Below are 63,464 nucleotides of genomic sequence, written 5' to 3'. Positions count from 1 at the left end.
CAGTAGAAAAAATCCACAAACTTCAGACAACTATCTTCCTTTCCAACGTAGCTTGAACAAAACTCAGGATTGCAAAAAATAAAAAAAAAGGCTCAACGCAGCAAGACATCTTCAATCTTCAATCTTCAACCCCACCTTCCCAGGTAACCAAGGAAAAAGTTCCCTTCGGTGTGATAATCTGTTGAGATTTATTTTCTCTCTTCTGCGATTTCTTTCCTTCTCCCCTAATTGTTCTATCTATCTATATCCTTTTTGGTTGGTTGGTCAGTGTTTCGAGTGGGTTGATGTTGTATTCGTGAGATTGGTGGTATTTGTGAAAGAAGACACACATGATGAAAGGGACTCTTTATTGGGTAGGTGGTTGCGATAACAGTGGCTGTAATGGGGAAAATCATTTGGCGGAGGATGAAGGAGATGACTTTTAGTTCTCTCTACCCTTGGGTTGATTTTTATTGTCAACACTATTTGATATGGAAAATAATAGCTAAGACTTTATTTCAGTTTTTTTATTTTAGTATTCACCCAAGACTCTTTTTTTTTTGTAGCCAAGATGCAATACCGCATTTTTTATTCACCCAATACTTTTTTATTTCAGTTCTTTCGCATGTGCCTTCTATGTGTTTGTAAAAATGCTTTATAATTTCAAACATGTGAGAGACTTCTTCTAGAGCAGACTTTGATATACCATGTTCTTCTATTTATTTATAGATATACCTTGTTAGATATACCATGTTCTTCTATTTATTGATAGACTTTTCATCAAGTCTTGCTACGGGTCAATAAAGTAAGAATTTAGTTTCCTTAACTGATAAGCATTGTTCTCACTTCCTTTTATTTTTACTGAAACTTATAAGCATTGTTCCCACTTCATCAAGTCTTGTTATAAGTCGGCTGGCAGCATTTTTCAGCATTTCCATTTTATAATACATTTTGTTAAGTTGTAAATTTTATCAATTCTCACATCTCTTGTTAGGAATGGATTAATCCACTCACTATGATGCCTACTTCACAAATCTTTTAAAGAACAATGACTTTTTGATGAGTGCCAGAATTGAGATTAATGGATCTCAACTCTCTCCACCCCGAGTTGAGATTATTGAGGTTGAACCGAGTGGACGAAAACCACAACGAGGTAATAATTTTACTAACGAGGAAGATTTGATGCTTGTGGAGGGATGGCTTGAGATTTCATTAGATGCGGTGTAAGGAAAAGATCAAAAGCATACAATGTTATGGAAAAGAATTCATAAATATTTTGAGGAAAACAATAAATTTGACTATTTACGTAACTACTCATCTCTAATGAATCAGTGGTTGACGATTCAACAAGCGATAAATAAGTTTTGTGGTTACTTGGCACAAGTCAAGGGAATGCATCCAAGTGGTACTAATGAGCAAGACAATGTATGTTCTTCACCTTTTATTTCGACTTTTTAACATGCTAGTAATTTATTAAAATACTTGATCTATTGAAGTAACCATAGTGCTTTATGTATGTAGATTGGCAAGGCAAAGGTCATGTTTCTAGAGTTAGAGAAGAAAATTTTTAACTTTGATCATTGTTGGCGGGTGTTGAGATTCCATCCAAAGTGGGTGGAACATATGGAAATAGTGAAGCCGAAGAAAAAATCAAATTCAAATCGTTCGACACCAAATTCAATAAATTTAGACAAATATGAGGATTTTCATGCAGTATCTTCAAATTTGGATCGACCAATTGGCCGTAAAGCAGAGAAAGAGAAACGAAAGAGAAAAGAAATGACGGAATCTGATTATCTCGTGGTACTAAATGAGATGAAAGAAATTAGAAAGAGTAAAATCGTACTTATGCAAGAAGCACGTGATCATGACAATAAAATGTTGTGTCTTAGGCAAGAGGAAGTGAGTCTTCGACAATCAGAAGTGAGTCTTAGACAATCAGAAGTGAGTCTTAGGGAAGAAGAAGTACGTATTCAGAAAGAGAATGTGCTACTTGAGCAGGAGAAATTACGGAATGAAGAAAAGAAAGAAGATTAAATAATTATGGTATTAAATACAAGTATCATGCCTTCAATGCTACAACAATACTATCTTCAAAGACAAATGAAAATACTTGCAAGTCATACTATGAAAAACTAACTATTATGTATTTTATAGAGTAATATTTTATTTGTGATTTGAACTTATGAGTGTTTTATGTTTGTTGCCTTTTTTTACTCTAATGTTGGTTATGTATTTTATGGAGTAATGTTTTATTTGTGGCTTGTTGATTATGTTTTATGGAGGAAGGTGCTACTTGATGTGTTATATTCACATTTATGTTTGTTAGATTTTCTAATACAACCATAGAACAAGAACTATAAACTCTAATACAACTATAGACTCTAATACAATCATAGAATAAAAACCATAAACTCCAATACAACCATAAACTTTAATACAACTATAGATAATACAACCATAGACATACAACCATAGAATTTAACTCATTATGAGGCATTATATTGTTGCCATAAATGCTCGACGAGATTTGTTTGGAGTTGACAATGGATTTTCCCATCCCTAAGAACATGATCACGTTGAATGAACTTGCTAAATTCAGGAGTAGGGCCAATTGATACTGGATCATGTGTGCTTTCTGCCAACTGTTGATATTCGAACTATTCTTCTTCGTTGTCAGTCCGTTTATCTTCAATGATCATATTATGTAAAATTACACATGTCATCATAATATCATTGAGCGTTTCAATGTGAAAAAACCGGGCAGGTCCACGAATTATAGCAAATCGTGCTTGAAGCACATCAAAAGCACGCTCCACATCCTTCCTTGCGGACTCTTGGGCTGCAGCAAAATATTTTTTCTTGTTTCCTTGGGGAGCTGAGATGGTCTTAACAAATGTTGCCCATTGCGGATAAATGTCATTAGCAAGATATTATCCCATTACATAGTTATAACCATTAATAGTGTAATTAACAGTCGGAGTAAGCCCTTGAACAAGGTCAAAAAATATAAATGATCTATCAAACACATTTATATCATTATGAGATCCCGATAATCCAAAAAAAAAAAACATGTCAAATCCATAGATCGTAAAAAGCTACTGCTTCTAAAATAATTGTTGGTTTGTGGATATGATCAGAGTACATACCATGCCAAGCAGTTGGGAAGTTCTTCCATTTCTAGTGCATACAATCAATGCTCCCTAACATACATGGAAATCCACGTTTTTCACCAACTACGAACAGTCTAGTAGTGTCATCATTGTTGGGTTTCCTTAAGTATTCTTCAGAAAAAAATTGAAACAACTGTTTTGACAAACATTTTTAGGCTTCTTAATGTCGTAGTCTCTCAAATCTTCAAATATTCATTCATAAAATCAATCACGACACCATATGCAAGCATCCTCAGAGCAGTTGTTATTTTTTGAAGGGAAGAAAAACCAAGTATTCCAAAATTATCTCGTCTTTGGACAAAATAAGGTTCATGGACTTCTACCGCAGCTTGGATACGAAGAAATAGAGAACGACTCATTCAAAACCTTATTCGAAAATATTTGTAAGGATAGATTGGATGATCAGTAAAATAGTCATGAAAAAGATTTTGGTGGGCTTGCAATCGATCGCGCCTTATAAATTTACATGATTTTTTAGAAGAACCACGTGAGCTTGATCCTTCTTCTTCCACAAGTTGTCTCGCTATCTCAAAGTTTTCGTCAAAATCTGAATCGATAAGTGACATTTTGTGAAAAAGTGAACTATCCATTGAGAGGAAATGAAAAGAAAATGTTTCACAAGGACACTTGAGTTGAAATGAATGAAATTGTTGATGAAATGTTATGTTTTATAGTGGAAGAATATAGCCATTGGAGAATTATATCCGTTAGAAAATATAACCGTTGGAGAAATATAGCCGTTAGAAAATATGGCCATTGGAGATATATAGCCGTTGGAAAAATATAACCGTTGGAGAAATTCAAATTATAATTAAAATAAATGAAAAGTTCAAAATCAATAATTTAATAGAATAATAAAATATTTGTTGAGCCTATTATTTGATGTTGTTGAAAAGTGGCTAGCTAAATTTGTAAAAATGAATTTTTTAGTCAAATTTTGGTTAAAGTTTGTTGAACCCACTACTAGTGCTCTAAGAAGTGGAATGTAATTCAAATATTAAGTTGAATGTTACTCTTTATTCTAAATGTTATCATTTTTAATCACATTGTTTTATCTCATTTGTTTTCATAACACTTCTTAACTCATCTCATCTCATCATTACAACTTTTTCAAATTTGCACACAAAATAAAATAAATAATTCAACTTTTTCAAATTCTAAAATAAAAATAATATTAAAAAATATATTCTAATAATATTTTATTCAATTTTTAATTTTTATCTCAACTCAACTCATCTCATCTCATTTGTAAAAATAAATGAAGCTTAATCATTTTATAGGTTAATCACTTATATAAAAATTTATTTACAATATCATACATCAACCAATATGATTAGAGATGATAAAGTTTAGAAACAAAGACCAATAAATCAGTTAGACAAATATGATAATCAAGTATTCCAAGGTTATAATTGTGTTCACATTTCACTTGGCAACCACATTCCACTCCCTTAATAAATTTGACTTTTATTGTTTTGATTAATAGCGACCACTCCTTTTTTATACACGTAGAAGGGAGATTCGGTCCTTGTTTTTTTATTTCTTTTAGCTAGAAATCAAAATATTGCCAATTAGTCCAAAGAACTTTGACAATAGTAATCATATTAAAACAACAAATAATAATAATAAATAAAATAAGGGCAATACAATATATAATTCTCACACTTTTGGAAGGGACAAGTCTGATTTTGCAACTAGAATGGAGACACTAGGCCAGTTTGGATACTTAAAATATCTTAATATACTTTAGAATAATAGTGAAATAGTTTGAGTTAAGATATTTTATTAGATTTTGAGAAATGAGAGAAAAAAAAGTTGAATATAAATATTATAAAGTTAAAAGATAGTTGTTTAAATATAAGTTTTTCAAATTATTTTAGTTTTGAATTTTTTTTAAAAAAGTAGTATTACTTTTTGTGTTTTATTTGATAGTTTTGAAAAATTGTAATTATTAGATAAAAAATTTGAAGATTTGAAATTGAAAGTGTTTTATACTTGAATAATGTTTGAAAATGAATATTTTGGACATGTTTCGTACGTACTGGAGAACTCCTCAAACAACTGGGAGGTGGACCAAGGGACCTGCAAACATACAAGTAAAGAAGGGAGCTCGAGGGTAGTCAAGGGACCCTTCGATGCTTGAGTCAGTTTTCATTTTTAGGAAGTGTTTAATTTTCCTTAAAATTTCGTATTTTTATCATACATTGATTAGATTTTTATACTAGGTAGTTTGGAGTTTTATTACTTTCATTCCAAGAAGCTATCACATCGTATCTTAGGCCTCATGCACGTGAATTAGTTTAGGGGGAGTGATGCCCTAAGGAAAATAATTAATATGGCGTGAGCTTTGACTCACGTTTCGGTGCCCCTTCAGTCAGGTCCGACGAGTCTCTCTCTCTCTCTTTGAGGGAGAGCCATGGTTGTTCTTTCGGCACACATTCCCACGTTTACTACTTCACGACCATCATTTTTGTTGCCTCTCAACCTTCTGTAGCAGCATCCACATTTATTTCCTCGGTGTAGTAGTCATGGTTACCTCTCTCGCACGCTTCCTAGCAGCTATTATCTAAGTACTTGTGGAGTTTGTGCTTCCTCGACCTGTTTTGGCAGTGCCCACCTTCCTTTTATCAGGTGAATGGTAATTATAGCTTCTCCTGTACGCTTTTCGGTAGTCATGTCCTGATGATGATTCAAGGCGGCTGATAGGTCAGTATATGTTACCCCTGCCAACCTTTATCGGCGTCTCATTAGTCTTGGACCAGGCCGAACAGGCCTCTCACTTGGTGGGACAAGCCTACCAAAGGCCGTCATCTTCACTTTGCCATACCGATAGGCCTCTCTTTGGATTGTGAGATCTAGGACTCTTAGACTAGACCATTTTACCCTCTCTAATAAAATATATGAGAATATCTAAAAATATTTAAGATCGAACAACTGTCTTGTCAAACCAATACTAACATAAAATCATAGAAGATCCTAGAAATGGTGCAGTCCAACGTCATGGACGTGATTGATTTTGAGCTATTTGTATTCCTTACATGATTAATGGTATTCTAAATCACTCTTTTTATTTTGATCGTACAATAATAAATATGGGATCGAGGATTCTCACGATCGAGTAATGTTTGGTGCAATTGGGTAATCAATTTATTTTTATTTTTAAAAAAAAGGGGTAATCAAATATATAGCCGTGATTTCCTAACTTATAGCCAGTCTTTAAAAGTTTATCGTAATTTACTTCTACTTGAAATTTGACTTGTATGCACAATGCATTAAATATTGCTAACACGGCATGCAGATATTGATTTTATTCAAGTACTTTAGGTTCGTAAATTTAAATATTTTTAATCCAATATATCAACAAATATGGATATATAGTATATCCGTGACAGTACCAATATTTATCAAATCATTTTTTTTTTTGTAATATTTTGCAAATTAGTTACTTTTTTTTCATAATTTTAATTATGAGAAAATATATTTGCAATCGTGAATTGTGCAACCGCCGTGTAATCGTTTTGAAAAAAATGAATAAAACATGGGACCTACATGAAAAAAATTAATTTTTAAATAGTGTACCTCATTCTTTTTCAAAACGATTACGCGAAGTTTACGTATTTCACGATTGTATGTAAAATTACTCTTTAATTATTACATGTAGCCCACTCTTGGTGTGGTAGCTCGACCAAAATCCCCAACTTACTCAAAACAATTAATAATAAAAGAGAAACCATTGCATTAGGTTGATAGAACGAATAAGCAAAGGGAATAATTAATGCTAAATATATAAGAATGTGTACGTGCAAGCATCAGGTATGGAGATGATCAGAAGAAATAATAAATTAGGAACAAGATCGTGTGATAGATAGTTTATAGTAATGGCCAACACGATCATGTAATTATAGGGACATCATACATTAATTAATCTCGATCGACCTCCTTAATTTATACGCATAAATTCAGATATCAGCAAGCATGAATGATATTTCGCAGCCCAAAGACAGCATCAATAGAGTAATAATCCGACTTTCTTTAATATTCTCCATTTTTAAGTGATAATCGTGTCACCCATAAAAGATGTGCATATATGGTTGTCTTTTAACACGAGATCAATAGGACATAGTACTCCCACTAACCGAAAACATCCAAAGTCATGTCACAAAAACCGGACATGCAGGACATACGCAACCCACCAAATCCCCCCGACAATCTTGCCAAAACTGGGACATGCAACTCCCCTCAGCTTCCTTTTTTTCTGTTCACATTACCTTTAACACAAAGTTGCCCACCTTTTCCCATGATTTATCATTTCCTCTCGACCCACGATTCACTGCCACCTCCCCAAAAGGCAAATTATATAGATATCTCCTCATGTATCCAAATTACACATAAAATAAATTTCATAATTGTTAACGCCAAAAAAGGTTGAAGTCCGGAAGGAAAGAAATATCAATTCCTCAATGCATGAAGGTGTGCTGGGCCTCGATCGGTGAGGTGTGGAGCCCTTGACGGTGATCCGGTGCGGCTATACAATGTCCATGCATACATCTATGACAGTGAACAATATTTAAATACAGAAAAAATAAGAAGAAATTGACATATAGATTTATGTAGTTCAGCATTAAATCTACGTCCATGGATTTTAGGGAGGAGAGATGATATACTATAATGTGCTTGTTAGAGTCTCTCATTTCTCACTGTACAATGGGAGCTGTAAATCTATTTACTGGATAAAATGTTCTCCCTAGAACTCTTTGTCCAGAGGTTGAAGAAAAAGTCGAAGAAGAACCCAAAAAAAAGTCCCTCAAGTCGTATGTGTTCGTCCCTTTTATCTGACCCTCTTCAAGCGTGTGCCTTGATAGTGGTGAGTGATGTCTGCTTTGCGTATTTGACCGTCTCTTATTTTCCTACTTTCTCCTGACACTTCCTTGCCTCTTGACACCCTCATCCCTTGTCCCTCTTGGTCTCATTTCCCTCTCTCTTCATTTATGTTCTAGCGATTGGCCACTTGATAGGCTGGATCTTGAAAACCATTTTAGGCATGTTGTATTTTATACCGTCACAATAATATTTATCTAGATATAAATATACTTTATATGTTTTTCTTTTTTCAAATTTAGTTATAGAGTTTGATAAAAAAAAATTAAGCAATTCAAATATATTCTCTAAAGTAAGAATAACATTTTTTTTATCATAATATAATTGGATGACATTGTCCACTAATTTTTGAAATTTTTTTGAAAAAATAATAAATGATTTAAAGAGATAAAAAATATAATATTTACGTAATAAAGTGAAATTGAGATAAAAATAAATAGTAAGCATTCGTTTTTTTATTATTAATAATGATAAAAATATTATTTTGTGGGTTTGCAACTTTGTACGATGATGATTGTATAAAATTATGTTCGTCGTTTCCCTTATTTCTTTTCCCAGAACAAATGTCGGAACTCGATCTCAACAGCCGAATTCTTTCCTTATAAAAAGCGCTCTTTCTTGGCCTTCTAGGAAGGAATATCGAGAGAGATGGGTGGGTGTGCGACTAAGCCGAAGGTCTTGAAGGAGGCGCAGGCTCCGGGGCCTGAGAAGGAGGAGAAAGCCGGTGCCGCCGACGTGCTTGCTAAGACCGAGAAGGATCAGCCGCCTCATGTTGTTGTTTTTAGCGTTACCAAGGCCGAGAATACTGATAAGAAGAAGGAATTAGATGGTCGTGATAAAATCAGGGAGATTGTCGATGATGACAGGGTCGACGAGCAAGAGAGAAAGCGCCGTTCCCTCAGCCACTTGTTCAAGGAGGTAATCATTGTTTTGCTTTTTCCTTTACTTATTTTCCTTTCACTCAAAGTTCAATAAATAAAGAAAGTTCTGATTCTGTTTACGTTTTTGGTAATGTTTTTGTTGCTTCTGCAAGTATTAAGAAACCCACTTTCGTTTTTGATGATTTTGTGATCTCGTCTGGTTTCTGTTTCTCTGGCTTTTGTTCTGGAAAACACGATTCGTTGTTGCCTTCGGACTTGCTACTTTATTTACCTACCTCTCGTCGATTATTCATCGAGTTTCATCTGTCTGGTTCCCTTTGGCTGCTGCTGCTTGCTAAGAAAATGAAGGAAAACATGCATGAGAATACTAGCGAGATGAAATCGTTGCGAATATATATATCTTCTCCTTGCTATATCTTTTATACTAGCTACTAGCTAGAGTCCCGGAAATGGAAAATCTCATTCATGAGAAATATAAAACAAAGTGTTCGTAGTTTTTTTCTTTCTAAAACATTTAGCTAAGTTTTTGGCAGTTGATCAAGTTTGTCGTCTCTGATTCTTTGTTTCGATGCGATAAGCGCGATGGGTACTCTAGTTTTGGTTGCTTTAGTTAGAGTCATTAGCGGTAGAGAATCGGTATAGGGTATAATATCATTCAACTTTGCATCACATATTTCACTTCACGACAAACAAGCTAGCGTGTCGTCCTAGCTAGTGCTCAAGGTCCACCAGCAGCAGCCTTTGGACGATCCCCTTTGGGCCTGTTTCTGCCGCGTCTTTACGAGGTTCGTGCATACGGTCTACATTAACCTACGTGAAAGGCAAACCAATATGAGACCTGTCTGCCTTTTTCAAAGCCTTGCATGTTGTCATGTCTTCATGTCCCCTTGAGAGAAAGCGAGGGATCTTTGATCTGTAATCCTTATCTTTACTCGCACCATCATTGTGAGTACCATTAAAATCTAAGCGTGAATAGTTGAACGGGATGATGTCCTACTCGTTTACTACTAAAATTACAAAAATCAATAAAATCTGGCCTGTTGTACGTACTTTGGTTAATTTGGGATAAGAAAAAGGTTGGCCGTTTTGGTTGTAGATCCATGCACTTGAAGAATTTTTAATGCCTAATTATTATATCACAACTGATTATTGATGACATTTTCTTTAATTATGGGCCTCTCATGGAATAATTCATGGTTTTTTTTTTTCAATGCTAATATATGTATTGAAAAATCTGGAATTCGGGATGAACAGACCCCTGTCCCAGATTTTGCTGCTCAAAAGCCTGAAACTCCACTTGAATTGACCGCTGCCAGCTCGGACGTTGTTGATGCTCCTGAGAATGCCAAAACAAAGGAATTAACGACTGAAACCGCACCAGCTGCAGATACCAAAACTGATGGAAAGCAAACAGAAGACGCGGATGTTGATGATGCTCTAAGGAAGGTTGAAACAGAGGAATTAGTAGTTGAACCTATAGTACCAGCTGTAGAGACCAAAACCTTGGATGTTCCCAGTGCTCATGAGAAGGCCGAAACACAGAGACCGATTGAAACTGCAGTAGGTACAGAAGCCCACAAGGATGATACATCTGAAGAAAAGAAAGCCAACGTATGATGGAAGATATATATAAGGCATAAAGCGATTAAGAATAAATATATATAAGGAGTACTACTACAGGGAAGGCTGCCTATAAGAAGCGGCTGCAGCAACCCTAGTAAAGATGGTTCATGCATGGCAACAACTTGATTAGAGGCGTTGTTTGGAGATGTTTCTTTCCAGAACCTGAATTGGATCACTTTCCTAAAATCTGCTTGTGCCATCACTTGCAATATATCTAAAATAGAAAATGATTTTTGAAAGTTTAGTGTGCGTAAATCTCGTGCATGCAAATCCTTCGAGAAACGTAGGATTTATTTGAAACTCGTACACTCTAGACTTTTATTTAAGATATATATTATTCACTAGGTATAATTTAATTTATAAAATTTAAATTTTAAAATAAATTATATCACACAAATAATATGTTTTTTAAATTCAAATAGAATTATTTTAGTCGCAAAATTTTCTTTGCACTCATGTGCTCGTAATAAACACCTTACACAATAAGTCGCGTTAATTTATAAATTTATTTTTATAAAAGAATTTATAACTAAAATATTTATCTTTGTTAAAAGGGTGCTTCCAACCCAACGTAACGGGGATCTCCAAAGCACACGGCACCACGTACGTCTCTAACCATCCTAAATGTGAATCGTAAGAGTCCATCGTGACAAGTAAAAACGGATTTAGATTTCTACGATTTTATTATCTTCTAAAATGTTTCTATAATTTAAAGAAAGATAAGCATATATAATATATAGATTTTATTACATATTTAACACAATAAAATATCTATTTTGTATTTATTTCTCTTCGAATTGTAGAGGTCCGTTTGGATACAGAAACAGTTTCATCTTTTTTTATCTCATTATTATAAGATTTTTAAATTTTTAAATAAAATATAATAAACAATTCAACTTTTTTAAATCTCAAAATAATAATAATATTAAAAAATAATATTTTATTCAATTTTTATCTAAAATCATCTCATCTCATCTCATTATTCAACAAATTGTGAGAAATCTTAATCCGTAAAGAGCACTTCCTCGTCAAGTAAAGAGTAATTATAGTTCACATTCTTTTCAATGGCAAGAGAATTTTGGTTAAGAATGAATAAACTGATATATGAAAATAATTATCATGAACCAAGGCATGTGATTGAGTATGCTTTGTATGTGAAGAAATTCCAAAAGGAAGTGACATCCTTTATGCAGTTGGTGCTTTATTCTCGTAACGGGGTGAAGTTATTATAGCAATTAGCAAAATGGAAAATGAAGTGGCAAATCTTGAAACTATTGAAACTCTAGCTATGTTTCAGGAATTACAAATTTGTGTTTACTCGAGTATCTCTAAATTAATCTTAGAAAGTGTTTGCTTGATGCTAATTAATGAGCTTCAATTCTCTGAAGATTCTTTCTGAGCTCTTAAAAATTTGTTAAGAGAAATACAGAGATTTATGAAAAATTTTAATAAATGTAAAGTGTTATATGTTCACAAAATGAATAATGGGGCAGCACATAGATTGGCAAGACATGCTTAGAATGTGGATAATATTGACTCATTGAGATGTGATGGGAAGATGTCCCAATGTTTGTATCTCAGACTATTTGGCTTGATAAGAAGAATTTATAATCTATTTGATTCAATGAAATTATGTTTTCTTATTAAAAAAAATAATTATAATTATAAAGAAGTAAAAAAATAAAAACTTTATTCTTAAATTGATGTGTAAAACACATATGATAAAATATTTACATGATATAATTTAATTTTAAATATTAATTTTAAATTTTAAATTTTACAAATTAAATTTTATTATTTAAATAATATATATGATATACTCTACACATTAATCTGAGGATATAACAACTGTTTTAACAAATTTGAACATCGAAATAGTATTTCTGAAATTCTCGAAGTTTACAGTTATTACGATCATAGGTAGGATTGGATTTAAATTTTTAATTTCAAAATAATGATTTTGCTAATCTACGCTTTTCATTCTCTGCAGGAGAAAATTGAAGGAGCGCGATCACTAACAGTGCGCACCTCGCACCATGGTGCACGTTAGAAGCATTCAATTTTCTCACATTGTTTTTCTTTTTTTAATATAAAAAAATTCAAATACAAAAATTAATAATTACCTTTGCTCTCTTCTCTCTCTCCAACAACGACGACGTCGACGATCACCACCGCCACCACAAGGGACGGCAGAACGACGTCTTTTGCAACAACAAAGATCAACTTCTGCATTCGTTTCGTCTCCTTCTATACTTCGGATTCCGATTCCGATTCCGATTCCGCTCTATCTGCGTAAGCACAATTCGATCCCGTTCTCGTGTCCAAGCTTTCTGGCATATACCCGGTAAAAAATCCCCGATCATTTTCGGAACATAAATCGTCATTTCCTCTTTACTTACCCTAGAAACGACTATAATATTCATATCTCTGTTATTTCTGCTTCGGATTTTGGGTTTCTGGTCAGGAACTGTGAACATCAAGGGCTTTACAGGGGACGGTTCGGTTGCATCACTGAAGAGTTGTGGATTATTTTTTGTGGGGAATTAGGGTTTTCCATGAAGGTTTAAGGAACTCCTAGGGTTTATATTGGAGCAGTGAAATGCTAGAGTCCATGATTTGGCTGTGATTAGTGATTGTTTAGAATTGTAAGGTAATTAGGATTTGTGATTGAGGTTGTTTGGGCATATGATGGCAGATTAAGAAATGGTGCGGCTTCTTGGACTAACTCGCGGATGGTCGGATGAGTTGCCTCGCGAGATCACCTCGCGGATCAGTCGAGCGAGTGATACCGGTGAAAATGGGTGGCTCATTCGATTTTTTGACTCTGCGTTCTTCTGTGAGTGGATTGCTGTCAGCTATTTGTACAAGCATGACCACTCTGGAGTCCGGGATTACCTCTGTAATCGAATGTACACTCTACCCTTACCAGGGATTGAGAGCTATTTGTTCCAAATTTGTTACATGATGGTGCACAAGCCGAGTCCGTCTTTGGATAAGTTTGTCATTGATATTTGCTCAAAATCGTTGAAGATAGCTTTGAAGGTGCATTGGTTTCTAATGGCAGAGATTGAGGATTCGGATGATAATGATGGGATTGGCAAGATTCAAGAGAAGTGCCAGATTGCCGCGACTTTGATGGGTGAATGGCCTCCCTTGAAACAGCCTCAAAATGTGCCATCGAGCCCTGGAAGCAAGAACATGGTTTTGAATAAGCTACTATCATCAAAACAGCGGTTGTTCTCTCTAACATCTTCACCGCCCATCCAAAAGTCTTTGTCATTCTTGCCTTCGTCAGGAAACAATCCACAACAGGATGGCAATCAATTATCTTCTGAGGAGAACAATATCTTAAAGAGATTTTTTCCAAGTCCAAAGGTTCGAGATGCTTTGCTATTCAGGAAGTCGACAGAGAAAGATGATGACGACTCAGAAAAGGATGGGTTCTTTAAGAGGCTTTTGAGGGACAGTAGAGGCGAGGATGAGATGGGTTCAAAGGTTCGAGATATGTTGCTTTTCAGGAAGTCGACGGAGAAAGATGATGATGATTCCGAAAAGGATGGATTCTTTAAGCGGCTTTTGAGGGACAGCAGAGGTGATGATGAGGAGTTGACGTCAAGTTCTGAGAGTTTTTTAAAGAGGTTGTTTCGTGATAGCAAGAGTGACTCCGAGGATAAACCGGTTTCCAAGTTGGTGGAAGATGATGAAAAAGAAGGCTTCTTTCGTAAGTTTTTCAAAGACAAGTTTGATAACAAGAAGGAGGGAAATGACAGGAAGGGAGATGAAGATATTGTCAAATATGGTGAAAAATGTTCCAAATCTGTTGAAGATGATGAAAAAGAGGGGATCTTTCGGAAATTTTTTAAAGATAAATTTGAGGACAAGAAAGATGCAAATGATAAAATTGATGAGGGTAGTGCCAATTGTGAGGAAGAAGAGGCTTCTGACTTTTCCTTATTCCGAAGATTGTTTCGTGTGCACCCTGAAGATTCCAAAATTACTGCAGATAATGAAATCAGCAATGGTGGTAGCTTGCTTGAAAATAGTCCAGGAACTGAGAGTTTTTTCCGCAAATTGTTTAAGGATCGCGACCGTACGGTGGAAGACTCGGAGCTGTTTGGTTCAAAGAAGCACAAAGAGGTTTGTTCAGAATTTATTTATATATATGTTTTTCTGTTAATGTGGATGTATGGCCTTCACTTTTCAGCATTCTATCTTGCCAAAATTATATTGACATCCACAGATAATGTATATTTCTCAATCCAGTTTTTTTAGATTCTTTAGTTGAAGAATGTTATCAATAAGAAATTTCCTTAGATTCACTTATCAAAAAGCTTGTTGCACCCTGAAACCATATATATATTTTTTATAAGTAAATGGTTAAATTATATTAATACGAATAGGCATAGCCCAAATACACATGGGGTATACAAGAGATAACATCTATTTAAGAGGAAGAAATAGAAACAAGAAAATCGTGAAAATCAAGGCCATTGAAATCTACAGCTTTGGCCCAAAGAAAAAGAGTTCTAACAAAAAATAATTTAATCTCCTCCAATGAACGCTCTCTATCTTCGAATGTTCAATCATTTTGTTTCTTCCAAATGCACCATAGAATACATATAGGAATCATCTTCCACAACTGAAATTTGTGGAATGTTGTCGAGGTTCGACCAACATGCCAAAAGCTCGACCACTGTAGTAGGCATAACCTAGGCTAGTTCTACCCTTCTGAATACATCGACCCATAATGCTCTAGCAATCTAGCAATGTAGTAGAAAATGGTCCACAATCTCCCCACTTTGTTTACACATACAACACCATTCCCCAGGGACGCTGTCCATGCAAAAAATGCCGCCCTAGGAGGGGCCTTGTTTCTCCAAATTCTTCTTTATGGAAAGTGATTATTTTGCAGTTGTGTGAGGGCCTTATAGAAAGAGCGAACTGAAAATGTACCTTTCCTGGTAGGTATCGACCGCAAAGTATCATTTCCTTGAGTGCTCAATCTTATGGAGTATAAGAGCTGGAAGAAATCTTTAAAGTTGCTGACTTCCCAATCTTGGGCCGCCCTCGTGAAACTCACATTCCATTGGAGTAAATCACCACCCCTCTTCATGAGCTCTGCCACTGAATCTTATTTTTCATGTGCAAGTATGAACATTGTAGAGAACTCGTCCCTGAGAGCTCTATCTCCACACTATATGTCATACCAAAATTTAGTTCTTGAGCCATCTCCCATTACAATTCTAGCATGACGAGCAAAAACTCCCCACCCTCTGTGATATCCTATATGATAAGGATAATGGTAGGTGGTATATGAGATCCCACATTACTTAGGAATGAGAAGTTCTTGCTCTTTATAAGGTTCCAATGGGGCTCCAATTGTATTATTGATTAATCCTTTTGGAGTATAGAACATATGGTTTGGGGCTTCTATTGAGTTATTACAAATGGTATCAGAGTCTATCTTAATTAGAAATGTGGGATTTAAGCCGTGCCACCTACAATGCATTGGCCCGACCAGGACGTTGGGAATTTAAGGGGATGAGATTGTGACACCCATATGATAAAGATAAGGATAGGTGGTGTATGAGATCCCACATTGCTTGAGAATGAGAAGTTCTTGCTCTTTATAAGTTTTAAATGGAGCTTCAATTGTATCATTGACTAGTTTGGAGTATAGGCCGTGTGGTTTGGGCCTTCCATTTGGGCGTTACAACCTCATCTAATGTGCTTCCATATACTCACGCCAGACACCCCGCTTACCTTCTTAGAGCACCATTCCCCATAAGCCTCCATATCTATAATAGATCACCAACTTCCATAAAGCTCGGGTTCCCTATTATAGCGCCAAAACCATTTTCCAAGTAAAGCCCGGTTGAACACCCTCAAGTTTCTAACTCCCTAACCGCCAGAAGAGATTGGGGAGCATATTTTGTCCCACTTGAACAAATGAAATTTAAATTCATCCCTAAGTCCGCTCCAAAGGAAGTCACGATTCAGTTTCTCAATACGTGCCGCTACACTTGCGGGAATTGTGAACAAGGATAAAAAATAGGTAGGTAGATTGGAAAGAGTGCTTTTAATTAGAGTAATCCTATCACCTTTCAACAAATACAACCTCTTCCAACCTGCCAATTTTCGTTCAATCTTCTCAACTACTGCATCCCAAATAGTTTTAGCCCTGGAGTTGGCCCCCAGAGGAAGCCCAAGGCAGTTTATAGGGAAAGAAGAGATCTTACAACCAAGGGTGTTAGCCAACAACCGGATATTACGAACGTTGTCAACTGGAACCAGCTCTGACTTGGATAAATTCACTTTAAACCCCGAAACTGCCTCAAAGCAAAGTAGAAGTGCCCTTAGTGCCTGAATTTGGTTTAGATCTGCCTCGTAAAAAATGAGGGTATCATCCGCAAACAACAAATGGGAAATGTGGATAGTACATCGATGTGTGTCACCAACCGAAAAACCAGCCAAAAATCCACTGTTAACCATTGCTGAAATCATTATGCTATATACCTCCATGACTATGACAAAGAGAAGTGGGGAGAGGGGATCCCCTTGCCTTAAACCTCAAGAGCTGTTAAAAAAGCCAACTAGGCAATCATGCACCAAGACTAAGAACCGCGCCGTCGATATGCACCATTAATCCATGTACATCACCTCTCCCCAAAACCACATCTCCCCAGCAAATACAACAAAAAAATCTCAGTTGACATGATCGTAAGTCTTCTCCATATTTTTCCATTTTGCTCTTCTAGGAGTTTCATGTCTTCTGCATGACTCGTTGTAGCTGAATTTTATCGAGTAAGTTGTAGGTTTTAGCCGTCTAGTTTCCATCCTCCATAAAAGCCTGCTTGTGCAGATAATTGGTGTTTTGTGGCATAGGCACATTGGCTCTCAAGTGTCATGTTTTGGATTTGCAATTTGAAATACAGGAACGTGAGTAGCTGAGTTGACAGAGGTAATGGGGGGAGTGTTTTTGTAATTTGTCTCAACATTGAGTTTGATTACTATGGGAATATAATAGAGATAGTGGCAAGTGAAAAAAATGAAAATCAGATTCAGGTATTTCTAGAAAAGGAGATTGTACAATCCAAGATGTGGTCAATATTTTGTAGTTCACATTTGACCCAACTACGTGTAACACCCCAATTGAAGGCCCAAATCATATGGCCTATACTCCAAAAGGACTAGTCAATGATACAATTAGAGCCCCATTGGAACCTTATAAAGAGCAAAAACTTCTCATTCCCAAGTAATGTGGGATCTCATACACCATTTACCCTTATCCTTATCATTTAAGATATTACAATCTACCACCCTTAAATTCCTGACGTCCTTATCATTTTAGCTCCTATTTCCTTCGTACGACATCTTTTGGAAGTGCAGTTGGTCTACTCTAATGCCGATCCTTAATCCCCACGATACTGGAGAGTAGTACTTTATGTTGGAATTTAGCTCCCTCTATTTTTTCCTATGTCATTTCGGTTTTAGTTCTGTTCTCCTGCTTGGATTTTTCAACTTTTTAATAAGCTTCTTGATCTTTCCTGTAGTGCTTTTTTCCTCCTACCTTTGGTTATATCTTTGCATTTAAGCCTGTCTTGTTATTTTATTAATTTCAATCCTCCAAGCTGCTTAAGTACCTCCTTTCATGTCTCTTACGTTATTCTTTAAATAGAGCCTAGCCAAGTCTAGTAGTTTCTGATATGGTTTAGGTTTCAATATTGATGTTAGACCATTACTTGGCCCTCATTTACTAGCATACACACCCCATCGTTTAATGCTTTAGACTTAGGTCAAAGTCTTGAGGTAGCATTGATTATGCCTAGGAGGGTGGTCGATGTTCGTGCTACTTGGAGAAACATTTATTGAATCTGCAAATTGCAGCAATATGGAAGATGGTCCTCATATGCCTTTTGTGGTGTATCTAAAGGGAAAGAAATGACCAGAACTTCAAAGAAAAGGAATGTTTGCTGGAGGAAATCAGTAGTTCTTTTTTCAACACATTATATCTCTGGGCAAAACCCTTAAATTTTAATGGGCTCACTTTTCATGATTTTCTTGTATCTATTTTTTTCATGGCTAGGTGTTTCTCTTGTATACATCCTGGTACTTAGACTATGCCTGTTAACATCAAAAAAATATTTATTCATCAAAAGAAGAAAAAAGGTCAAAGTCCTGTTCCTAAATCTCTCTCTCTGTCTCCCTATCTCTCCCTCGTTGTGTGCTTGTGTGCATGACCAGAATAATGTGGCAGGAGTATGTTTTGTTTCTTTGAAAAGCTGGATTGCCTTAGTGAAATGCCACCAGCTATACTTAGAAGTTAATTTATCCCTTAAATTTTATTGATATGTCAACAACATGATTAACAACATGGACGAGAGATTTTTGACTTGGTTACATCTTCCACGATTCAGTATGAAGAAAGAGCTATAGGTTGATCCCAAGGATGTGTATGCGATTGTAGATGCACCTTGCTTTAAACGTGGAAAAAAAAAACAAAAAAGAAAAAGAAGAAAAAGAAAAAGTATATTGGAGAGATGTTTACTTGCAAATATCTTCTAGTTTGCTAAGTTGATTCATCATTCTCTTCATTTGGCAGAAACATCCTGGTTCACCAAATCAACGGAGTGAGAAGTCAAATGTCAAGCCCCCACTTCCAAATAATAATGCATCACAGTTCCGAAAAGGGACATATCATGAGTCATTGGACTTTGTGCATTCATTATGTGAGACGTCATATGGCTTGGTTGATGTATTTCCAATTGAAGATCGCAAAAGTGCTCTTCGTGAGGTTAATTATCTTTTTTTAGTGCTTTATCCAGCTTGGTTTCTGTTAATATGCGCTCTTTGCTTGTATGGTTTTCTGATGCATCTATTGTATTTTTCATCTATATGTTTACAGTCTCTCGTAGAGACCAATTTACATGTGGCTGAGGCTCAAAATAGTGGAGGTACTTCTTTAATCATTGTAGATATAAGTAGACGAATGCCCATCTAGAGGCACAGTGCTTTCGAGTATTTTGTTCTGTATAATGCTTCATAATTCACTAGGTGTTTCAGGATCACCATGTTATGTTTCTGTAAATGTGGCTTTATGATATGAAAGAATGTTTCTATTTATAAGTATGTGCTAAAAGATCTGGCTAATTATGTGGTGTGTTTTTTTACGAGCACGTTCAGGGTCGCTGTGGTTTATCGATGTGAAAGAATTTGTTTCTGGCTGTTTTTTTTCCTTCATTATATTTGGAAACAAGTCTAAGGCCTTTCTGAAAGGGATATATTTTGGAGTTTTCTTTACTTTTATAGAAGGATGTGCTAAAATAGGAGGATATGCTAAAATAGGAGGGTATGCACAAGTGCATGTTTTGTTGGTTTGTGTAATGAAAGAATACTGCCTTCTTCAGATGACAAATAATGTCACTACAAGGAATATAGTTTACTGAGGTTGAATTCTGATCGGTGGGTTTTTCTACTAAAGTCCTTAATACCAATTAAAAAGAAGAAAGAAGGAAATTGATGGTGGGATTTTGCTTTCACATAAGATGTTAAGAAAGCATCTTTAAGTACGTAAGCCCATTGTTTTGTATTTGTGGTATCTTAATGCTTGCACACATATAATATGCTATTCATAGTTATTTAGTCCCTGATTGTTCTGGATATCCGTTTCCGCTTCTCTTAATTGTCTTTTTACCCTGTATCATACAGCAATGTTGACATATATATTGTGTTAGCTGGGTTATACATTATATTATGTATTTATATTGTCTTTGAATAATGCTGATTATCTTTTTTTAGTAGTGTGCTTCCAAACGGGAAAGGGTATATCTCTATGCTCTTATTTGAATAATATTGATTCAAATTTTTAGGAGTTTGCTTCCCAATGGGAAGGGGGATGTATCGCGTGGTTCATATACCTGAAGATGAAGCTGTTCTTTTGAATTCAAGGGAAAAGGCACCTTATCTGATATGTGTTGAAATTTTGAAAAGTGAGATGCCAAGGTGATTATCAGGTTACATTGTCTAAATGAGTGACAGTAGTTCCTAGTCGATACAGTTATTGAAACGAGTACATTTAATGAAAAGATTCTAAACTTTTTCCTCTACAAGTGCAAGGATTCTAACTGATTTGTGCTTTTGTGCCTTTTTATCAAAACTTGTTTTAGCAATACAAAGGACACGTCTGGTGCACAAAAGCTTTCTAGAGGAGGAATACCACTGGCAAATGGGGATGCATTATTGCCAAAGCCCCCTCCTTGGGCTTATCCAGTGTGGACTGCCCAGGAGGCTTATCGTAATAGTAATGATAGAATGTCAAGCTCAACTGCTCAAGCGATTGACCAAGCAATGACACACACCTCAGAGGCAAAGATGAAAATTGTCAATGTGAGTCTTTCTGTAGAGAAGCAATTTTCCAGCCAGATGGAGGGCATTGAACACAGTAGCATACATTGTGGTAGTCTACAGTCTACTTCAGCTTCTGCAAGTGGTGTGTCAGGGAGTTATCAAGGTGGTGAACGTGTGAATCACTCATCAAGAGTAGCACAAATTAATGATTTGGAGTGGGTAAGGGTAGTGCTGACAGCAGATCCAGGGATTAGAATGGAAGACATTGAGGATCAAGGACCACCACGGCGGAAGGAACACCGCCGTGTTCCAAGTACAATTGCTATAGAGGCAGTAAAGGTGCGCCTTAAGGAGATTTAAGTTTTGATGCTGCAGTTGCCATTATTTCTTTTTTTTTTTATACAAGGCCGAATTATTAATACTCACTGCTTATATTTTTATGGGAGCAATCTCCTTCACTAGGGGAGGTTATTGGGGATGAGGGTGACAGGTCCTTCACTCTGTTAATGCTACTTATGCATGACAGCTAGCTTTCATGCGTACCCTGCATTAGCTATCTTGTGTCATTTTGATCTATCAGGATGCCTGTTAGATAACGTGTACTTTGGTTGCACCCCTTGCTTCTTCTTCTTCTTTAGTAAATGAGTTTTTAATTGCAAAAGAAAGCCTCTGAGTTGATTTCTGTTTATTCCATTTTGGGCTTCCTTGAGTGTTTTTTTTTTTAATATTAGTTCACTCCCACTGTTTAGTATAGCATATGCTTGAGATTTTCTTCCCAGGCTAAGTTTAATGATTATCAATTCCTTTCATTTGTCCTAACTGTTAAACAAGAGGTGGGATTTAGGTTTTTTAGGACTTCTGTGGCTGTTAGGGTAAGGGTCTCAGGCTCTTTAGTTGAAGTATTTGGACCTGGGAAACAATCTCCTGGCTATATTTTATGGGCAAATAAAGAACACAGAATCATGGCTGAATTTCATAGATATGAAAGCAGTATGAAGGTTTTTTAATGGATTATGCTCTGGGTGCTCTTCAGCTAGGTGTATTTCTTCCCCTACATTCAGCTAGGTGTATTCGGTATCTGATGATACATTGATGATGTGTGGGGTTCCAGTTTTGAGTTCTATTGACTCAAGACTATCTCTGCTTGCTTCTTGTATATGTCAAAGTTTCATGTTTGTGACTTAAGAAGTTCCAAATTTGGATCAATTACAATCTGCTTTGTAGAATAGATGGATTGTTTTCTTTTTTGTGGTCACTAAAGGGACGAAGAGTTTTGTGGAAGTCAATATTGTAGGCAATCATTGAGTGCACCATGTGATCATGTGGCAGAATGATAGACGTAGTCCATATTTTCCTTTGTGTATCTATTTTGTACACAAGTGTTTTTCTCCCCTTGTTATATTTTGTTTCAGATAGTGTTAATGGAAACATTCTGCAGGCTGCTGCTGCGAAAGGAGAAGCACCTCCTGGGCTCCCTCTGAAAGGTGCTGGTCAAGACTCAACTGATTCACAGCCTCTGGTGAATATTCAATGAAAATTGATTTTTATGTACTTTTTATTTAGTGTGGTAGTGGAGAGATTATATCTGTGAGAATCCTAATTTCTCAACAGGTTAATGGCGGCTCTCCCATGGCTGGTGATGCCTTATCTGGCGAACTTTGGGAGGTAAAGAGAGAAAGGATACGCAGAGCTTCAGTGTATGGAAATATACCTGGTTGGGATTTGCGCTCCGTAAGTAATGCATATCATTTTTTTTTTTGTTTTGTTTTGATGATTCTATGGACTTTGAGCAATGTGAACTTGATAATAGATATACACTTATTATTTAGTTGTGAATGGGATTTTAATATATGCATTTGTGCACAGAAACAACTAGAAAAGATGTCCATCTACAATTCCTTGCTCATTGTATAGATCAAGCTCAGTCTCATCAAACTAGAGATTCTCCAAATATCATTTTTATTACCTAATGGAGATATATGAAATTGCAATCTATTAACAATGGTATCCTCTTTGCTGTTGAATGTTGATTACTTGAAAAGTTACAACACTACTACCTGTTGTTAAACTACCATTTTCAAACGACCATCCCTTTGTGCGTGTGTTTGATACTTGCTTCGGTATTTTTAGCATTAACAGGGGAATTGGGTACTGTTGAATGTGTGGAGAGGTAACTCTGCGAGTGTATTTTGGCTGTTTGTCATTTGTGATTCTTGACAATTTACGCTGTTTGATTTTCTTTCTTTATTACTGTAGAGACTGGCATGTAGATGTATATGTTGTTTATTCAGGTGGTGGGTCTTAGAACGCATTCCACATTAATGACATTTCTCATTGTCTTACTTTGCATTTAGGTTATTGTGAAGAGTGGTGATGATTGTAGGCAAGAACATCTTGCTGTGCAACTTATTTCTCACTTTTATGGTAGGTGCCCTTTTTGTTATAGTTATATTTTGCTTCATCTTATGTAGCTCCTTGTCTTGTTCCATGGTTCCATCTTGTCGAGCTAGTCACTGACAGAATGATGCCGTAAGTTACATTTGTGTTTTTTAGTGATGAATGTGATGAACTGTTAAGACATGAAATTGCATGTTAGAGAATTTCTCCAAGTCTACTTAAATTGACTGTTGTAATAAAGGAAGAACTGGATTGTTTTTCCTCACTGTTGCTTTCATTAGTGGCTGGAAAATTGTATTGCTCTGTATCCTGTTTAATTTGCAACATGTGTTGGGCTTAGATGCAATGCCCGAGGCCAATAGTGTAGGAATTTGGACCAAATGACATCTCCCTTATCTAAATGGATGGAGGGCAAGTCACGAACTCAATCCCATATGTGGTGTGTGAGTTGTGTTTGCTTATCAAAATAGATACAAGGCCCTTGAGTGAATGTAATTAGTTGTCATGGTAAATTTTTCGCAATGAAAATCTATCAAGCGATGGCACCAAACAACCTATGCACTGGTCTGAGCCAAGCACAGTACAGGAAACTGAAAATATGTTAAGGCTCAAAATGTTTTTTTTTTTTTTATCAGTAAAAGATAAATATTATATATATGAATGAAATAGGCCTAGGCCTTGTACACAGGAAGTATACAAAAGTACTCCTAATTACATTCTAAGAACGATTAAATAAAGACAAGAATTCCTGGATATTATCCCCATCTAATACAATAGTAGAAAACCAACACATTAAAGTATGGAGAAAAAAATTCTTTAACTCGGTCATTGAGCGTTCTTTATCTTCAAAACAACGTGCGTTCCTTTCTAACCAAATACACCACATAATACACAACGGAATCATCTTCCATACTGCTACCACTTGATGACTACCTTGCATATTTGGCCAACACCCCAACAAATCCACCACCCTCATAGGCATAACCCAAGCAACATCAACCCTTACAAAGATTTCATCCCACAACACCCTTGCAAACTCACAGTGTAATAATAGATGATCCACAGATTCTCCATTCTTTTTGCACATGTAACACCAATCCAACACTACACAACCTCTCTTTCTCAGATTTTCAGTGGTCAATATCTTCCCAAGAGCAGCACTCCAAACAAAAAAAGAAACTTTCGAAGGCACACGAGATCTCCAAATACTCTTCCAGGGAAACTGAATACTACCTCGTTGTGTTGTTAAGATATTGTAATACGCCTTCACTGTACATATCTTGTGGTTGTTAGTCCGCCACTTCAAACTATCTCGCTGCGCTGTAGGAATCTCCAATGAGTATAATAGTCTGAAAAATTCTAAGACTATAGGTAATTCCCAATCATGGAAATCCCTAATAAAAAGAACATTCCATTGCTGCACACCATGAGAGTATACACGCACATCTGCCACTGAAGCTTCCCCATTAACTGCAATGCGATGTAAGGCCGGAAAAACCCTTTCCAAAGTATAATCTCCACACCACACGTCTCGCCAAAATCTAATACAAACGCCCTCACCAGCCACAAAGCGTATTTGATTTACAAACCCTGGCCATCCCTTCCTTATGTACTTCCATAAACCCACACCATACCTCCCTCCCACTTCCTTAGAGCACCAACCACCCCAATCGGCCCCATATCTAGCGTCAATAGTTTCCTTCCACAATGATCCCCTCTCCATGTGATATCTCCATAACCATTTTCCCAATAATGCTTTATTAAAAATTCTCAAATTACATACTCCCAACCCCCCATTCACAACTGAGGCACATACGGTTTTCCATTTAACAAGATGGAACTTCTTTTCCTCCCCCATACCTCCCCATAAAAAAACCCTGAAAAGTTTCTCCAATCTATTCACCACCCCTACCGGCATAGGAAACAAAGATAGAGCATATGTTAAGGCTCAAAATGTACAACTCACAAGTCACAACAAAGCAAATATTTTATGGGAGAAAGTCCTAACTTATACCCTCTAACTCAAAACATACAAGGAAGGCCAAGGTCCTCACAATAGACGTGCAGGATTCTTAGCAAAATTTGCATCTCAAAGGCCTAGAACAATAAATAGATGGACAGTTCGTGTTTCCGTTAACTCTCACTATTTTGCTTTCCAAGCCGTGGCTCCTCTTCTGAAAACATCGATTTCTAATCTTCATCCCAACAATTCTTTTTTTATTTTTTTGACAAGATTATAATTCTATACCGGCAACAAGAGAGTGTAGGAGCTGGCCACGCATGCAGTCAACTGGTGGTTGCTTGTTGCGAGGCTTTGAATACACCTTCAAACCCACATCCGCGTGTAATCTCTATGCATAATTAAATTGCCACTTCCAGCCCATGCAGAGAGCTGCCCCTTCATGATGACTCATTCTGGCACCAAGTCACCAATAATCCAATGTCAATACACGGGCAATCATTCCCTCTGTTGGCTAGCAGGGTAGTTCCACCGGCTTGCACAACGTAGCAGACACTCATTATTGGCCTTCTCTTTGCTTTCCTCTTTACTTGAGCACCACTCATAAAGCTGATTGTTTCCACAAGCCAACAGCACACAGTGCCTTCTTGGACTGGTGTGGGTGGTTTGTCAGGGTGACTCAGTTGCCTTCTTGGTGACATGGGCTGCAACTTACTCATACCAATCACAAAACCATGTGCCAGGGCATGCCATGGGCCAAAGAACTGTGTGCATCTGTCATAGTTGTTAGAAGAGTTTGGGTTTGGTTTTTTGAAGTGGCATGCTAGTTGTGAGTAGAATTCATACCTCTAGCCATTTGGCCTTTCTAGTGGCCTAAGAGATGGGATTTCAATACTCTCTCCTTCCAAGACAAGGTGTTCTCAAGTCAAGCAAGAGTGGCTAGTTTTCTCAAATGTTCCACTAGAATAAGATTTATTTGAAAGTTCAGTGTCTTCGATGGGGCCAGTTTTCATAATTTTCTTTTATCCATTTCTTGCTGCTAACGTGTAACTAGGTGTTCTCTTTCATATACTTCATTTGTACTTGGGCTATGCCCTATTTACTTATTTTAATAAAATTTATTTACTTATCAAAATGAAAAGATTTGAAAGTTTGATAAGTAAAGATTTGAAAGTTGTCTCTGTTTAGTTGGTAAAGCGTCTTGGCATTGTAGGATAAAATTTAATTTCCTTCTCTAGGAAAGGGTGAGGAGTCGGTGGGATTTGAGAGGACTACTACATTCCAGGTGACAAAGATTCAAGTAGCCTCCCTCTGCTCCACTTCCCATGGGCCCCCCAAAAAAGGGAGGAAAAAAAAAGTAATAAGAATAAAAGAATAAAGAATAAATGTTTATCCATGTAAATGTGCATGTTATGTGCTGTATATGTAATGAATCTGTTCTAAATTACTCATCAAAAAGATTTCTTCTAAACTGAAAGAACAGAAATTCTGCTTTCTTCCTTGTTCACATTTTTTTATAGCTAGGTGTCTGTTAACACTTGTTTTCACTGTATGAGGAAGTGTTTCCAGTTTATGATTGTTCTGAAAAGTTTTTATTAAAATAATTTTAAGTAATTGCTAGTCTATGCTGCAAATCTCTTCCCTGCAGTAATGTGTGAATGATTTTAGTATTACTTGATGGCATATCTGATCCTGTTTATCTCGTTTATTGCAAGCAACCATTCATCTCCCTTTAATTCTGACCAAAAGCACCCACAACTACCCTTCCATTTTTCCTGTTCACAATTGGTACCACAAGAAGACAATATTGTTGTCTTATACGGCTAATTCCATATTATTTCACAAAAATGGTTCTCTCATCCGTCTTCCTGTGAGTTCAAGCTTGTAATCATTGGATTTTTATGCCAGATATATTCCAAGAGGCTGGCCTCCCTCTTTGGTTGCGGCCTTATGAAGTTCTAGTTACTTCTTCATACACAGCTCTGATTGAAACAATTCCAGATACGGTAATTATGTGATTAATGTTTTTTAAGTCAATTTGCATTTTAAGCTCACGTGTATCTCCGAATTAATGGTTTTTGCATGTTTTAGGCGTCACTTCATTCTATAAAGAGTAGGTATCCAAACATTTCAAGTTTACGTGAGTTCTTCATTTCCAAGTATGAAGAAAACTCTCCAAGTTTTAAGCTCGCCCAGGTAATTTACACAATAAGCATGGGTATACTTCAAATGCTGCCATCCTTTGCAAGTTTTCTGATTACCATGTATTTCTGGTTTTTATCCATGAGGGGATACATCACTACTCTCTTTTATTACTCCCATTCACTTGGTTGCACTCTTTATTTTATGGTGATTGCAGTAACTCTTTTTTACACGTCTAAAAAGAAAGAAGGGAGGAGGTATCTAGAAACACCTATCTTTGGATGATTTTTTCTGTGATACACATGATTAATTTAATCTGATCCATATATATGACAAAGAAAGAGTACAGTTGAATTATTTTTGAGGTTGCTATTTCATCATTCCATTTTTTATTCTTTCTACAGAGAAATTTTGTGGAAAGTATGGCTGGATATTCCCTTGTATGCTACCTTCTGCAGGTATGGTTCTCTCTCTCTCTCTACCTTCATTATAATGCACCTACTATAATCTCAGCGAAGTATGCTCCTCCCTCAACATGTGGTTTCTATGTCTGCTTTTATTTTTATTTATTTATTGATAAGTTAACGATTTTACTAAATAGTGATAGACATAGCCCAAGTACACAAGAAGATATACAAAGGTACATAGATAGAATCTATAGAGACAAGGAAGTCATGCAAATTGAGGCCATTTAAGTCTATAGCTATGGCCCATGTACATAAAGTTCTAAGAAAAAAAGCTCTTAATTCCTCTATTGCGCTCCTGCCATAGACACCATAAAATACAAATAGGAACCATTTTCCACACAATTTTGATTTGTTGAATGCCTCTCAAATTTGTCCAGCTGGCCAAAAGTGCATCCATCGTAGCGGCATGACCCAAGCTAAGTCTAACCTGCTGAACACTTCATTCCATAATTCTTCGCAGTGTAGTAAGAAATGATCCACTGCCTCACCGGATTTCTTACACATGCAGCACCAATCCACTATGATCACCCTGCGTTTCCTCAAGTTATCTGTTGTCAGGATCTTACCCAAGTAACTGTCCATGTGAAAAATGCCGCTTTGAGAGGCGCCTTTTGTCTCCAAATCCTTCTCCACAACATATCAGCTCACGGGTTGCTCGGTTTTGTGGAATATAATAGACTAAAAAAGACCTCAAAGCTGCCCACTTCCCAATCTTGGGCCGCCCTATTGAAATTGATGTTCTATTGAACTTGCTCCCTCGATATCACCATGAGATCAGCAACTGAGGCTTCTTTTTCACAAGCAACCCTGAAAACATAAGGGAATAAGTCCTTTAGAGCACAATTTCCACACCATCGCTCCAAAATTTAATCCTAGAGCCCTCACCCAGAACAAATCTTGTGTTTCGAGTAAAGATCCCCCATCCTCGTCTAATTGCTTCCCCCCACTCACCTCTCTAGTACACCAACCCCCCCTAACCTCAATTTGCACTCAATTGCCGCCTTCCATAGGGTGTCCAGTTCCAGAGTATATCTCCACAATCATTTTCCAAGTAATGCCCGGCTAAAAATTCTTAGATTTCTAATATCCAACCCACCAGAGGAAATTGGAGAGCATACCTTCTCACTCTGCTTTTACTTTACACTACATTGGGCTTCTCAGAGAAGAGTGGTAAGGAAACACAAGGGCTTCTGTATGTAGGTCTATTTATCTATCTACATCTGTATGCATGTATATGTTTGGTAAGAATGTTTGGTTCGAGAAGTGGGGGAAGCATTTTGGTTGCAACACTGGTTTTTCACTCATGTCTTCTTTGAGGTTTTTGCTGGAGTCATCCTTTAAGGCTTGAGGCTTGTGGAATGTCATTATTGAGATGTTGAGAAGAGATAAGCAAGCTGGAAAAAACTCGATTTCTGTGCATTCTATGTAGTATCCCCACATATATTCCCTCTCTCTTGCTATTCAATAATCGATCAATGGAAAAAAAGTCGGAAAAATAAAAGGGATTTTCTATGGCCAGGGTCTGGGAGTGAATTCAAATATGATATTGTGGATGGGAATGTGGTGTGCTCCCATTTTAAGATGGGTGGTTTGGGTGTCCATAAAATGAGATCTTATAATCAAGCATTGTTCTAGAAATGGCTGTGTTTGAGAGGAACCTGATCATTTATGGGGGCGAGTTATTGTTGTGAGATATGTTGAAGTTGGAATGAGTGGGCTACCCAAGAGGTGGGAGGATCCCATGGATCAAGTTTGTGGAGGAGCAAATAAAAAGGGTTTGTGGAGAAGCATTACAAGCTGGTTGGCGCCACCGGCCTTTGAATTTATCTGCTCTACTATAAGGGATGATGGTGGGCTCCCTATCCACGCCTATTTTTAATAGGTGTCGATAAGGGCCATTACCAATCAGGATCGTTGGGAGAAGCATGTCCTTGGGATATCTGATTCATGCAACCTATGCAATATTGGGAGTAAGTGTTAGTTGATACACTTTTGATTTTATTGTAGTCTAATTATTAGGTAAATCGATACCTGCACCGATAAAAAAAAATCTTTTATTAGGTAAAGGTAAAGATAGAATGTATTGGCGGATCTCTAAGAAAGGAAGGCTTGGTGTTTAATCTTTCTATGAGGCAGTTAAGGGATCCATGGTGGTGGGATTTCCATTGTAGAAGAGGATTTGGTTTGCAAAGATACCATGAAAAGTTGCTATTGCCTAATGGACTAATTATGCTTTTGGTTTGTCTTTTCTGTTTATTGTTCAAAAAAGTCGTCTAACATTTTTTATTACCTATTTTACTCATTTCTTCTTATAGCTAGACTAGCAAGTTATGGTTATTTTAATTAAATTACCTTGTACATTGCTTCTACATACAACTTATCTGACCGCAACTAACTGCTCAATTAGTGATAAATTCTTCTGGACTGACAATATGCATACCTAACTGAAAATATGTCAAGCCAAAATCATACTTCATTCCCTTGGAAGTCTATTTGGAAAAGTAAGGCGACGCCTGTTGGGAAAATTCTGACGTTGGATAATTTGAGAAAGAGGGGTCTCATTGTAATGGATTGGTGTTATATGTGTAAGAAGAGTGGGGAGTCGGTGGATCATCTTTTTTACTTCCCTGTGAGGTGGCAAGAATGTTATGGGTAGAAATCCTTGATAGAATTTGCATTGCTTGGGTAATGCCCAAGAGGTGGTCAATTTGTTTGCATGTTGGCAAAGATGTAGGGCCAATTCACATATTGATGATATATGGAGGATGATTCCTCTATGTATCAAGTGGTGTTTATGGATTGAAAGGAATGGTCGAAGCTTTGAAGATAAGGAGCGTTCTCTAGATGAGCTAAGAAGTTTCTTCTTCCATACTTTATTTCTTTGGGCATCCTCTTGTGTACTTAATGTAGTTTGCTTCAATGACTTTCTTGTATCACTTTCTAGCTCCTTATTATGTAACTAGGTGTATGCTGTTTGTATACCTCATGTGTACTTGGGCTATGGCTATTTACTACTATCAATAAAATGTTATTTTAATTATTAAAAAAAAAAAGTGGATCCAGATTTTCATGGCAAAATATCTGTATTTGCACTTTTATGTACTTATGCATCCATCCTCCTGGCTGATTTTTTTGTTCGTTTGGCACAATAAAATGACTTCTTTAGCATATTTCCAATTGTGGTTTGTTTTGTACCTGCTTCTCATCAGGCTCATGTTGTCCAGGTGAAGGATCGGCACAATGGGAACCTCTTATTGGATGAAGAAGGTCATATCATACATATTGATTTTGGCTTCATGCTTTCCAATTCACCTGGAGGTGTCAATTTCGAGAGTGCACCTTTCAAATTAACCCGCGAACTTCTTGAGGTAAGGCAGCGTTGTTGTGAGGCTCACATTCTTTCTTCTTTCACTTTCTCTCCTTTTTTTTTAATGTTATTCATACAATTATTTCTCAGGCAAATTATTTAGCATCTTGATTTTTTACAAATCTAGGTTTTAAACCTAAAGTAATTTAAATGTTATGATTTTTCTAGGTCATGGATTCTGATGCTGAGGGAGTTCCAAGCGAGTTCTTCGATTATTTCAAGGTTTTGGGAAAAAAAAAAAAACTCTTTTGCTTTTGTTTTGAGTTTTTTTTATTAATAAACTCGGACTCTTTAGATAACCTTGTCGTATTCTACGTAAGCTTAACTTATGGTTGCCCTCAATTTCAGGTGTTATGCATTCAAGGCTTTCTTACATGTCGAAAGCATGCTGAGCACATTATCCTTCTTGTGGAGATGTTGCAGGTAAAACCGGCTTTTGCTTTCTGCACCCCAATATTGTCTACAATATACATTTGTTTGAACCTTTCCTTTGTGAAATTTATGGGCCCAAGGGTTTTGTTAATGAAATCTAGTTCTCTAGTGGGTCTGGTAATTTTATGGACAGTAAGTTCAAGAACTCTTCTTGACCTGGCTCCTATTTTTACCTTGCCATTATCCATGTATGATCTAAGGGTCTCCAGGAAAACAAAGATGGTTGAGACCAATTACATATGCAGCGAGTCATTAACTATTCCTGACAAGCTCCATTTTCTGGAAAATGGTAATGTTCTTCAGCATCTTTATGCATACATACTGAATGAGGTGCTTTCCTTATCAGTTTATAACTGTCGGAGTGAAGGGTTTTGGGTTGGAATCTATGTCCATGCAAGCAGAAGTTTATACTAATACCTTCTACAATGAATTTGAAGCCAAGGGGCCGGGGGTGGGGGGGGCAGGCGGCCCCCCAAGGCTCAAAAGAAAAATTTTCACTTGGAAGTTGGGTGCTTTAGTTGCATGTCTTCCTTCTCAAATTTTGACAATTTTGTTCACTTGCGGTTTGGAGGAGCTTTCGGTAGGGGGTGGTTTTCAGGATAACAAAGTGGGGAATCCAATCCCATTGAACTATTATTTTCCAGATCAAGTCTCAGATTGGGTTATACACAAAGTAAAGGAAATTCAAAATGTGGTAGGGATTGTTTGTGATGGGTATGAGGAGCAGTTCATAGCTTTGTTAACTGCTATGGAAGCTGGACATCGCCAAAATAAGAAGGGGGATTCGAAGAAAAGCCGGGAATTGAAAAGATTGATGTGGTTGATGAATTCGGAAGGTAGTTCTAGTAGGAATAGGGCAAAAGGGAAGGGGCTGACTGTTTCCCAATGAAGCCCAAGATTGTTTCTTGGAATGTTCGGGGTCTCAACGTGGTAGAGAAATGTCTTCGGATTAGGCATTTAATTCGTGAGTGGAAAGCGGACATTGTGTGCCTACAGGAGACAAAACTGAAAATGATCAGTAGGAAGATTGTGCGGAGTTTATGGAGCAACATGTATGTAGACTGGGTATACTTGGCCTCTTCAGGGGCATCGGGAGGAATTGTGGTGATGTGGGATAAGAGAGTGGTGGAGAAAGTGGATGAATATATAGGGAGATATTTGATAGCATGCTCATTTAAATGTGTTTCAGATGGTTTTTCGTGGGCATTTGCAGGCGTGGATGAGCCTAATCAAGATATAGACAGAAGTATGTTGTGGGATGAGCTTGTAGGGGTGTATAGTTGGTGGGAGCTCCCTTGGTGCATTGGAGGGGATTTCAATGTGGTTCGTTTCCAAAGTGAATGTTCTGGAAGTAAAAGATTGAGACCAACAAGTTTGGAATTCTTTAAGTATATTTTTGACTTGAATTTGATCGACCTTCTACTTGTTGGGGGTGTAGCAACATGGTCAAATAATCAGACTTGGTCCTGTTTGGATCGTTTCTTAATTTCACCTGAGCTGGAAGGTCATTTTCCTGATATCTGGCAAACACGTTTGGTACGCCTAGCTTCAGATCATTGGCCAATTTTGCTTGATTGTGGAGGTATTCGCAGTGGTAAAAGGTATTTTAAGTTTGAGAATATGTGGTTGAAGTCTGAAGGTTTTGTGGATAGGGTCAAACAATGGTGGAGTTCGTATCATTTTGAAGGTACACCCAGCTACATTTTTGCAAATAAATTGAAAGCGTTAAAAAGAGACCTAAAGGTGTAGAACCAACAAACTTTCGGCAATGTAGAAGATAATAAAAATACCAAGTGGGAGGAAATACAGGAGTTAGAAAGACTACAAGAAGGGAGACCACTTATTGAGGAGGAACAATCACATAAAACTATGCTGGTTGCAGATCTTGAGAGAATAATTCTACAAGAAGAGATGTCGTGGCGCCAGAAATCAAGAGCTCTTTGGCTAAAGGAAGGGGATCGGAGCACGAAGTTTTTTCATAAAATTGCAAATTCTCATAGAAGAAATAATACCATAGAGATGTTGAAAATTGAGGGGGTCGAGTGTAGAGAATAAGAGGTAATAAAAGATCACGTGGTAAATTTCTTTGGAGAGCTTCTCACTGAACAGGTGGGGTGGATGCCTACTTTGAATGGATTGGTTTTTGACACTATAGAGTTGGAGGAAATCGCAAGGATGGAAAGGGCTTTCGAAGAGGAAGAGATCTATGATGTAGTAAAGAAAATGGCAAAAGATAAGGCTCCCGGCCCTGATGGTTTCTCCATGGGTTTTTACCAAGAATGTTGGGAGGTGATAAAGGTGGATCTTATGAAGGTGTTTCAGGAGCTTTTCTCGGTAGGTAAATTTGAGAAAAGTCTCAATACCACTTTCCTTGCTTTAATCCCTAAAAAGGTAGGGGCTTTTGAGATTTTCGATTTTCGGCCTAATGGTCTAGTGAATGGTACGTACAAGATCATTGCTAAGCCCCAAAATGCCTTTGTGAAAGGTAGACAAATACTTGATGCGGCTCTAATTGCTAACGAGTGTCTGGATAGTAGATTGAAGGCTGGCAGCTCAGGGCCTTATGTGTAAGCTAGATATGGAGAAGACATATAATCATGTTAATTGGGATTTTCTTCTATATCTACTGGGTAGGTGTGGATTTGGAGAAAGATGGAGGTCGTGGATCAGATGGTGTATTTCCACGGCAAGATTCTCTGTGTTAATCAACGGCAGTCCAGAGGGTTTCTTCCCGAGCTCTCGTGGCTTGAGACAAGGGGATCCATTATCTCCATTACTTTTTGTTATTGTTATGGAGACACTAAGCATGATGAACTCAGCCTTAGTGACTAATGGTTATATTAGTGGTTTTCAGATTGGATCGCCGAGTAGGGGTATCACTACCATTTCACATTTACTGTTTGCAGATGATACGCTTATTATGTGCGAAGCCGAGTCAGATCAGTTGAGGGCTGTGAAGGCATTGTTGCTTTGTTTTGAAGCAGTGTCTAGTTTAAAAGTGAACTATGATAAATCTGAGTTGGTGCCTATTGGAGAAGTTCAAAATTTGAGGGTGTTGGCTGGTACACTGGGTTGTAAGATAGGGTCTCTCCCTATGAGCTATTTGGGATTACCATTGGGTATAGTCTCGAGGGCACTTTCTATTTGGGATACTATGATTGAAAAAGTAGAGAGAAAATTGGCAGGTTGGAAGAAAATGTATTTGTCAAAAGGGGGCCGGATTACGCTTATTAAAAGTACACTTTCTAATCTACCCACTTACTTCTTATCCTTATTCCCTATATCGGCAAGTGTGGCGGGTCGTCTTGAGAAACTACAGAGAGACTTTCTGTGGGGGGGTCTAGGTGAAGAGTTTAAATTCCATTTAGTCAAGTGGGAAATTGTGTGTAGTCCTATCTCCAATGGTGGTTTGGGTATTAGAAATTTGAGGATGTTCAATCGGGCACTACTTGGCAAATAGTTGTGGCGTTATATCAAGGAACCGGCTGCCTTATGGAAGATTGTGATTGAGAACAAATACGGTGGTTTTGAGGGGGGTTGGTGTACTAGAGAAGTTCGAGGGGCCGCTGGAAGGGGGCTATGAAAACACATTAGAAGAAGATGGGTGGTTTTCCATCAACATACAAGATTGCAATTGGGTACAAGTTCAAAGACCAGATTTTGGAATGATGTTTGGTGTACCAATGGTACTCTACAAGACTTGTTTCCTGCACTTTTCGTGATTACAAATGCTAAAGATACCATGGTGGCGGAGGTAATGGAAGTCGTAGGTAGAAACATCTACTGGAATATTAACTTCAATCGGGCAGCACAAGACTGGGAGATGGGGAGTTTTGTAGATTTTTATAGTCTTTTGTGCTCTTGTCGCCCAAATATCCAGCATGCCAGATGATTTGTGGTGGAGTCCAACAAGAAAATGGGTCTTCACTGTTAGCTCCTTTTACAAGGTACTCACACAAGTTCCTGACATACAATTTCCCTGGAGAAAGCTTTGGCGTAATAAGGCTCCTCCTAAAGCTTATTTCTTTGTGTGGACAGCGTCTTTGGGGAAGATTCTTACTACGGATAATCTGAGAAAAAGAAGCATAATCATAGCAGACTGGTGTTGTATGTGTAAAAGAGGGGGTGAATCGGTGAATAATTTACTTTTACATTGCGAGGTAGCCAGGACTATTTGGGATGCGGTGTTTAACAGAATGGATTTAGCGTGGGTTATGCCAAAAACCGTATTGGATGCTTTGGCCTGTTGGACCTCAATTCGAGGAGTGCGACAGATTAAAGCGGTTTGGAAGATGATTCCTATCTATATTATGTGGTGTTTGTGGCAGGAGCGTAATGAGAGGATTTTTGAAGACAGAGAGATCAATGGCGGAGCTAAAAATGTTATTTTTTAGGACCCTTTGTACTTGGGCTATTGCCGTGGACTTTAATGGCATGGAATTTCATGAGTTTTTAGTTTCTAATGCTCCCACCTAATTAGGATGAGAGCATTAGAACTTCTTTTGTAATTGACAGTTGTTTGGATGAATATATACTTATTTTACTTATAAAAAAAAAATATGGCCACTCTCTCGTAAAAAAACTAACTCGTTTCCAATTCATATATAACTGTTTCCACAGTTTAGCCTCTTTATTTTAATTGCAACACGTGAAAAGCTTACACAATTTTTGGAAGAATGAAATTTTGAAATTTACTTTTGTCTTATATTTTTACTCTATTTATTTATTGTATCATTTTGTTGATGTATTCCTAAAAAAATTCAATTGAATTATTTGTTCTAGTCTGAAAATATTTGGCCCCTCCAAACTTATAATCCTAGCTTCATCCCTGCTTATAATGGAAAGAATACATCATCTTTACATGACAACCAATGTCTTAAGAATGTTATACTGCAGATGAAAACTAGTGAAAAAAGTGTTGAGGGGCTTATCGAAACTATGAAGGTCCTAACAATTTCTTCATGTGAATGCATTTTATTTGAAAGAATAATTTTGTAGACATGGACGCATCTTAGAAACTCATCACCTTGTCTTACCATTTCATTTGCATTAAAATGATTTAATAATTTGATCAATTCTGTGAAATTTTTTTACAAGCATCTTTTGTTGAATAGATATGGACAATGGATATTTGCCTCACCACACCTCGCTTGCAAGAGTTCTTCTGAGGGTTGATGTTGAGGCAATCCTAAAATGCCTTGAGACTAGGGTACCAGTTGTGCATGCATTATATGGTCTTGTACAAGTCGTGCTGTGTTCCTACTTCCGCGTGCCTCAACTTGTGACATTGGTTTCAGAGTAATCGCATCCTCATATTATGCTACTTGACGATTTAAATATTAATATTTAAGGCAACCTCAAAATGGAAAGCTTCGTACTGATATTTTTAACACTTGAGATTACAGTTCATGTACCAATTTGTGCGTGTATGTGGATGCGTGGGGTGATTGTGGTGTGGTCATTCATGTGACCAGATAGTGGGAGTAGATGAATAATTCTTAGTGCCTGCTTCTATGATTCCTGGTTGACGAGGGGTGCTATTCTTTTATGTTTGGATCAGGACTCTGGCTTCCCTTGCTTTAAAGGTGGTCCACGAACAATACAGAACCTAAGGAAACGATTCCATCTAAGTTTAACGGAAGAGGTTTGATTTCAATCACATAACTTCTCTACCGTAGAGCATTTTGTTGCTATGGTTTTAATAGGGGTGTGTTGTTTTCTTGCAGCAATGTGTGTCAGTGGTGCTTTCCCTGATAAGCAGCAGCTTAGATGCATGGCGGACACGGCAGTATGATTATTATCAGAGGGTTTTGAATGGAATATTATGAAATTGAATGTCAGCAACTGCATGGTTGCCCCATTTGAAAAGACCAGCCCAGTTTAGGAGCTCTGATTAAAATTGCACCGTGTGATGTAAGGCCATTTTGGTTATTGTGGGATGGCTGTAGGGTTTTCTTGGAGGTAACAGAGTTTAATGGCAGTTCATATCCTCCTTTTTGTTTTGTTTTTTTTTTTTTTTTTGCTGGCTGTGAGGAATTTGTAACTGTATGGGCAGAATATTTCTCAGAAGTCTCGCAGGTGCATTTCTCTTCAGCAGGGCTTGCTTTTTTTATTTTTTTATTTTAGCGGTCTTTTAACCCTCATGGGGGGAAGAACACACACTGTACAGAGCAACTCCAGTGGAAAGGACAGGTCAGAGATGAAATCTCTACAGAAATTAAAAAGAAGGCACCGGAAACTACCAAGCTAGATTACAGTTGCCGCAGACGGATTTCCCGGCGATTGCAATTGCTACATGTTTTGCACTGGTTAGTGATCCGAAGCATTCATTCTGGCATGGTTCTTTTGCATCTTTCGCTTCCATCTGCTGTGGATATATTCTTTTCGATTAAAAGCATGGACAAGATTCAACATTTGAATGGTGGCCTGCTGTTCCCGGAGTTTGTGATTATGGTTTCAAAGTTCTGTTTGAATATTCTTGGAAAAAAGAGTGTTATGATTGTATCATGTACAACCGATCCATTTTTCTTCTATAGTGATTCTTTTTTTTGTTTTTTTTCCTTTTTTGTTGCAACTTATTACGTATAAAGCTAATTGGTGGCATTGATCTTTGATCAACTTTTACATCAATTCAGTTAATGGTAGCAAGAAAACCCCGTGAACTTTTGTGTATCCTGTTTTCTGCTGGTCGATTGGCTCTGCATTTGGCTCAGATGAAAACATCAACATGTTTCTAAACCCTATCACCTCCTTTACTACTACTTTTCTATCCAAATTTTGTTTTTTTCCCCTTTTACCATTTGAATATAGATTAAAAATCTCACGATATGACCTCTTGCATAATTTAGAAGAAAATAAATCTAATCAACGTAATCATGTAAATTAATTCAAAATAAATTTCAAAAGTAAAAGAATGTTAATTTTTCTAAAATTGAGTTTATTTAAATTAATTTACATGATTATGTTCGTTGATTGAATTTATTTTCTTTTAAATTATGTATGAATGTCATATTTTGAAAATTTTTAATTCAATTCAAATAGAAAAAAGAAAAAAAATAGTTGAATAGTAAAATTGTAATAAATGAGTTGTAAGAATATCACGTAAGAAATCCATAATACAAGGTAAGGGTAGATATTAAACGTGTTAGTTAATTTCACTCGGCTTTCTTGGAATAAAACCATATGTTCTTATGAGTCCTAAAAGTGGAATTCATTTTTGTATAAAATATCTCAATTTTAAGAACACAACCACCACTTCATTTGTATTGTAACATTGTTTTTTTTTTTTTTTTTTTCCATAATTTCGTGAATTTGAATTATTCACCTTAAATTTGTCTCCTAAGATTTTTCGAATGACATAATCCTATGATCTTCTTCTGACACATAGTGGCATAATATTATTTTCTATTTTTTAAAATAATATTATCATAATTTATTTCAAGAATAAGTTCAATGGACTCGAATTCATACCCATTTGATCAATCAACCAAAAGGAAATTTTCAGTGACAATGAGAAGAAAAACACAGGAAAAAAAAAAAAGCTCTTGCGGGTTAACATGTCTTGAATATAACTAATTATTAGAATAATAAAGGGAACAGTCATTTTTGAAAACGCATTGACTGATTTAGATATAAAAATAATTTTATCTTATTTTATTATTATAATTTTTTAAAATTACATAAAATATAATAAATAATTTAATTTTTTAAAATTTAAAATTATAATAATATTAAAAAATAATATTTTATTCAATTTTTAATTTTTATCTATAATAATTTTATCTCACTGTTCAAACCGACTAATGTAATCCTGATCTGAGAAAGATTTAACAGTGGCATTCGCATTCGCATTCGTCATCCTTCGAATTATATATGACGTCATAAATACAAAAACGCGCATTCATTGAACTATGCAGACCAATCAAAACTCTGGATTAGTAATTCAAAGCAAAAAAATTTAAAAAAAAAAAAAATCAGTAGATTGGCAGCGAAGTTTGCCCAACCGATAAAAACATTCGAGCACCGTCTCTCTCAACTGTGATATCAACTTCCATTCCCCCATCCCCCAAAAAAACTAACGTTTGTCAGCTACACTGTTGTTTGATCTCTCTCTCTCTAGGTTTCCTTTTATTACAGGTACGGTCTCTGGGTTTTTACTCGTCTCTACAACTCTCCGAATGTTTATGATGTGATGTATGTTTGATTCCGCTTGAGTTTTAGGGGTTTTGTTTTGATGTTTATTGCTGTCTCTAGGTATCTTGGGTTTCCCTGTATGACTTGTTTCGTTTTTCTAGCGATTCTTGGGCTTTTCTTCTATTTTGTGTTTCGCGGCTTGTTCATTTTCATCTTCGTATACTATAGCTTTCTTGAGTATTTCTTTTCCTTTTTTTTTTTTTTTTTTTTTCATTTTTAGGAGTGTTCGGTTTATGTCTTCTGAGACGAAAAGTGACGTAATTTTGATTACTTTTATCTGGGTTTGCTTTTCTTTCTGTTCGTTGGTTTGGAGATGTTATTGTAGGTGATATGGTTTATTATTTGATTTATTTTTTTGATAGGCCGATTTATTATTTGATTTATATGCCTCTCGAGTGTTAATATTGTTTGGGTTTGCTTCGATTTAGTGAAAACGTGTTCTGTCATATTTTTACTCAATTTTTGATTATTACTATGGGGTTTTTTGGTCTTTGTTTCGGACTTCTGTGGTAATTTACTATAGTTTCATCTACCTTTGATGTTATTTTCGTCAGGAATGTCATCTGCTTGGAAATAAAGGTTTCAAAATTTGATTCGTTGGTTTATTTATCTTCTAATTTAGTCTGTGGTATCTGTTTTGGGCATTTTTCGGATTGCGTGCTTAATAATGTTGATAGCAGGGTAATCACTGCGCGCCAAATGTCTTTTGATCTCAACGAAAAACATTTGTCAATTTTTTGGTTTTGTTCCAAGAATTCGGGGAGGCTATTGGGTTCGCAGAGGATCTTGTTTTGGGATTGGACGTGACAATTTTCAGTTTTCTTTTTGTGGATAGCTCCATTCTCATTGCATTCTAAGAAAGTTAAGAAATTGTTTCTGTGAAAGACGGCACTTTGGGACTTTGTCTTGAATTGATTGATGGGGAGAACGCTGCGCCGGCAGCCGGGGTATCGATTTCATCCTACTCATGTTGAGCTGGTTGCTTTTTATCTAAAGAGGAAAGTTAGGAGTAGAAGGTTCCGTCCTCGAGAAATTGCAGAGGTTAACATCTACAAGTATGCCCCATGGGATCTTAAAGGTACACGGGAACAATCTTATGTACATGTGTTTGTTGTCATGGTTGATTAGTGTATTATGCTTTCTCTCTTTGTTTCTTACTGAAGTGTGCATTTCCCTTCATCAGAAAAATCCATTTCGAGCAGTGGTGATCAGAAATGGTACTTCTTTTGCCCAGTTGAGAAAAAATATAGAAATGGGCGTAAAGTGAATCGCTCAACTGAATTTGGGCACTGGAAAAGCACCGGAAAGTGTAAACTTGTGCATCACAATGAAGAGTTGGTGGGCTCAAGAAGAACAATGATTTTTCACAGAAAAAGTGAAGAACAAAGGGAACGAACAGATTGGGTTATGCATGAGTACAGTCTTGACTATAAGAATCTGGCTAAGGAGAAAGATGTTCAGGTAAAGCTTGGATATTTATCATTCTTGGTTTGATAACTCTTGCTTGTATGATCAAAAGTGATGTTGTTGTTGCTTGGATTAGGAAAAAAGGCTTTGTTATCTGGCATGTTTTTTGTATGAGCTAATTTTCAACTAGTTCATTCCTATTTGGAATGCCACATCTATTTCCAGGCTTTGGTTATTTTCTGTCAAAAATGGTTCGAAGGAGAACTCAATTTCTTTTTTTTTTTGACAAGTTAAAAATTTTTATTAAACATAATGTAATAGGCGAAGCCCAAGTACACATGAAGTACACAAAAGAAACACCTAGTTACATTCTAATACTAGAAAAGCGAAGACAAGAACTCGTTTACAGCCCCTCCCTTGAGTACAATAGCAGAGTGCTTATAAAAAACTTCCAAAATTCATCTATATTGTGTTCCCTATCATTAAAGCACCTCTCGTTTATTTCCAACCAAATACACCACATAATACACAAAGGCATCATTTTCTATGCGGCTGCCACTTGGAAACAAGTATGCATTTGAAAGTTGGTCCAGCTTGCTAGAAAATCAACCACTGCTTTTGGCATAACCCAGCTCAGCCCAACCCTTCCAAACACTCCATCCCACAGCACTTTAGCAATTTCACAATGAAGGAGTAGATGGTTCATTGATTCCACTCCTTTCTTGCTCATAAAGCACCAATCCAAAACAATCATTCCGTGCTTCCTCAAGTTATTTATAGTCTGAATATTCCCTATTGCTGCTGTCCATACAAAAAAAGCCACCCTTGTCGGAACATGAGCCTTCCAAATCTTCTTCCAAGGAAAGCAAATATGGTGCTGATTTAGTATCACCTTATAGTATGACCGAACTGTAAACTTTTTTAGAGGCTGTTTGTCTCCAGCATAGTTGGTCTCTGCCCTGTCTTCTTATCTCCACTGAATACAACAATCTAAAAAAATACTCAATTTTAATTTTGAAAAAAGAAAAAGAAATTTTAAGGTGTGTGTATTTGTTGGCTTCTATATTTATGAAGTTTCCATCCTCTTTAGTAGTTTAATATATGCGTGTTTCCATAATCTCCATGTAAAAGGGTTCTTGTTTATTGAGTTTTATGCCATGTTGAAACAAGGATAGTTTTGTAAATGCATTTACTCCCTCTGGGCTGTATTATTTGTCAGTCTTTCCATTTTGTAGATGCTTCATTTTTTTTTCCTGTTCCTAAACACATGTATATCTTTACGTGAGTTTCCGAAATTGCTCCTACAAATATGCATTCTTCAAAATCTGGACATCTTTGTAAGGGTAATTCTGAAATGTATTGTCCTCAAGAGACAATTAGTAATTTCTTACTTATGCCTTCCCTTCTGAAGGAGAGCGAGAAAAAATGGCAGAGAAATAATTTTATCCCTTTCAAAAAATGGATCATAGAGGAGTGATATGTATAAGTTATTCTATATTTCCATTTTTGTTCCTGCATATGTAAAACCAATCGATGGTGCTATGGTGGCCGTTTTTGAATTGATTCTTGTGACATTTGTCTCGCAGAACACATATGTGCTTTGTAAGATTTTCCAGAAGGAGGGCCAAGGGCCAAGAATTGGTGCCCAGTATGGAGCACCATTTAAAGAAGAAGATTGGAGTGATTGGAGTGATGTTGAGGAGGCTGACTTTGCAGAAGATGTTGACTTGGCTGGCAGGTCTACCCCAAATTTTATGCTGCCTAATAACAATATCAGTTCAGCTGGTATTGGCACCACATCATTGGTTGGCGCGATGTCTGAGTCATGTCGATCTGAGACTGTGCCATCACAGTGTGAGGGGATTTCAGTGATTTCGTGTGGAGATGAAAAAAATAAGGTGGGTGACAGCAATATCTCTTTAATCTAGTTGTGGCCGGAATTTTAAGCATGACATATTTTCTAATGTTCACGGTTCATTACACACTTACCGAGAGCTTTGGACATTGTTCACTTGTCTGATCTAATACATTCATGTTTTTTAATGTGATAATTGCCTAGTATCATTCATTTCTATCATATTAACTCACCGCTGAACCACAATACAGATAGCCGGATCCAAATTGTGCAACATATAGTATTTCTAATATTGGCAATCCATATTTCATTCTTTTCCATTCCTTTCTCAGCCCATTTTCTAAGGCAATTTTGAAAATAATGATAAAGTTGTGCAAACCTGTAAACAAGCTGTTAATCAATGATCTTACCATAGATTCGTTGTAATTTTAAAATTATATGATATTGGAAACAGCAACCTTAGTTGCCTTCTAAGTTTTACTAAGTTTGGTGAACTTTTAAGACTACTTATCAAAATATAGAATATATATCATATGATTTGAGACCAGTTTATAACTCACTTGATTTTCATAACACTGTTATTAATAGTGGGAAGAGAGTGTGGACAAATACTTATTCTAGATATGCATACCACATTCCTGTATGCAAATTTTCATGAAGCATACAAATTTAAATTGAAATAGAATTTGTTGGTTTTGGAAAATGAATAATATACTTGCTGAAAGTGAAAGTATATTATATCGTTGTTGATGTTTTTGATTGGATGGCATGATCTTAATTGTTTGTGAATCTCTACTTTTTCCATGCTAATGGTATAGACAAAAACTCCTAATGTTTTTTTCATGTACTGTTGTCTTCTGCTTGCATGTTGTCCTTGAAGTTCTATCCTACTCATGTACAATTTGCTTATGGATTTGACAGAATCTCAGTCATGATGAAATTGATCATGAACATGATCGTTTTTTCCATGACTTGATAAACATCATCAATTGGGACTGGGACGAGACTGCTGGACCGAGTTTAGATGGATGCAATGTTCAGGAAGCCAGTTTTCATCAGGAGGATGGTTTTTCCATGAATGATCTAGACACACCGCTGGATAGCTGAGGGGTAGAAAAAAAGGATCAGCCACTTAATACCTTTTTTCTTCTATACTTCACCCATGAAATTATATCACAAAATTACTTGTAAGATAGTGTGTGATTATTATTTGTGATTGATCCACTTACTCTTATACGGTGGAATCATTTCTGTTGAAACTCCCGAATTTTGGTGGCATTGATATCAGATCGATTTTATCATTCCATTAATGCCCTGCGAGCTTGTATGTAGTTGGTGATTCTATTGCTAATAGAATTTTCTTCAGTGTTTCTAATAACTGCTCTAAGTCCATGAGGGCAATGTTAGAAAAAATTTTGTGAGAACATCTTTGTTGCCATCCTCAGCCCGGGTGCTCTGTTTCATAGGTGGCTATTTGATTGGCTTTTGTACAAGGATGTCTATTTAGTAAGTGACACGGTGCTGTTTGAATAGTGAGATGAGATGAAATGAGATGGTTTTAAATGAAAGTTGAAAATTGAATAAAATATTATTAGAATATTATTTTTTAATATTATTATTATTATAGGATTTGAAAAAATTGAATTGTTTATTATATTTTGTGTGAGAATTTGAGAAAATTGTAATGATGATATGAGATGAAACATTTTCACTATCCAAGTTAGAAAAACCCAAGAAAAATGCTTCTCCTCAGTCCTCTGTATGCAGTGTGTTTTCTGTATCTTCCTACTCCTTTTGTTCTTTGGTCATTTGGTCAGGGGAATTCATATTATTTGAGCCAAATTAGATTTTGGTTAGCCCAGCAGCTAAAGAATACCATTAATTTCCCACATTTGGACGGTCAAAGACTGGAAACAAAAAAAATCTAAGCTTTGGTACGTACTAGCTAGGCTGATTAACTAAACATTGACTAGCCGGATGTGAATGATCTGATAATTATCTAGAGCAACTCTTCATCGTAGATCTTTGAATCTCCAGTCATAATATATTTTAATGACTTTATATGATAAAAAATCACTTCAAATATTAAAATATGATACGTGTAATTGAAAATTTTTTAAAGAATATGGCTTTGGACATGCATTGTCATATCAAAAAATTAATATATATATATATTTAATTATTGAGAGGTTCACTAATCAATTCTTAAACACACAATAATATTAATATTTTATTAATAGCAACATGCATTATATATAAGAAAATTCTATACACTACACGACATCTCACTTTTATCTCACTATGTAAGATATAACACATTTATTGCTATTGGATGATCTTTTATTAGAAAGAATCATCTAATAGTGATAAATATGTCACATCTTTTACAGTGGAATAGTAATATATATGGTGTATAATATTAATTACTTGTGTTATTTGAACAATATGCGTACATCACAATTAATAATCATGGAGTTTTTTTCCAAGTACTTGAAAAAATCTTGAAAATATGATCATCATGAGAAACAATCAAATAGAATGATCATGGAAAGGCAAAATTCAATCCTGTACACGAACCGAGCATCATGTTCATTACATGACAAAAGAAAAGAAGAAGAAGAAGAAGAACCAATTGGCATAGTATGTGACAAAAAAAAAAAAAAACTAGAAAGGTGCAGATGCAATATCCCTGGGTCCAGCTGGTAGATGATGATCTCCGGCTGCATGCTCCAGCTCTTCACCTGTATCTATCAATATTGCTTTATTTTTATTACACGTACTCCTTCCAGCACTAACAACTGGTTCTAATCCCTGCAAACCATTTGGAATTTGGTAAATTAGATCAATCAGTTGCAGAAACAAACACACGTTCACACATATATATCTATATATGGTAATAATTATCGAAGAAAAACATACAAAGATCTAAGACAGGCCAGAGATTCTGGACAAAGTACTATAGTAAAAAATTACAAGCAATTTCTTTGGATTGCAACACGACAATTGTTTCACCGACCAAAAATCTCTATTTAATGACAAAAGAAAAGAAAAGTAGGATGTCTGTTTTGTACGTACGTAAATAATCCAAGTTCTAGCAAGAAAATTATATTACATCCACATACGTCAAGCAGATTCTTAATTAATTGTTTCTTGCATATAACTGGCCTATGCATATATATACATATATATATATATATATGCATCAAACTACCAAAGGATCATCATTCATGCATGAGAGTTATCCACCTGATCATCTAACTTTAAGCCGCATGCATGGTAAAGGATTTGGGCCTCTAGCTTGCTGCATATGGCAGATATCATTGAAATCAATAAACCGAAAATATATAATTAGTGATCATCATGATCATCATGATTCATATAAAACTCTGTAAAATTTATGAAATTTTGATCTCTCTCAAGAGTTCTGATCTCTTTCCAATGCTAGCTAGGATTTGCTTTACCTGCGTGAAAATAATCATTGCATCTTCGATGGACATAGTTTTCATCACATACAGCGCTGCCTCCTACAAACAAAAAACAAAAACTATCACAAACCTATGCCATAATTAATCTCTCTCTCTCTCTAAAAACACTGCAAAATCATATATATATAAATAAGAAAAAGAGAAGCAATATATATATATATATATATATATATATATATATGTTGTTACCCTGGCATAGTGGATTTGATCGATGCTCAAAGTTCTGGGCTCGGAATCTATGGAAGATTTCCTATCAATCCTCACCGAAGATGCTCCTCCTACCCCTTCCATTTTTGTTTAATTCCTTTTATCTTTAATATATCACAGAACGAAGAGATCATCATGTAAAAGGTTGAGAGCCAACCCTTTATATAGGAATAGATTTGCATGGTTATAGAGCTGCTATGACCTACTCCACCACGACATGTCACGTGGCGACCTCGAACCTTTCAGGATTTTTATACGTGGCTTGCAGGGGCGGCGCGATCTGACACGTGGTGGGTGAGGATTAGGAACTCTTCGCGGTCAGAAATTGTGTGTGCACGTTTTTGGTGGGGATGAAACCAGGCATCTCAGCCAATGAAAGGTTGCCACGAGGAGCGGATGTTGGTGCATGTGGGGTTATACGTGTGTGTGCGTGTAGGATTGCTGGTTGTCGGTGTCGGTTTCGGGTTCGATGGAGTTTGATTGATTGACGATCGATCGCTGGATTAAAGTCAAAGACGTAAGGAAGGAGTTGTCCCCGAAATTCTTGCCGGTTACCCCCACGTGATCATCCTATGCCTATGGAGTATAACTGTTTTATAGAAATGTTTGGGAGCAGTCGCAGCATACTGTCAAGAATTTTTTTTTTTTTTTTTCACTCCATCACGTTGAGTGTGCTGGAGACTCTACAAACAGTAGACTGTGATTTAGATTTTTTTTATCTTTTTATACTCATTTTCACAATATTTTATTTTTTTTATTTAAATATATATATATATATATTAATATGTTTGTTTAAATAAATAAAATAAATATAAAATGAAGGATGCTCACGTGACCCCTCCTATGTTGTAACGAATTGTAATATATTATCTTAATAACCATGTGTTACATGCTTCAAATTAAAAGTGTCAATGACCACTTTATTATGAGGATTAAAGGCATGAGTGGTCCACGATAAGAGCTATTTATAGCAGTGTTTTAAATTTCGTATCGTACCGGCTGGTAAGGTCGAAATTTTTCGTTTCGGCCGTCCGGCCGGTACAGGTATGATATATGTTCCGTACCGGTTAAAATACCGGCCGTACCGGTCGGTACCGGTCATTTCGGACTAAATTTCGGCCTGTACCGGCCTATATTTCGACTGATACCGGCCGATATTTCGGCCTGTATGTTTTTTTTTTTTTCATTTTTTCAAACTACAAATTTATTTTTTAACCCCTAATTTAGACTAGACTATTTATAATTTTTATATATATGTATTTATATATAATTTATTTATATATCGACTATCCCGAAACGTTATCCCGAAACGCTATTCCGAAACGGTACCGGTATCGAAATATTTCGTTCCAGTGCCTTGACCGGTACGACGTCCGGTACGGTATTCAAAACATTGATTTATAGTCCTCCTTAACTAGATTATTTGGTGTGTGGCGTAGAAAATGATAAATAAAATTTTTTATCTTTTTAATTCAGTTCACGTGATATTAGAAAAAAATATTTCGATGCATTTTTACGTATCCTTTTGAGATTAACTAATAATATATATAAGAATATATAAATTGATAACTAATCGAATATATATATATATATATATACTAGCAGTGGATCTACGTGCGATGCACGTTTGCCATGTGTTAGATTATTCTAAAATATAAACATCTAGTGTAGAAGAAGATAAATTAATGATAAGATCTATGAATATAACATAATTAATTGTTTAAGCAAATTATAATTGTTTAAAGTCTCTGATAATAGATTTAGACAGACTATATGTTTAAGCAAGTCAGGAAAGTGAATATTACATAATTGTTTTTTTGGTACTAAAAGTAAAGTCTGAAACAACTAAATATTACATAAAGTAAAGTCTGAAACGACTAAATATTACATAATTGTTTCTTTTGGTACTAAAAGTAAAGTCTGAAACAACTGAATATTACATAATGGATTCAAAGTGGTGTGTTCTCCTCATTCACAGCATTGTTCTCCTCATTCGCAGCATTTATGGAGAGAACGTTGAAGTTTTTGTGACGTTGTTTTTGGAGTTGATCTAAATCTGCACCCAATTGTATGATCCATTTTTTTGTTGAACATAATTTTGCAATATTTTGGATATACGGTAAATGTTCCTGTATGGTGAATAAATTTAATGTAAAATATATTTTTAATAACTTCCTATTTGAATATCTAAAATTAAATGTTTTTAAAATATAAATTGGAATTTGAATAAGTTGGTTACCTCTCCTGTATGTTCCATTAGTTCGATTGCTGTGCAACCTAGAGCTTCTTCTGCGATTTTACCGAACATGACAGCTCCTAGTCGTCCATTACCATCGTCAACTTCGATGTAAGCTCGACAGCTATATAAACAAACTATATTTTTTAGTCTGAATGATTAAGCAATAATTTAAATATAATATAAAATTGATTAAAGGAACATTTACGACGTAAAATATGAATATAAGATGTATACCGTGGTTGTGCATTACTCATGTATTTGCAATGATAACATTGAAATTTTTCATTTTGTTCATATCCAGTCCCCTTTTTACATCCAATGCAGGACATGTAGAAGAATATTTGATGGAGATCAACCACACAAATAGTTGCTTTAATCCAAAATTTTGCTTTCTGCATTAATTTTGCAACAGATATATATTTTTAATGGTTGTAAATAATATGTAGTCTTAAGATAAGGTTAGAAATGTACCGTCATCGGCTGTAATGATTTAAGAAAACCAGCAAAATCATCAAGCTTAATTATGTCTTTCATGTCAACATTTGATGTCGATGCTGATGCTGATGCCGTTGTGTGATGTAGATTTTTTTCGACGATTTCTTCAAGCAGTGCATGGTTTAGCATTGTCCTAAATATTTTTAGAATAATTTAAAATGAATGAGAGAAATCATGGAGGAAAAGATATAGTAGGTACAAATTGTATATGTATATAATAAAGTAAGAAAGAATTACCATTGACATAATGGAGTTGCAGCAGGGATGACAGGATTTAAGGTAAATACACTTGTTGGTTGAGACGAAAGAGAGAGACCTATATTATAAAGAAAAGATATTTGTTAGTAGATAATAACATTCTATTTTTAATAAATGTTGATATTATAAGTTGTGTGATATACCATTGTATGAATCAACTTTTATACGTGTTGCGAGTAGAGTTGGCTTAGCTTCAATAATATCAGAGATTGTTCGGCATTCACCATCCACAAATCGACTCCACATAGTCAACCATATGGGCATTAGGCTGTAAATTTTAGGAGAAAATATTTAAAAGTGTAGCATGATGAAATAGTATTGAAAATAAGTTAATTAAAGAATTTATTAATATCACATATATAGTTGAGAAATCTTTTTTACCTCTGGTCGATAACATATATTTCTTGAATTTTTGTTGGCCCATGTTTTGAGGTAATTTCTCTAGGAGGTTTCATGTATATTGCGATCGCCAGAATAGCTGTCCAATTATGTTAAAAAAAAAAATTGTGAAAACGGAATAAGAGTATCAAGATGTACGTTAAATATATCGATGTGATATTTACCTATTTCAGTTCCAGTGTCTTTGTACTCGTGCAGATTGGTGAATGGGATAATATCATATTCTGGTGGTTGTAATTCCACTTCGTTATCTTGAATGTTTTCGATGATTGTTCTTGAATTTAAGATCCACTGGTATTCATGCGCTTCAATTCTATGCCTGGGATCTAAAGGCTTAACATAAGCATTACTGATGTAGTAAGACCGAAAGATGTGCAACATGTCATTACGTAGGTCTATATCTTTGCCGAAAATTGTTGCTTGTAGTCGGTTGCCCTGCATAATATTGTATAAATGAATAGTTATTTCTATTCTATTGATTGTAAAATAGTATTTATTAAATATATATAAGATTTAATCTGAGAATATAATTAGAATGAATCTATGTTGTAAGGGGAAAACATATTTATTTTGGATATATCATGTGAAGGAATATAATATAAATATTAAGTATATTTTTGCAAGAATGATAATGATATCAATGTGTTACCTCAGGGTCTATCAATGTCAGATTTTGATATTTTGTCGGTGAATGTTGTGCAGTACGTTTGGGAGATTTGTCTGACACAATCATCTTGATGCTCCAATTTCTTGTACTTGGAGTAATGTCTTTGATTGATGTATAGATAGTCCGCATGTTGAAGCCTACTTATAAATGAAGAGAAAAAAAATATTAGTTTAAACAATTGAATTTAAATAAGACAATTTCAATAATAGAAAAACAGGAAGTTCTGAAAATTACATAATGGAAAAACAAATTGTATTTAATTGAGAGGTATATATTGAAATTTGATTACTTACAGAAGTTTATGATGGATATGCTAGTGTTAGTAATTCTTTATAAACAATATTATTTGTTTCAGCTTCTTCACAATCTTGAGTTGATACTGGTCTTATAAGAACTTTTACTGAAGCAGAAGTCTTGGCTCTTGATAGTGCTACATAGAGTTGGCCATGACAAAATACAGGTTGAGGCAAGTATACACCAACAAAATCTAATGTCTGTCCTTGTGCTTTATTTATTGTCATTGCAAAACTTAATCTGATAGGAAATTGTGTTCTTTTGAATGGAAAACCACTATTGTCGTCTGCATTTGGCAAGAAAGGAATTCTTGGTATGAAAACTCTTTTTCCGGTGTGGTGACCAACTGCAATTTCATCATCAATGATATTTCGTTCAAAGTTGCGACAAATAAGACGTGTTCCATTGCATAAACCTTCTGAAGGATTGACATTTCTGAGTAACATGATGGGACAATTTTTTTTTAATAATAGCTCATGAGGTGGAAGTCCATTTGGTGTCAATGTATTTAAAAAATCCTCCATGATTCCTTGTTCTGATGTATCAATCGTTTCATCGAAACTATAGTATTGTGTAACTGTACCAGGAAATCTTTGAATAAGTATTGTATTTATCTCATCGACAGAGTTGTTCTTTGGTGTCAAGATAGCTCGATTTGTCATTTCGGATAAATTTTCTGAATAGCTGCCAATATCTTGGAAGACTGCATCGATCAGATCATCTAAAGACTCCACATCATTTTTGTAAGGAATGAGCATTTCATTGGGAATTTTGATCTTATTCTCAATTGTGATTGGTGTTGTTCCATTTCCGACCTGAAGTAAATAATTTGAGAAGTTTGGATCGAATCTTGCTCGCATATTCTCACTCAACCTAATCTTAGTTAAAGTAGACCACAAATATGACGATGCTAAACTGGCATTAACTTCTTCTTGTCTTGTGCCTTTCCGAATCACAGGTAAGACTTGACGAAAATCTCCACCGAATACGATAATTTTTCCACCAAATGGTAATCTTGAATCAGTTATGTCTCGTAACATTTTATCTAATGCTTGCATACATTCTTTTCTAGACATAGGTGCTTTATCCCATATGATTAGCTTTGCAAGACGTAACAATTTGGCAAGAGCACCTTGTTTGCTTACACAACAAGTACTATTTTTGTCAAGATCTAATGTAATTTTGAAGCGTGAATGGGCTGTTCGACCTCCAGGTAAAATAGATGTAGCAACACCAGACGATGCAGTTGCAAGAGCAATTAAGTTTCTTGATCTTACTGTAGCGAGAAGTGCTTTATATAAGAATGTTTTCCCTGTTCCGCCCGGACCATCAATGAAAAATGCAGCAGATTCATTTAGAAGGACTTTCTGCAAAATTGATTCATATGCATGTTGTTGTTCAGAATTAAGACTCATCGAAGCCATAAGATCTTCTTCTGGTATCAAAACTGCAAATTCATCATTTATTTCTCTAGCTTCAGTTTCGTTCTGATCAAAAGAGACATCATGTTCTATTAAATGAAACATGTTTATGTCTTTTCCCATCGATTCAAGTGTAGAAGAGATGCTTCGTAAGACTTTTGTCCTAATATCTGCTGATGTTGCAACACTTGTTTGGAAATCACTTGACATATCTTGTTCAAAATATTCCCAAAGTTCTCTAGGATTTGTTGGATTACAGTATACTAAAATTGTTGCAAATAGCCGTCTTAAACTGTGTGGTATTTGGTATAAGGAAGCCTCTTGCATACAATCTTGCAAACTGGTATCTCTTTGTAACAAACCATGTAATGTAGCTGCTTCACGAAAGGTTGGTGCAGTGACATTGCCAACTGTTTTGATGTGGTCAAATGATAAAGGGCCTCTTATATGATTTAACAATATCCGTAAGTAATACCTTTCACCTTCGAATGGACTTGCTGTAACAATGCGGCCTATAACAGTTTTCTTCTTTCTTGGAGTCCATATTTTGTGTTGCTGGTTCCAAACAAAAGCTTCAGGAAATTCTTTGTACAGTAGTTTTCGTGCATTTTCATTAGTTTGATTTGTTGAAAAGAATTCAGTCAACATTGATTTTGCCGTAAAATCGGATCTCAGAACATTGTTAAGGTTGTCATGTGCATGAAAAGCTACCAGATGTTGATCTTCAAGATGTAGATGTAAACTGTAAACTGATGGATGCATTTCATTAAGAATAAAACCATATATTCTCCACATAGCTTCTGGTGGAGCAATCCATCTGGCTGATTGAAATTGTTGGATTTCATCTATATCTTGGATGTTTTGTCCAGGAATCAAGTTGAAAGCAACACGATCATGACCTTTATAAATGTACTTATAAAGGTATTTGACTGCTTTGATTGTTGAGCAAATTTCTACATTCAAGTGACAATCAAATTTTGCGAGGAGATATGGATTATGTGGAACAACCCAACGGTTATCTAAATCTTTACCTCTGACTTTGACAGTCATTCCATTATCACAACGTTTGTACTGTGGGAAACAATCGATTCCAACGGTTGTGTTAGGTACAAAACCTTTTGGAAAGTGGTTTTTACAACTGCCATTTGCTTTCATACACACATTGTTCGGATTCAGTACTCCACAGGGGCCATGCATCATATGTCTTTTTACTGTCTTGTGCAAATGTAGATTTCTTTCTCTGTCAGGTATTTCTGCTGATACGATTTCATCAAAAGATTCTGGAGCATAGATTTTCCAATCTCTTTGTAGTATGATCAAGAAATGTGCATGTGGTAGTCCTCTTTTTTTATGTTCAATGACGTATACGTATGCTGAAACTTTCCCAAATATCTCCCGTTTGAATAATTCATCATTCAGTTCTTCTAATTTTGCTCTAAAGATACGTGCAATCAAATCAGGACGATTTTGTGCTTCTTCTTGTGGACCCAATTCATCTAAGATTTCTTTCCAACTTGGGTTGCATGTCATGGTTAAAAAGATGTCCGGTTTTCCAAAGCGTTGGACTAAAGCCATTGCTTCCATATATCTCTTACGCATATCTCTTGGACCTCCAATAAAAGAAGAAGGCAGAATGATGCGTTTACCAACTTTAGAAGCATTGCTTTGTCCAATTGATAGACTGTCAACTATTCCTTGATATACTTCAGATCGAATCTCTTGTTGCTTATTACGAAAATAATCCAATCTTGACGTCTCAATTTTTACGCACATATCAACAACAAACTGCTGCAGTAAACGGCCCGAGAATAGTAAAATAGATTTTGTATTTTTCCTAATTTGAAGTTTGTAGCAATAGTACTCGCGACATGAGACAACCTGTTGTTTTCTGTTTTTTTTCAGCACTGTAAGATAATAAATTTAATAAATTAGAAATGTAACATTGTTATATTAGAACAATTAAAAGTTAAAAGAAGAATTATTATTTTAACCTTCTTGTTCCTTTATAAGCAGTTGTTCTGCTGATACTGATTGTTGAGGGTCGACTGATGCTTTTGTTACTTGTTGTGGTAGTCTATCACCTTTCTTTATTCTTAATATTCCTTGGTGCCAACCAGTATCACCAAAAGGAAATAACAATGGATACTGCAGTGGATCATAACAGCCAAAATAGTATTGGACTATATGACTTCCACCTGCATGATTGAATACCACAATATTTCGTCCTCTCAAATGTTCTGAATCATCATCTTCAATCCAAATAACTGCTACTTGAGAAGCTGACGGAGTGTTAAAAACACGCTGATCCAAACCCACATCTGATCTGATATGAATTTTGTGATTTTCCAAATTGGGCAGATCTCCAAGAGTTCGAAAGAATGTTGAGTATGGATTAACATGAAGAATATCCATAAGTTGAGCAACAGTTGATGAATCCAATCTTCCAATGTCATAAACACGATTGTCCAATTCATGTTCGGTATCATAAAAATATAATTGTAGATATGAAGGATGTCCATCCAAAGGAATTAAATCATTAATGTAATGATAGATTTGACCTTGAGCTCGAAATGTGTAAATACCTTTGTTCCTTCTACACAAATCTCTATCAAATTTAACTCCAAATGATGTGAAAGCAAATTTGTTATTGTATGTGCGAACATACGTAAGAAAGTTGGTTGATTCAACTGTGTTGGAAGTAAACAAATGGTAAAGTTGTTCTGGAACATCATTTGTAGTTAAAGAGATTGTTCCATCGGCACAACAAAAACCTTTTGTTTCATGTTGAAATCTTTTTGCTTCACAAAATCTACAGAATGGTACTGATGGTAAGAGAGTTGCCTCAAATGGCACTGTTTGTAATATTTTTCTATGACCAGCTGATTGTTGATGTTGATTTCCTATGGAGGAAAAATGAATCATAAAAATGAGGTAAAGAAGGAAAAGAAGGAAAAGAAAGGAAAAGAAGGAAAAGAAATACGATTTAATTTTATATATCTTTCTTACCCCGAAATAGAGATTTTGTTGATGTAATTTCAACTGTGTTTATTTCTGATAGAGTGCTCCAGAACTACCAATATTAGAACTATAATCGAATTGTTCAACGGAGGATATATCACTGGTTCCAGCTTCGGCACGAAAAGTGCGTTGTCTTTTTGTACAATATGGCCTGACTTCTTCATTATTGTGTACGGATTCTATATGATCTCCCAACACATTTGTTTCGTCCTCAACGATTGGTTGGGAGAAAAATTGTTCTTCATGTTGAGTAGTATCATTCGTAAAATTCCTTTGTTGTAGATGTTTTTCTTTCTTTTTTTGTCGTATATGTTCTCTTTCTTCTAAAGAAAGAGTCTCATATAAATTGTTTATCTTAGAATGTTTTGTAGTACCTTGGGAATCATTTTAAACAAGAATCAAAGTTATAAGAATATCGAAGAATTAATTAATCATATAATGATAAATTTGTACTAATTTATTAATATAAGCTTACCACTTTTCATTTATATATGGAATGAAATAATTCTTCTCGATAACTGGATAAAAGAGAAACTCATAATGATGCAAATTGAAAAACTTTTTTAATCTAAGTATGTATTCCAACAGAATAAAACAACCTATTGAAAAAGATATATTTATAACATCGTTGGTTACCTTGGTAGTCTTGATAAAAGACTAAAAAAACTCAGTCAACTCAGCAAATTTAACGAAGCTGTAAAAAAAGATAATGAAAATTAGAAATAAACCACCAATAGATATAGAAATTATATAATTGTTATAGCATGAATTACTGATGAAGAAAGTAGAAATAAAAAACTTACAGTTAAATTAAATATTTAAACAAATAAAAGGAAACAACAAATTTTGAAATTCATGAAAATGTTATATTTTGTTTGCAAGTTTTTATATATATTTTTTGTCTCAAGTTTTTGTCAAATTCTTTAATTAAATTTTTTATTTTTAATAATTTCAACATTTTAGTAATAGATTATGTATAATTATATGGGTAAAACTGTAATCAGAATAAATTATGAGGTTTTTAATTTAGATATAAATAGCAAAAGGAAATAAAATTTGCTTAGTAGTAAAATAATAGTAAAAGAAGTATAATTATATAATTATAATTTAAAAATATTTTAACAAACTTTATTATTAATATTCATAAAATTTTTATTTCATTATGTTCTTGAAGCATATTTTAAAATACAAGTTTATGCACAATATTAATTTTATTGAATGTGTACTTTATTTTATCAAATTATTTAATTAAATTTTCGATTTTTAAAAATTTCAATATTTTACTAATTGATTATGTATAATTATATGAGTAAAACTGTAAATATTGATGTAAGTATTTACATATAGAACTAAATTTGTCGGTAAAATTTCTTGTCTCAAGTTTATATATATAAAAACTTTCATTAATACTACTACTAAACTTTCATTTTTTTAAATCTAATAATTATTTAATCGGAAAGTACATCTCTATTATTTACAAACTTTATTATTAATATTCATAAAATTTTTATTTCATTTTGTTCTTTCAGAAATACAAGTTTGTGCACAATATTATTTTTATTGAATGTGTACTCTATTTTATCAAATTATTTAATTAAATTTTGGATTTTTTAAAATTTCAATATTTTACTAATTGATTATGTATAATTATATGGGTAAAACTGTAAATATTAATGTAAGTATTTACATATAGAACTAAATTTGTCAGTAGAATTTTATGAGCAATTTTATAGCAATTTTTTAATTTTTTTTTTGAAATTGAATGAATTTATAAAATTAAATTTATTTTTAATTAAATTATATAATTATATTGATTGATTGAATTAATTTAATTTCATATTTTGCAATAAGAATAAATTCTGAAGTTTTTAATTCAAATATAAATAGTAAAAGGAAAACAAATTGTTTAGTAGTAAAATAATAGCAAAAGAGGTATGATTAAAAAATTATAATTTGAAAATATTTCAATTTTATAATAATTTTTATTTAACTGTTATATTTCATTTTTTAAAATCTAATAATTATTTAAAATACAAGTTTATGCACAATATTAATTTTATTGAATGTTTATTCTATTTTATCAAAATATTTAATTAAATTTTCGATTTTTAAAAATTTTAATATTTTACTAATTGATTATGTATAATTATATGGGTAAAACTGTAAATATTGATGTAAGTATTTACATATAGAACTAAATTTGTCGGTAGAATTTTATGGGTAATTTTATAACAATTTTTAATTTTTTTTTTCTATAAACATGCATATGTAACTAAAATAAGATATAACATTTAAATATGTTGGAATAACATTTAATTTGAAATTATAATTTAATACAGCTCAAAGTTCAAACAGAATAAATATTGAATAAATGATATTAAATAAATGATTTAAAAGATTCTAAAATCAGAGAAGGAAAATAAACTATTTCAGTTATTAGTTTATAATATGAAAATAAAAAGTTAAAATATCTATACTTTTGATATTTTTATAAGCAGCTAGTTGTTGAGAAATTTAATTATATATAATCGGAAAGTACATCTCTATTATTTACAAACTTTATTATTAATATTCATAAAATTTTTATTTCATTTTGTTCTTGGAGCATATTTTAAAATACAAGTTTATGCACAATATTAATTTTATTGAATGTTTATTCTATTTTATCAAATTATTTAATTAAATTTTCGATTTTTAAAAATTTTAATATTTTACTAATTGATTATGTATAATTATATGGGTAAAACTGTAAATATTGATGTAAGTATTTACATATATATAGAACTAAATTTGTCGGTAGAGTTTTATGAGTAATTTTATAAAAAATTTTAAATTTTTTTTTTCTATAAACATGCATATGTAACTAATAAGATGTAACATTTAAATATGTTGGAATAAAATTTAATTTCAAATTATAATTTAATACAGCTCAAAGTTCAAACAGAATAAATATTAAATAAATAATATTAAATAATTGATTTAAAAGATTCTAAAATCAGAGAAGAAAAATAAACTATTTCAGTTATTAGTTCACAGTATGAAAATAAAAAGTTAAAAGATTTATACTTTTGATATTTTTATAAGCAGCTAGTTGTTGAGATATTTTTTTTCCAATTTCAATTTCATGGAGCTTTATTTTACTATTTAGAACTGTTTATTACTGTAATTGTTTATTATTGTTCATGAGTAATGTTCAGTACTGTTTATTATTGTATCACATACTGTAGCATTGTTAGTTACTATTTATACTGGTTAGTAGTATTTATTATAAAAAAATATTCACAACCTTCTAACACTCTACATTCCATATTATTTTTAATTTTTATTATTTTTTTATCAAATATTTATTATACGAATGATAAATAGAAAATTTGAAATAATTTAAAAAGAATAAACTCAAAATTATAATTTGAAACAGTTCAAAGTTCATACAGAATAAATATTGAATAAATGATATTAAATAAATGACTTAAAAAATTCTAAAATCAGAGAAGCAAAAAAAATTAATTCAGTTATTAATTTACAGTATGAAATTAAAAAGTTAAAGGATCCATACTTTTGATAATTTTATGAGTGGCTAGTTGTTGGGATATATTGTTTCCACTTTCAACTTCACGGAGCTTAACCTATATAAAAAATTCAACAATGTAATATTCAAGTAAGAACAAAAGTAAAGTTGTAAAGAAAAAAAAAATTAATATTGTTTAACACCTATAAATAGGACAAATTAAAATAAAAGCACAAAATCGTAAACTCTCTCTCTCTCCTAGGCGATTCGGGAGCACCGCTCCTTCGCCTCCAGCGCTGCCCGCCGCCGCCGAGCCCCGGCCATCGTCACCGCCAACACCGGCCTGTTCCCCTCATGCCGACGAGCATCCCTGGCACTACCACTCTTCCCCACGCGCAGCCATCGACGTCCTTCGTGGAAGGAGAACCGAAATGGGTTTCTCGGATTTTTGTGAGATTCCGCCGCCGTACGCGGCCGCCGAAGGTCACGACCACCACCGAGGAGTCCTCCTCAAGGCGGCGACCATCCCAGCCACCTTCGAAGTTGGCCACGCGCAGATCTCAGTCTCCCCCACGGAAACCGAACGGAAATGGGTGAAACCCATTTGTTTCACGTTACGCCGCCGTACGTGGCCACCGAAGCTCACGACCACCACCGACGAGTCCCCTTCAAGGCGCCAACCATCCCACCCACCTTCGGAATCCCCCACGCGCAGCCTCCGTGTCCCTCACCGAAACCCACACGGAGAAAGAAGAAAAAAATATGCGAGAAACAGAAAAAAAAAAAGAAAAAGAAAAACAAAATGGAGAAGTTAGAGGTGAGATTAGAAGAGAAAATCGTACCAACGGGGGAACAAATTTGAAGAGCACGGGATGAGTTTCAGAATTTGAGTTTCAGAATTGTTTGTAAATTTGGTGTTCTGTAAATTTGAGATTGAGATGAAATGTGTAGATCAGATCTCTTATATGTAAAGATGAGATATTTATTTTACATTTATCTGTATGTAATGAGTATATATTTTGAGGGTGGAAATCTGAACTGGAAATTTGAACTGGAAATCGGAACTGAACGAAGAAGAAGAACAGAATAAAATTGGAACTGAGAAAAAGCAAGAGGAAAAAAAAGGCTGCTACTATTCACTACTGTTCATGTATATACACGCTTTTAAGTTATTAGGGTGATATATATATAATACTGATCTCTACTGATCTCTGTGTGTGTGTGTCAATGCTACTAATTGATCCCTAGCAGCTAGCTATGTACGTTCTATGTATAGCTGTCCAATTAACTTTGCCTTCTGTGAACTATTGCCGAAAGTTCTACTCACTTTATATATATAATTAACATGGTGCGAATTCTACTCACTTTTTTGATTTCTTGCAGTCTCTATATATTAATTTTCCACGTACGATGATTGAACATTACTACTTGAATTCGATCGGCTGAAGTACGACTGCTAGCCTGTCGTTTCCATTACCGTCAGAGAAACCAACAAACGCACTTTGTTTCTGTTTGAAAATGTGAATTGTGAAGAAAACGTCGTCGTAGCTTGGATCGAAGTTTTCCAACTTTGACGGAGAATGCATGGCAACTAATTGCCTAGTGACTAGCTAGTCATCATGTAGAGGTATATGTGATGTCTCCAATGTTAATTAACCGATCTATCAGCTGCATGTACATGCATGTAGCCATGTAACATGCATATATATATATATATATATATATGTGTTGAATTCCCACGCATTAGATTTGACTTGATAGATGTATATAATCGCACCTATGTTCGTTTGGAAGGTCAAATTAAGGCAGTGCTCTAGATCTCTGCACGGCCTATATCTTATTAATGCGGCCATCATGCAGCATGTTGCTTAAAGTTTCGAAGGTTCCAAATCCAATCGATCATCTCGACAATACTATATATATATATATATATATATATATATATATATATATATATTGGTTAGAATTAGGGAGTCGATACATGAAACGTAAAAAGAGTAATGATATATATATTTACAACTATTTTAAAATCTATTTTAAATCAGCCAATGTAATTTATCACTTCATTAATAAATAATTTTAATTTTACATAACTACAATTCATGTATGTTAAATACAGTTGTAAAATAATTGTAGACTAATTATAAATTTGTAGAGAGTCGAGTTAAACTTAAAATCCTAATTTTAATAGTAGATAGGAGTGGGTAATTTACATATAGAGAGTCGAATTTATAAGGTGGAGCACTTATTTTTTTTAATCATGAAAGCAACTTAAATTAATTATCAATGAATGAATTCAGTTTATCAAAAAAAAAAAAAAAAAGAAAAGGAAAAAAAAACGAATTGGAAAATAATCACTTATGGGATTTGTCCCTTCATTATTCATGGGCCAAGACTGGAAGATAAATTACCTCAATTTATCTCAAATTAATAATTAATTAGATCTATTATTTTTTAATTTCCTATAAAATGTTAATATTCATCTCAATCTATTTCATACATTCAAACACATATTTCAATATATTTACATTTAAACATATTTTATTAAGATCCATAAAATATTATTATTTACATATCAAGTCAGAGATCACCTTAACATCAAAACGCATGCTTAGTCTTTCATTGATTAGTTTTAAATGGAACTGATTGCAGGTTCCTCCCCATATTTATGTTTTCACAAGAATAATACTCTTTTTCGTTATAATCTACGATTTCTACTTATATTTGATGATGTAACATATTTTAAATTGATATAATTTAAATAGTTAATATAAAAAATCACTGGAAAAGTGATGCGTGATTGAGATTGATAAAGTTTATGATTAAAAATAAGAGAAATGATATATACAGTCTTAATGTGTGAGTCTTCATGTGCACTCATTTTAAAAAAATAGATAAATTTAAGATTCACATAAAAACTATTTTTTAATGATGAACCTCATTTTTTTTTTAAAAAAAGTGCGTGAGACTTGTACACATTATGACTATATTTAGCATTATTAAAAAAATAACATTAATATTCTTTTGACGGTTTTTTTTTTTTGTATCTTGAAACGCTAATTAATTATTCAATAGCAATAAGAAAAAGGAAGAAAAAAATTTCAACAAAAAGCTCTGCAAACTAGTACCTACTAATTAAGTTTTGTTATCATTTTGTTACAAGTTGATTGATCGCGATGATCTATTATATATATATATATATATATATATATATATATATATATATTACTTGCTAGGAATATAATTGGTTCGGTTCAATCCGATTTTATACATTTTTTAAAAACTGAACCGATATATATATACTAGTTTTAAAAATTTAAGAATTGATTCACTACCAAAATTGAGACTTCAAATGTTTTCGATTTTACAGATTATTTATGTTAGTCATAATAATAGGATGTTTACTTATACCAAACTATTAATCTATTTATGTTATAGTATAAATATATTATTTTATAATAATTACCACATAATACTATAATGTTGAATTTAACTATAGTCTATATAAGTTTTAGACTTTTTATATGAGTACATATGATCAAATGTGTAAAAATGTATTTATAAAAAGAATATATATTATAATTTATTATGCAAAACATGTAGTTATCCTTGATATATATATATATATATATATATATCAAAAGTTATAAGTTTATATTAATAATTTAATGTTTATGTTCATATTTAAGATTAAACATTTACGTTATATTAATTTTAAATTATAAGATTAAAATTTATATATTATATCAAATGCTATATTAAAAATTATAAGATGTTATAAGATTAATAGATTTGAATAATAAGTTTACAATTTCATGTTATATTAATTAGTAATTTAACATATAATATAATATAAAAAATTATAAATATTATACCAGTCCAGTTCGATTTAAACCGATTTTTAAAATATGAAAATCGATATTGCATTAATTTAGAATCAATTTTGATATTTTAAAAATCAATTTTACACCGGATCGCTTACAAATCGAACCAAACCGGCGGACCATACTACTGAACCTATTATGAATTTGATCTGGTCAGATATTTAACCAATTTAATTTCCGGTTTTCTTTTTACGCCCGCTTAACTGAGTATCCACGCATGCAGCCATAATATTTATGACTCAAATTGAGTACAAAATAGCATTAGATCAGCAAAAAACAAACCCAGTGGTAATGAAAGCTCGTCGATCAATTGTAAAAGAACAGTTTCTATTTTGTTCTTTTAGCTAGCTACGAAATAATAAATTAATTAAAAATTAGCTAGGATTGTCTGCAATATCTTGCTGCATACATGAGTACGTATTACGCCAAAATGAAGCTTTTTAACAACAGCATGACAGATTAGTACGTACATCCCTCGAGATTGCTTG

At 34.6% G+C, this 63,464-nt stretch overlaps 5 protein-coding genes across 8 annotated transcripts; 3 read left to right on the top strand and 2 right to left on the bottom strand.

The window, feature by feature from the left end:
- The first annotated feature begins 8,601 nt into the window (after positions 1-8,601).
- On the top strand, positions 8,602-10,769 carry LOC109017695. The gene is made up of 2 exons (XM_018999899.2): positions 8,602-8,948; positions 10,166-10,769. The coding sequence occupies exons 1-2, from the start codon at positions 8,679-8,681 to the stop codon at positions 10,526-10,528; spliced, it is 633 nt and encodes a 210-aa protein (XP_018855444.1). The 5' UTR covers positions 8,602-8,678; the 3' UTR covers positions 10,529-10,769.
- Positions 10,770-12,657: 1,888 nt separating this feature from the next.
- LOC109008905 (phosphatidylinositol 4-kinase beta 1-like) lies at positions 12,658-38,312 on the top strand. 2 transcript variants are annotated; one of them, XM_035694553.1, is made up of 17 exons: positions 12,658-12,878; positions 12,999-14,671; positions 19,137-19,328; positions 19,440-19,488; positions 20,404-20,536; positions 20,701-21,220; positions 22,320-22,400; positions 22,493-22,612; positions 23,236-23,305; positions 27,147-27,244; positions 27,330-27,434; positions 27,785-27,838; positions 31,072-31,215; positions 31,383-31,436; positions 31,563-31,637; positions 37,207-37,290; positions 37,373-38,312. In XM_035694553.1, exons 2-17 carry the CDS (start codon positions 13,238-13,240, stop codon positions 37,472-37,474), a joined length of 3,315 nt encoding a protein of 1,104 aa, XP_035550446.1. In that variant the 5' UTR covers positions 12,658-12,878; positions 12,999-13,237; the 3' UTR covers positions 37,475-38,312. The 2 variants fall into 2 exon arrangements, with proteins under 2 accessions (XP_035550446.1, XP_018844730.2); XM_018989185.2 differs by having other exon boundaries at positions 12,658-14,671.
- Positions 38,313-39,624: 1,312 nt separating this feature from the next.
- On the top strand, positions 39,625-44,364 carry LOC109008906 (NAC domain-containing protein 82-like). 2 transcript variants are annotated; one of them, XM_018989187.2, is made up of 5 exons: positions 39,625-39,782; positions 40,520-40,917; positions 41,023-41,300; positions 42,833-43,144; positions 44,023-44,364. In XM_018989187.2, exons 2-5 carry the CDS (start codon positions 40,758-40,760, stop codon positions 44,206-44,208), a joined length of 936 nt encoding a protein of 311 aa, XP_018844732.2. In that variant the 5' UTR covers positions 39,625-39,782; positions 40,520-40,757; the 3' UTR covers positions 44,209-44,364. The 2 variants fall into 2 exon arrangements, with proteins under 2 accessions (XP_018844732.2, XP_018844733.2); XM_018989188.2 differs by having other exon boundaries at positions 39,635-39,782; positions 40,725-40,917.
- Positions 44,365-45,600: 1,236 nt separating this feature from the next.
- Positions 45,601-46,930, bottom strand: LOC109017903. Of its 2 annotated transcripts, XR_002000467.2 has the most exons (4): positions 46,776-46,922; positions 46,563-46,625; positions 46,348-46,402; positions 45,601-45,912 (listed from the first exon to the last, which is right to left on the bottom strand). XR_002000467.2 is itself a non-coding variant. In XM_019000080.2 (3 exons), the coding sequence occupies exons 1-3, from the start codon at positions 46,875-46,877 to the stop codon at positions 45,766-45,768; spliced, it is 312 nt and encodes a 103-aa protein (XP_018855625.1). In that variant the 5' UTR covers positions 46,878-46,930; the 3' UTR covers positions 45,601-45,765. The 2 variants fall into 2 exon arrangements, 1 of the variants encoding a protein (XP_018855625.1); XM_019000080.2 differs by lacking the exon at positions 46,348-46,402 and having other exon boundaries at positions 46,776-46,930.
- Positions 46,931-49,760: 2,830 nt separating this feature from the next.
- LOC108980514 lies at positions 49,761-54,978 on the bottom strand. Its single transcript, XM_035695114.1, has 4 exons — positions 54,778-54,978; positions 51,469-54,354; positions 50,349-50,619; positions 49,761-49,843 (listed from the first exon to the last, which is right to left on the bottom strand). The coding sequence occupies exons 1-4, from the start codon at positions 54,976-54,978 to the stop codon at positions 49,761-49,763; spliced, it is 3,441 nt and encodes a 1,146-aa protein (XP_035551007.1).
- Between the last annotated feature and the right edge of the window lie 8,486 nt (positions 54,979-63,464).

This window comes from Juglans regia, chromosome 10, assembly GCF_001411555.2.
Source record: "Juglans regia cultivar Chandler chromosome 10, Walnut 2.0, whole genome shotgun sequence".
In the NCBI taxonomy this organism is placed as follows: Eukaryota; Viridiplantae; Streptophyta; class Magnoliopsida; order Fagales; family Juglandaceae; genus Juglans; species Juglans regia.
This window is presented reverse-complemented; position numbering and strand designations above follow the sequence as displayed.

Bases quoted from the DNA above. Each gene is read 5' to 3' on its own strand.
- LOC109017695 (XM_018999899.2), top strand. From the start codon at position 8,679: ATGGGTGGGTGTGCGACTAAGCCGAAGGTCTTGAAGGAGGCGCAGGCT. The intron at 8,949-10,165 runs GTAATCATTGTT...CGGGATGAACAG, and splicing joins TCAGCCACTTGTTCAAGGAG to ACCCCTGTCCCAGATTTTGC.
- LOC109008905 (XM_035694553.1), top strand. From the start codon at position 13,238: ATGGTGCGGCTTCTTGGACTAACTCGCGGATGGTCGGATGAGTTGCCT. The intron at 23,306-27,146 runs GTAGGTGCCCTT...TTTTTATGCCAG, and splicing joins ACTTATTTCTCACTTTTATG to ATATATTCCAAGAGGCTGGC. The intron at 31,216-31,382 runs GTAAGGCAGCGT...TGATTTTTCTAG, and splicing joins TAACCCGCGAACTTCTTGAG to GTCATGGATTCTGATGCTGA.
- LOC109008906 (XM_018989187.2), top strand. From the start codon at position 40,758: ATGGGGAGAACGCTGCGCCGGCAGCCGGGGTATCGATTTCATCCTACT. The intron at 40,918-41,022 runs GTACACGGGAAC...TCCCTTCATCAG, and splicing joins TGCCCCATGGGATCTTAAAG to AAAAATCCATTTCGAGCAGT. The intron at 43,145-44,022 runs GTGGGTGACAGC...TGGATTTGACAG, and splicing joins GTGGAGATGAAAAAAATAAG to AATCTCAGTCATGATGAAAT.
- LOC109017903 (XM_019000080.2), bottom strand. From the start codon at position 46,877: ATGGAAGGGGTAGGAGGAGCATCTTCGGTGAGGATTGATAGGAAATCT. The intron at 46,626-46,775 runs GTAACAACATAT...TTTTGTTTGTAG, and splicing joins ATCAAATCCACTATGCCAGG to GAGGCAGCGCTGTATGTGAT. The intron at 45,913-46,562 runs GTAAAGCAAATC...AATGGTTTGCAG, and splicing joins CAATGATTATTTTCACGCAG to GGATTAGAACCAGTTGTTAG.
- LOC108980514 (XM_035695114.1), bottom strand. From the start codon at position 54,978: ATGGATATTCTTCATGTTAATCCATACTCAACATTCTTTCGAACTCTT. The intron at 54,355-54,777 runs GTATTCAATCAT...CGTTTACTGCAG, and splicing joins TGAGAGGACGAAATATTGTG to CAGTTTGTTGTTGATATGTG. The intron at 50,620-51,468 runs GTTTTCATACCA...AATATTATGCAG, and splicing joins GTCACCACACCGGAAAAAGA to GGCAACCGACTACAAGCAAC.